At 44.5% G+C, this 66,525-nt stretch overlaps 1 protein-coding gene across 1 annotated transcript; it reads left to right on the top strand.

Annotated features, from left to right (window-relative positions):
* The first annotated feature begins 21,312 nt into the window (after positions 1 to 21,312).
* LOC128897261 (translation initiation factor IF-2-like) lies at positions 21,313 to 52,117 on the top strand. The gene is made up of 3 exons (XM_054162181.1): positions 21,313 to 21,442; positions 42,276 to 42,481; positions 52,008 to 52,117. The coding sequence occupies exons 1-3, from the start codon at positions 21,313 to 21,315 to the stop codon at positions 52,062 to 52,064; spliced, it is 393 nt and encodes a 130-aa protein (XP_054018156.1). The 3' UTR covers positions 52,065 to 52,117.
* The last annotated feature ends 14,408 nt before the right edge of the window (positions 52,118 to 66,525 follow it).

The raw sequence follows: 66,525 nt of genomic DNA, 5'->3' as shown, positions 1-66,525 counted from the left end.
ACAACAACATTCAGACATACTTCTATAAAAAGAAGCATCAAATTGAAATATTTTATTTGCTTTTTGTTTTAATTGTTTTTTTTTTACATCAATAAGCAAAGGAGAGACTCAGAACAACTAGAAAACTTAGCTGGAAGGCCTAAATATGTTCTACTCATTACAGAAATTAGATTACATTTCTAACCGAGAGAGAAGTTCATTAATGTGCATCAAGGGAGGAGTTTTCTAATGCAGAATGCAAAATATAATTAAATGAAAATCAGAGAATGCTCACAGTAGTGAGTTTCAAAGGTAGGGTATAAGAAAGAGTTAAACATGCCTAAAAGCAGCATGAGTGGTTTATATCTTGTTATCTGAGTTTTCTTCCTGGAATTATTTTTTAGGAAGCTGTTACCTTTCCAGCTCTCTTTGTATTTGACAGTATTCTAAAAAAATGCCTTCTTGCCAAACACAGTGTAAATCTACAGCTGTTATCCACACTGGGAGCCAAAAATAGTCTATCAGTGGGGACTTTGATGACATTTCATCATATAAGCCTGAGCATTGAGCTAATGTATTCGGTATTAAAATCAACAACAGCTAAGTCACCCTTAGTGTGATGCTTACCACTGTGGGAAGTACACAGAAAATCTCTTAAAGAAGACAAAGTCTCTACCCTTTAGGTGATGAATGCTATAACTCTAGTTCAACTTTCAGGGAGCTCTGCTTCATCTTGCTGGTAATGCACTAGCTGAGCAAGGGAGTTTCACAAATGCTCTCGTCTTTGCACATGATGAGTGAAGTGGGAGGAGAAAAAGCACAGTTGCTTCCAGAGAAGTGCTGGGTAGGGCTGAGAGTCTGGTCATTTCCAATTTCTCATAACAATAATAAAATGTTAAAAGAAGAAGGGGAAAAGAAAGAGCAGCAAAGCCATTTGGCAGGCTACTTTCTGTTAAATGCATCTTGCCATTAAGTGCATTCATTAGCAGTGCTTCTGGTTTACTCCTGTAAATATCTAGATTTTAGTGACAGTGTAACCCAACACTTTGAACTGAAGGTGAGCCAAACAGATATGAAAAGATTTTGCACTTGGTGCATGCTTTCATAAAGAACAGAGGGAAAAAAAAATAAAGAAAGAAAAATCATTAGGTGTGTTAGTAGAGACTTGTAGTATCACTTCAGACTAGTTTGCTTTGCAGGACTTAGGGAGCAGAGTACCATCATACCTAATTGTTTACTTCTTCCAATCTAGATGCAGCAGGTTCTCAAATACATTGTTTTTTCCCTCAGTACCTTTTTTTACTCAATAATTTATGCCTATTTAAAGTTCACCTCAACTGCTGCTGTTTCAGGAAACCTTCAATCTTATTGATCAATATGTTTCCTGATTACAGGCAGTTTAATACAAGGAGCTTGAAATGGATTGCATCAAATTAACAGGCTTCCCAATTCCTTTCACACTTTGAGAGCAGCATTAACTGAAGTGGGCAGCTGGTTCCATCAAAATCGTTATGAGACCTTTTATTTTTTTTTTATACTCCCCTTCCCCCCTTCATCTCCCTCCCAAATTTGTCTGAAAATAGCTGAAGTGTAGGGAACTAGGAGTTTAGATGAGGCCATTGTAACAGAATGCAATCACCACATTTGGACAACACAACAGCACATTTTTATTTTAGGTTTGATTTCAAGTCCACAAAATCCTAAGGAAAGCCCCGGCTCAGTGATCCAGTCTATTTAGGCACATGTCAGTGTTGAAAGAGTCACAAAGGAACACGTAACTGCCCCGCCCTGCTCCCCCGCCCCCCTCCCCCCGACTCATGCCACTTCAGAGCTCTTCAAAGGAGGTGGAAGCAGTACGGAGATAATATTAAAACCCACAGAGCTGTCAGCAATTATGACACCTCACAAGTAGCAGCACCGTGTCTTGCTTTCTGTACAGCTTCCATTTTGTTCTTTCATAGTGCTCTCTCACTGCAGCTTCACATCTGCCAGACTCAGTCAGATCAATCTTTGTACGAAGTGTGAAAAGCAGCATGTTGCTAGAGGCAGCTTTTTGTGCCTGAGTTGATGGTAGACTAAGATTATCTGATTTTGTTTTGTGGGCTTTTTTGGGTTTTGCTAGGTACTGTGGCACTCTAGTTCATCAGAGCTGACAGGAGTACTGTTCACTACAGAAAATATAACGAGTTTTAGGTGTTATGTGCAAAAAATAGAGAGGAAATGTGTTCCTTTTTCTTAGCTAATCTGTAGAACTAGTTCTCTTGGGTTGATGAGAGTAGAAGTATTATTTGTGGTGCATTTTAAATTATACTGCATTTATTATTTTTTTTTATGTCTTGAAAGGAATGACTGGAGATGAAAAATAAAACTTCTCCAGCCTTCTCTCTTGAACCTTTAGAAATCTGTCACTGACTTTAATAGGAGTGTTCCCATGGTGATAAGCACAACTGAGTCTACCTACAAGGAAAAGAACTAATCTGCTTTGAATGAAATATTTTTGCATTTTAAGTAATGTTACTTTAATACATACTTCATTCTTCTGTGACAAAGTGCTCTTTGATTTTCAGAAGCTGTATAATCAAAATAAAAAGCAAGTTCTATTGTGTTCTTTTTCCTGGTTCCCTCTCCACAATGGAGAATCCATAGATAATAATTTTGTGAAAAGTTGAAATCAGAAAATATTCCAATCTATTTCTAAGATACAGGAACAGCAGAAACTGTATTCAGGAAAAATACAGTTGCACACTGCCTTAAAGCAGCAGGAGGTATTGTGCAGAAAACACTTTTACTTCTTCAGTAATGATGACCTGGCAAACCATTCTCAGCTTATAGTCCTTTACTATAAACTTCTGAGTACTCTTCAGAAAGGCAGAGGTGGGACCAAAAGGGCTTCAATTTATTCACAATATCCTGGGACAGTGAAAACCAACTGTACCAAATTCCACATCAAATATCCTGAAAGGCTGCTCCTAATAACTCTCACTTTTCTGCTTGCTACACCCTCTTACAAAAACTGTGTTTTATTGGTTGGTTGGTTGTGAGGTTTTGAGTTTGTTTTTTTTGACAACGTACAAAAAAAGACATTTTGCTCCTATTCATTTGCTGTGAACCAAGATTTCACCCAAGCTTCAGGCTGCTTTTACACATACAGAGACAGTCTGGATTTACACAAATGCTACTGTCTTTGGCTTCCACCATAGCCTGTCTCAGCAAAGAGCCATGTGGAAGCCTTCCATCTCACATATTACAATAGCAATTATCAAGACTTGTGACAACATTGACAGAGGTTCAGAAAAGACCCAAACTTCACAGTGCTGCAGGCAAGTGTAAATGCTACCCCTGCCCGATTCCCTTTCTCACAGCCAGTGCCAGTCTACCACCCCATGGGTAATATTTGATCTCCCCTTCACATCTCTATGCTGAGGACTGGCTGCCTTGTCATCTCCCATGTCAGCTGCCTTTTCTTCAGGACTAGCAATGAGCTGCTTATCCTCCAGTAGCACATGCTGCAGGACTGGGTCATGGCACCCAAGTGGACTTTTCAGAGGTCTGTGAAGATCATGATGTCTGCAGGAATTAAGGAGAAGGTCAGGGAACACCCTAAAGACATGGCCACACACCTGCTAATTTGGGGGTGGGAGCTGAATGCTGGCTGACAATTCTCCCGAGAGGGCATTCACTACCAGTCAGAGGGAGCAGCAGCAAGCCTCAATCTCCAGCTTCACTGAAGAATGGAAGAACAACTGCTGGTCCTGCACAGGTCTCCAGCTGGCTCCATACATGCCAGCTCTCATCTGCTTCTGGCAATAAAAAGTTACTTGCGGTCATCGCTTTTTTCTCTTTTTCTCTTTTTTAGCTCAGTATAGTTATTTCCATATAATATTGAAATGATCTATGCATTTTAGACCAACTTGGAGTTCTGGAAATTGAATCTGTAATGAGCTGCCTCAGTTAGGATTTCAACTTCACAGACAGTGTTACAGGTGCAGGTGCGATTCCTTCTAACATGAGGGTAGAGACTGTGTCTGCTCGTGTGTGTCACTATGTCAGACATATGTTTTAAGGCATCACACTCACAGATCATAGATTCATAGAATCATTAAGGTTGGAAAAAGTCCTCCTCAGACCACTAAGTCCAACCATGTCTTATCAAAACCCTGTTTTCAGTAGCAAAAGTCCAGGCAGTGATTATCACATGGTGTCAAGAGACACCATGTAGTCTGAGGCAGAGATCCTCCAATCAGCAAACACCGTGGGAGGAGTAGTCTGATTCTCTGAGTAGTCTGGCGTTAAAAGAGCTGCTTCCCTGGCATAAGACGTAAGGGCAAGATGTACAGTGTAAGAGGAAGCAGCTGCTGTTATTATCACTTCTTGTTCTGTTATCTGTGACAAGTAAACAGGGACTTTCTGAGTGTAAAAGTTAAGACTCTGCAGTGTCCACTGCCACAGGCTGAATGCTCAGGCTGGACCACTCTAAAGAGCATAAAGTTGTGGTTGTTCTTTCCAAGAGTACTGTGTGCAGTTCTGGACCCTGCAATTTAAGAAGGATGTTGAGGTTCATGAATGCACCCAGAAGAGGGCAACAAAATTGGTGAAAGGGCTGACAGGAATGTCCTGTGAGGAGTGGCTAAGGACTTTAGGCTTGTCTAGTTTGGCAAAGAGCAGGCTGAGAGCCAACTTCATTGTTTTCTACAGCTTCCTGAGGAGGGGAAATGGAAAAGAAGGTGCTGATCTCTTTTCCCTAGTATCCTGGATACACATGTCAATGGTTCAGGTCTGTGCCAGAAGAAGTTAGACTGGACATTAGGAAGCATTTTGTTACTGAGCAGGTGGTCAAACACTGGAACAAGCTTTCTAGAAATGTGGTCAATGCTCTAAGCCTGTCAGCGTTTAAGAAGCAGTTGAACAATGCCCTTCATAACATGGTTTAACTTGATCAGGCCATGAAACCAAATGACTGTTTTTTGTCCTTTCCAACAGGAACAGTCTAGTCTAGTCAGTTCTGCATGGATCCTGACATAAAGCAGGGGGAGGATAGATCCTCAGCTACAGTAAATTGTCATGAGTTCATTGGAGTCAATAACAAATTGCAGAGACACACTATGTCAATAGCTAAACTCCCCAGGCCTGATCTGTAGCTGGTAGATACAGTCATAACTTCATTGAAATCCACTGATGTCCAGCTGACCCTGAGGTTTTGCTATTGATTATAGTGAGAGTAGGACAAGACCTAAATTTAATTTTGTGATGGTCCAGGAACAGATTACATTATTTCAAAGCATCCATCATTACTGCAATTAATTGGTGCCTGTGCTGGGCACGGCTGTCTCTTTCAATCATTAAAATGCTGCTTGCCGATCTGTGATTTGCCCTGCAGATGTGAAAATCTGCACTGACATAATATATGTAAAGTAGAAGGGGTTTGACTGTTTCAGGTTTCATTTAGGTGTGTAGCCTATGGTTGCCTTAGGTAAAACTGAGGTACTACTTAATCATGATAACATGATTAAAATGCAAATTCACATGCCTAATTTAAATACATTTATTCTCTGAACTATCCAGCTGGGTGTAGTTTCTAAGAGTAAATGCAAAGTAGTCACAGCAGGCTTCAGCTCAAGCAGAGTTTCAGGGACAGCTTCCAAATATAATCACAGATTGGATTGTTGTAGTAGAAAGTTGAGGTCATCTTTTTAAAAGTGCTGGGAGTCCAGGTTTTATGTATGATCCTCACTAGTGGTATTACAGAATCACAGATCACAGAATGGTTGGGGTTGGAAAGCACCTCTGGAGGTCGTGTGGTCTAACCTCCTTACTCAAACAGGGCCATCCAGAGCCCTGGGTGGACACCTGTCCCAGGATTTTGAACCTGATGTTATGTAGGCAGACTCATGTATCTAAGGTGCCTTGTAGCAGCCCCTTATTTGCCAAGATGCAGCCTGGTCAGACTGGCTATCTTCCCTCTAGCTGTGAGCAGCTGTGGGACAGGTCATAACCTTAACAGTGGTCTTGACAGTGCTAGCTTTACAGTTGGACTCAATGATACTAAAGGTCTTTCCAACCTAAATTGTCCTCTGATTCCATGATTTTAATGCAGTTGGTATGTAGTCTCCAGTCTGCAGCTCAGGGTAAATCCAGATGTCTTGCAAGTTAACAGCTCATCCTGTTCTGCCTGCGCCTCCTCTTGCCTACTGTGTTTTCCCTTGAGAATAACTCCTGAGGCTCTAGTGAAGGCTTCTTTCATTTTCACTACCTTGAGGCAGAGCTGTGGGCCTCATTCATCACAAAGTATGACCTCTAATGGTGGTTTAATGACCCTTTATAGTTAGTGTATGACCATGCAGAAGGGTGTTTTAATTCCCATGGGCATACAGCTAAACCTCCAGTAGTTTTGGCCAGGTTACAAAGCCTGGTCCTGTAGACAGGTTGGACATATGCTTAACATCTCCTATAAAAGCCCTGATTTGTAAGAAATTCAGAGACATCTTGGGAAAGCACCAACTATAATATATGAAAATGACATGATGGAAAAGGACTTGAAACATGGAATGTTTTGACTTTATGCAGTTCAGGCCACCTCTAAAATATGGCATTGCAACCAGAGGAGTATCACAGCCATACAAAAGTTGAGAGAGATGGAAGACTATCTTTTAAAAATGAGCAAACTCACTGTTTTATAGCAGAAACAAGCCAGCTAGGTATGCAGCATGAGCATGCATTATAATGAGCCTGGGTTATTAGCAGTCACTGGTTTGGAAACCCTCAGTAAATAAATTTGCTGGTTCAGGATAAAAAGAAGAACAAGGTGTCTGGTTTGTCAGTAGTCACTGAATGATGAAATAACGTGAAGAGCCCGTGAAGAACTGTGCCAATACATGCTGATTTTCTCAAGTTGTAAGAAATGGGCAAGAGAATTATAGTACTAAGATAGAGGAAGAAACATGGTAAAAGAGTCTTTGGGCTATGGATAGTTACAAGAGAATGAGCTCAGCTGTCTGTGCCACACTTAAAAGATATGGCTGTGCAGAATTCTGGAGATTGAGTCATTCTTAATCATGTCAGTCAGTCGGTATTGATCCATGACAGAGAGGGTTCCTGAGCAACAACACTAGGGAACCTTTTATCCATTGGATCTGTGTCTTGTGCACTAATGCTCATTCCTTCACTTTATCATTTGCACAGCGGCACACTCAGATCTGTTCTGCATCCATCACTCCAGTCCCATACTCACCTTTCCCACCCCAGCTTCCCCTGCCTCTGTCCTCCGCCCCTGGAGTGTGCCAAAGCATTTATCACTTACTTCTGGATAATCATATTATTTCCAGTTCCTCTCTTGTTTTCCACCAACATCTTGTGGGCTCTCAACTGAGCATTATGAGCATCCTGGTTGGGTTTGCTGCCAGATACAGTAAGCAAAGGCTGGAAGCAGTCTTGCCTTTCTCTCTGGGAAAGTACAAATGCAGCATCTGTGTCCTCTATTAAATCACTCATTTGAATAGAACTTGCAGGAAAAGTCTTTGCTATTTCTGTGATTTTGCCAAATTTGGTAGGTGCAGGAGGAACATCAGACGCATAACCATAAGACTTGTTGCTAAGGAAATCAGAAACAGCCAGAATACCAGGCATCTGAGGAGCTCTGACTGTGACTTGTAAGAATGCCAGTAGCAGAAATACCTGCATGATGAAGAAGCAGATGAAGAGCAGCTATAGAAGTACCTAGGAGGTTTTGGAAACCCGAATCTAGATAGAGATGTCACAGAAAGGCTAAGAAGAGTTTGAAGTTTTGACTGAGCGTTGTATGAGAGTTATGAAAGAGCTGAGGATTAATCTGCAGTGTGATGGATCGTTTGCACTCAAACCCCAACTTGGTCTCTTGCAGAGGGATTCAATATTGCTGGAAGTGGGTATAAAATCCTGACAGGATGAAGCAAAAAGGTACTTCTTTTGTGGCTTGCTGGACATGACGGGGCAGAGTAGAAGTCCTAACAGCATATGAACACCATACAAAAGTGGCAGTGAAGGAAAGAAAGCAAGTAGGAGTGAGCCTGATAAAGAGCCAAAAGTTCTAAAGAATTCAATTGTAAAAAGACAGAGGAACACTTTAATGAGCTCCTTAACATAGAGGTGGGTAAAGGTGAAGAGTAAGTGTCTGCTTTCCAGACACATGAGCTGTTTGCAGCAGAAATTTTGACCAAAAAATTATGCAAAAGATGCTTGGGAAGCTCAGGACCAACAAAACAGCAGAGCACAAAGTATTCCTGCTGAATTACTGAAAATTGGGTGGTGAAGATAAGATGAAAGCCTTTATGAGCTACTTTTATTGGCTTGGAGCTTTGAAACAATAATGGAAGGCTTGACCATGACCTAAATTTATGCTCGGTTGGGAGAAAAGAGAAAAACAAAGAGTATGAGAATGTCAGAAACTGCTCTTTGAGGCCCATAAGATGTAACTGTGATACCCAGGAGAGGCAGACCCCTTGTGCCAGGGAGATAATCAGGCTTTCTTTAACACAGGGCTTTGCACAGTCCAAGGTGCTTTGGCTGCTGACAAACTTGGAGGCATTTCAGCCAGTGCTCTGATCCAGATGAGCAGCTCTCTGGGCTCAGGCTGGGTAGGTAGAGGGACACGCAAGCCCCACACTCTCCCCCCAGCTGCTAGGACAGTATTTTTAATATATCTTCTTGTATCTGTTTCTGGATGGCCTGAGAGTTTCTCCTCTGTCTTTCAACCCATGTCACTCAGCCTCAAACACTGCCCAGACAAAACCACACTATCCAGACCAGTCAAATTCCTGAGTAGCCTCTCCTATATGAAACACATGCTTACTGTGTGTTAAAGATCCCATAAATGGAAGAGCAGCATAGAAATCTACTCATGAGATTTAACCCAGTCCTAAACCAGCATTTATGGAAATACTGCTTTTGTTTTGTGCTGTAATCTCAGCAAAGTGCACCTACCACAGGCCATATTGTGCCAGTTCTGCATTCAATACCACCAGAGACTGCATTAATTCTCCCAGCTACATACAGTGCTGATGAGCTCAAAACCTTTCTGTATAGGACTCCTGAAAACTTGGCAGTGTATTGCATGACAGTGCTATTTGCAACTTTGCACTTCTCCCTGATTTATTGTTTCACATTAGTCATCAACATTAAAGTCCATCTCTCCTTTATTGGCTTTGGGTCAGGAACTGATGCCCTGATTCACTTTGAGAAGCACCCAGCTCTACAGCTATTCCCACTGATGTTCAAGGATCTCCAGTTCAGTGTGCAGAGCAGGTGGTTGCAAAACTGTCATTCGCTTGTACGTGAAATATAACCATGTAAAATAATTTCCAGTATGTAATTTTCACAGTCACCTTTCAGAGCAGAGCTGTATTGCACACAGATCAGCTCCATTCCTGCTTATTAAATCTAACTGTTGCCTTAACCTGCAGATTTTGGTAACTAATATTTTATATCCCAACCTAGTCATTGAAAAATACAAGGCCTTACAGATAGTTAAATCTTTACATCAAATACTTGCTGGTTTGCTCATGTCCTGGCTTTCCCTCATTTCAGACAGTTGTTTATCTAACTAGCTGCTTTACTGCATTATCATACCACAGCCAAAAGTTAATTAATCTTAAACTTTTCTCTTTGAGAAGTGCTCTTTAAAAATCTTGGCCAAAAAACCCCCAAAAACCCAACCTTCCTATTTTCTCTTACTATCATCCCACTAACAGCTTTGAAACACTGCAGTGAATTAGTTATGCAAGACTTACCATTTCATAGTCTGTCTCATAGTTGTAAATAAGGCACTGAAGTGCTGATTTACTAAGACCTGTCTCAAATAGATTAGTGCCTCCTTCAGAAATATCAGCACGTTCTTCCTAATAAATGCTTATTTTGGGTTGTTCCTCCCTATATTCAACTGCATTTTTCTTCTGGGAATATTGTCTCACTCTGACAGGATTGGTTCAATTATTTTTGAGCTCTACAAATTCTATGCTGACTTGCCCTTAATTTCCTCTGATGTCTTCTACCTTTTTGCTGGGCTGGATGACAAGTTCAGCCAGCTCTGCATTCCCAAGGTAGACAAAAACCAACAGATTTCTACAGCTTCTGTAATCCTTCCCCTCAGCAAAGTCACTGTAGGACTGAGGAACACCAGCCTTTGTCCTGGCAGCCTATCATCGCTTAAGCACCCTTTATAGATACTTCAACTGCTGGGACATATGGTGCAAAATATGTGCCAGCAAATCATTTCCAACTGTCATGGTCTTTAAGGCCCCAAGATACCTCTTGTTCAGCAGCCTAGGCTGTGACAAGCACACTGCTATGTCCTGTGGCATCCTTCTTTTCCCTGACTTATATCCACTTGAGCAGAAGGAAAACAGTAGCAGCAGATTGATTGCAGTATAGTTATGACTCTTCAACACAGAAGGTTTTATTTTAAAATTACATTGCCCTTTATCTTGTATCTTGCTTGTAGCTGCCATGTCGATAGTGTACCAGGTAGGGAAAAGGAAGAAAACTGCAGATAACCCAACAAACAAATATGTGATGGGGTAATTTTTGCTGAAAATATTTTTTTTTCCACTGTGAAAGGATTCAGCACCATCTGCCATAAATTCTTTAAATTTATTTATGTAGTGGAATAAATAAGGAGTTATTAATGCTCAGGAAAAAAAGCAACCCAAACCCCAGAGATCTTCTTCAGCTTGTTAATAAACCTGGCAGTTTACTGTTCCAGCAAAGCAATATATCCAGGATAGCAGCAAGTACAATTAATTCATGCTTGACCTGATGCAAGTATCCAAGGACGCAGAGCGATCTGAGCTGCAAGGCAAAAGCAACTTCATTCCTGCTTTTAGTACACAACAAAGTGAATTAAATGCACTGAAATGGCTTTTACACGCAGGACACAGCCAGACATACGGCACTAGACAGTTGTGCAGGGTACATTGCCTTCTCCTTCACTTCATTGAGAGAACTCCCACTTAATTCACTCAAAGCTAGCCAGGCTCCATTATAGCTGTTAAACCAGCAGTGCCATTCTCTCCAGGACACTGACACAGCATGCCACATACACTGACAGCTAGAACTTCTGCTGTGCATGGCTGGCACACTGTGGTGGCACGCGGAGGTGGGCTGCAGCCCATGACTAGCTGTCTGGCCTAGACTAGCCCAGCCCCTGGATTCTCTCCTGCCTCTCTATGAGCTGCAGTGGCTGAAGGAGCCTTTTGGTCCCACTTTGTGGAGAAGTCTTTCCAAACAAGAGCAGGAGATGTCAGCACAGCCATTGATCCTTCACACTGCAAAAGTGGGTTTGGTGCTTGTAGTGGTGCTTGTCACAGTGCTGAAGGAAATAGCCTGAGCCCTGGAGACCTTTGGGCTGTGTCCTTACTGGTACAGACTAGTCCATCCTCTTTGCATACTCCATGCTTTTTACACAGATGACTTTTACTTCAGCTTGAGGAGAGCAGCAAAGGAAACCAAAACCAATACAAGACCCTGGAAGGGGACGAGGTTGGGCTGAGATCCCTGTAACACAGTGACTGCTGCTGCCAGTAAGGGCACAGCTCACAGCTCTGCTTCTTCTTAGGGGAGACACTACCCAGAGTTGACATGGCCCAATGAGGTCATGGCTCCACACCAGTGGAGAAGGTAATATTTTCCTGTCTGAAGTAAGATGGGCATCTGTGGAGAAGGGAGATGGGGTAGTCAGAGTCCCCATCACCAACTGATTCTTGTGTATGGGAAGTGACAAGGGCTGGTGGCTGTAGAAACGGAGGAGTGCAGGGCAGCTGCACATGGTGGAGCCTGTAGTTTAGCTCAAGCTGCAGTCTTGTTCTCCTGAGACTGACTCTGGCTGCTGGAGAGAGATGGGATCCTCTGGGGCTCAATCAGAGCAGAAATCCAATTTGGATGGCCAGATGTGCCCTCTGTTTCTCCTCCTTTGTGGGCATAGAGGAATTCCCCTTCCTCCAAGTGTGCATGCACACAGGCAAGCCAATCTAAATAGATGCTCAGAAACATTTGAGATGTTAAGCTGAGTGGTAAAAATCAGGAAGTAGGCACAGAAATATATATATATATATATATAAAATTGAGATAGGCAGAAATAGTCAAGAAAGCTACAAATGGGAGCAGTTTTGAATACCACTGAAAAGTGTGATGGTTACTTCAACCACAAAAGGGCTGGGAGTTTGGTCTTACACTGAAACAGTCATGGTGTCAAAGCACATAAGAGATGCTGCGAGTGAGCACATATGATGTAGCTTAGTCATGATGGTGAGAGAGACAAAAGGAAAGATGGAATAGAATAGAATAGAATAGAATGGAATAGAATGAAATGGAATAGAATGGAATATAATGAAATGGAATAGAATGGAATAGAATAGAATAAACCAGGTTGGAAGAGACCTTCAAGATCATCGTGTCCAACCTATCATCCAACACCACCTAATCAACTAAACCATGGAACCAAGCATCCTGTCAAGCCTCACCCTGAACACCCCCAGCAACAGCGACCTCACCACCTCCTCGGGCAGCCCATTCCAATGGGCAATCACTCTCTCTGTGTAAAACTTCCTCCTAACCTCCAGCCTAAACCTCCCCTGAGGCAGCCTGAGACAGTGTCCTCTTGTTCTGGTACTGGTTGCCTGGGAGAAGAGACCAACCTCTGCCTGACTACAATCCCCCTTCAGGTAGTTGTAGAGAGCAACAAGGTCACCCCTGAGTCTCCTCCTCTCCAGGCTCAGCAACCCCAGCTCCCTCAGTCTCTCCTCATAGGGCCTGTGTTCCAAGCCCCTCACCAACCTTGTCGCCCTTCTCTGGACACGCTCCAGCAAGTCAAATCCTCATGATGTGGTTGAATAGTACTACAGCAGTACGACCTCCTGTGCTCACTCCTGTGGGGGATCTGAGTGCATGGTGCTCTCCCTGTGCTCCTGCTAGCATGGTTATTTCTAGCTCCTCTATCCCCTTCATAGTGAGACCAGGTGGGGACAGGAGTGGAGGAGGCAGAAACCTCTGTCATGTCTCAGGGTCAGGCAGGAAGCAAGCAGGGGCAGGGACACTCCTGCAGCAGCAACATAAACAGTGTGTTCTGCACTCCCAGGCTTGGTGGGTTGGTTTTTAGAGTGGTGAGGCACCAAGTATAGGAAAATACCTGGGTTGACAGAACATTTTGTGATTAAACTGAAAGAATACTTTCATAGCAATTGGAGTGACAATTAGTGACGACGGCAGGCAGCTGTTGTACTGTGACCGTGGCTTATTAAGCTAATCATAATTGTCTCCCTGTTACCTTGTGCTCCTCCCTGTCTGTATGGGGCATCCATCTGTTGTCGCTTGTTCTGCAATTAAACCGGAAGCTCTTTGGGGCAGGGACCATCTTTTCATTATGCCTTCCACAAGGGGGTCCCAATCAGAGCCTCTGGCTGCTATTCCAGTGCAAATAAAGTGGCAATAAATAAGGGAAAATACTCTGCTTCTCTTTCATTTGAATACCAGTTACAGCTTAGAAAGCATTACTGCTAATGAGACCCGGTTTGTGAGAGAGAAATATGCTTCGTCAGAGGAGAGAGACACACACTTTGCTGCTGGCAAAGGCTTGAGCGTCATGGTAAGACCCACCCTCCTGCAACTGCAGCATGCCAGCTGCAGCACCCTGTGGGAGAGCAGAGCTTTCGCACTTAGCTGTCGGTGCAGGAGGCATCACTGAATTTGCATCAGTGAATCTGCTTACCCCCTGGGACAGGGCCAGATCCAGTTAGCAGGTGGAATGCAGGAACTGTAACCCTAAGTGTCCCTTCCTCACAGTCTTGCTCCCTGGAGTTGTACGCTGTGACAGCTTCTGGCTGCTTCTGGGGCATGTGTCAACAGTACACTGTGTGCCCGTGTGTGTGCACGTGTGTGTGCACATGTGTGTGTGCAGGACATGTGAGAAGGACCTGGCGTGGGGCAGCCTGCATCTGGGGAAGCATAGGCAGGCACACTGGCCTGCAGTGCCTCCCCTAAGCTGCTCCAGCTTGGGACAGCACATGAGCAATGACTGGACCCTCTGCTTGGGTAGGGACACCAGAGCCAAAGCAAGATTCCAGGAGCCTTAGCATCAGGTCAAAACAGGGGGACAACTCCCGCAATGAGGCTTGCAGAGCAGCCCCTTGATCTAGGTAATCCATCACTCACATCTCAGTACTTCATCAGTTATCACTCACCTTTCAGTAATTAAAGGAGGCTTATAAAAAAGGTGGGGGCAGTCTTTTCAGAAGGGCCTGTTGCAATAGGACAAGGGGTGGTACTGTTTTTAAACTAATATAGGGTAGATTCAGGCTAAGTATAAGGAAGAAATTTCTTACAATAATGGTGATGGAATGCTGGAACAGGTTGCCCAGAGAGTTGGTAGATGCTCCATCCCTGGAAGCATTCAAGGTCAGGTTATACAGAACTCTGAGCAGACTGGTCTAGTTGAAAATGTCTCTGCTTACTGCACAGGGGTTGGGCTAGATGACCTACCTTTAAGCACCCCTTCCAGCCCAAAGCATTCTATGATTGCCTCTTTCTAAAGGATCTTTTCCAGGTCCTTAGAGAAGTATATTACTTGACTGCTGCTTTTGTAATCTGCTTCAGAGGTAGTAAACAGAAGCCTGTGCTGCTAGTTCATACTTTTATCAGGCGTCAAGCTTCGGATGTGCCAGTACTCCTCTTTTATTTGAAGGTCTGGGAGGCTGGGAGTTTGCTGCACTTTGTTGAAAGCTCTGCGGAGCCAAGAACCATCTCTTTCTCCTGCACTATTTCAAGGTGCAGCACAAAGGACTGCCAGGTATGGTGGGCACAGCAGCCATTTGCAGTTCTGCCGTCAGCCCCCATGGCATCTTCTCTGAAAACGGGTGATGCCTATGCAATTGCTCCTGCTCATGCAAACGAGCCGGAAAAAATTCTCCACTCCTGAAAGAGAATATTGCCAACCTGCCCCAAGAGCACAGCGCATGTTATGAATATTAATACTGAAGGCTTGGTGGAAAAAATAACCCGAGTGCCCTCTAGTGACACGGCATCTGAGCCATGCAGAGATCCGCGGGATCCAGGGGAGATTCGTGGGCTTGGGTGAAGGGATGTGACTGAGCAGGAGCGGTGGGAGCTCAGGGAGACCTCGAGGAGTGATTTAAGGAAAAGACTTTTGCAAGGGTGGGGATTTATAACCTGTGGCTTTGCCACTAGTTTGCTGGGAACCCTGGCCGCCTGCAAGCAGCTGAACAACCTCTTATGTATAAGCTAACCCCCAAGAAAGCCGATTGGTATGGCACTGGTGCCATCCCTGATCTGCTTTTTCCAGCTGTCCTGGCTCCATGGCAGCAACCCGGTTACCTAGCTTCTCTGATCTTTCATCTTTTTCCTGCCTTGAATTCACACTCCCCTGTGACACAATATTTTCCATGGAAACCAGTAATAAAGTCACCAACAAACATTCCTCACATTTCTGTCATCAGCTGCTGTTTCAAATAAATGAGGCAAGTGAGGCAGCCAGTGGTACCTCACCTCAGCCTGCTCCCCTCTCCTCTGCAGCCTCAAGGCTCCATGATGGGGGCTGCTGGGCATGTGCATCTCTCTGTTCCCTCTGTGTAGCCCTGCACACAGCTAGAAGTACCTGTTCTTCCAACTGTCTCCTGTGTGAGGACTGTATCTATCCCTGGCAGCTCCTTCTTTTTTCTGTTGGGATTTTGACATGTCTGTATTCATGTTATTGCAATGTTCTCCTGTTGCAGGATCACATAGGAGCCTACCCTGGCTTCCCTGTGGAAATTCATTTACTGGAATAAGCCAAGTGAGAAAATGAACAGTTGAGCAAATTGCCAGCTTCCTCAGCTGGCAAGCTTTGCTATGTGTGCAGGCTGGACTGACATTGCCACTGCTAAGATGAAGGAATCAATTAAAATGGGTGTCTCAGCTGCCCATATATCTTCCTGATCCAGCATGGTTGCTTGGAATAGAGAGACATTCATGTGATAAAGAGAATTACCACTATAAATCAAATAACAGTATTAAATAGCTAAGGTGATAACTGCTGATTGTAATAATTGCATTTATTATGGCAAAGCAAGACAAGAATGAAATGCTGCTGAGCTGATCCTGGAAATTGTCCTTGGCCTAAGCTGTAGCCCCACCACACAGCCCTGTGCAGCAGCAGAGGGATGGGGACTTTTTTTTGGGCCTGGGAGTTCTGACTGGGGAGATGCAGTCAGCAAATGCACTTGATTTTATAAAGAGCATCCTTGAAGATCTGCTTTCTTGAATGCTGCATCTGCCTTGTGAATACAAATTTTCAAGCCCTGCCTGCCCATGAGAGGCCAGGATGTGTTTGCTGTGACTGCTGTGCCAGGTATTACCCCTGAGGAGGGTAGGGACCACGGGTGGGTCTCTTTGGGGTCAGGAGCGGTGGGCCTGTCCAATCTCAGATGTGAGGGCTGCACAGCAGAGCTTTCTGCCTTTCAGCTGCTGCCAGCTGCAGCCTGCGTTGCACTGCAGAGAGGAACAGGCAATGGCTACTGCATGTCTGTGTTCACAAACTGGTTCATAAATCAGCGCAGCAGCAGCCCAGGGAGGGGACAGGAACTTGGCATAGTATTTACCCATCATTGCCAGCCAGAACCCTTTTTCCAAAGGGCCATTTCCCCCCACTTTTACATCCCAGTCCAGCAGCATTTACAGTGTCTTGCTCAGTGCAAGCCAAGGTGGCACAGGATTCCCCTTGTCTGCTGCAGACCCTGATTGCTGCGTCAGGAAGCTGTAACTGTGCTCTGTAACTGTGATGGGTATCACAACTGCAGCCCTGTGCTGCAGCTACAGTGGAAGCCAGAATGTTTCCAGAATGTTTCTCCTTATGTAACAGTTAACAAATAAGTTGAATTAATTAAGTAATAAGATGCCATATTGCTGCCTGTGACTGGACTTCTCCAGCCTGACTAACTGCAAATGCTCTCCTAAGTCAGTGGCCCATGAGCCTCTGGGGAATTAGTCAGAGTTTCCAGAACTCAGAATTACTGAAAATGAAGCTATGGTGCCACTCCTGGTTTCATGCAAGCTGACATGTGAGCACAAGTCTGGGTGTGGGGATGAGCAGGGTGTCCAGCTAGCAACCACCAGTTCTTCTAAGGCACCTGAGTTTATAGGTTCAAAAGTCTACATTTGCAGCTTGCCACCAAAGATGCAGGCTGAAATAGTTTATTTTGCCTGCTTCATTCTTGCAGGTTATTCATAGAAAGTAAATATATCAAGGAAGGAAAAGTAAGTTTTGTCTGCATCATAAAATTACCATAATACCAAGGTGTCATGGGTAGAGTTAATCTTCTGCTGTTACTCATACCATGCTGCAGTCAAACCAGCTTCAAAAATGAAAGTGCTGGCTGGAGCAAAGTATTATGGTGCTTCAAGTGCAGATTGTAACATGGGAGGCTTCCTGTTTCAGTTGCTGGTTCTGGGTTTTTGGGTGTTGGCTCTTCCACTGTGATGATGGCAGGACAAAGAGCAATGAGGGACTAGTTTTCTGACTTGGGCTTTTGGCTCACTTGGTTCTGCTTGCTGCTGCTCTGAACTCTGCTTTTTCTGCAAATAAGCTAAGGTAATCATGCATTTTGTACCACGATTATCTGAGTTTGCTCAGTATACTCTTATCTCACTCTCTTTGTTGCAGTGCAATTTTTTTGGTGTGTGTTGTTTTTTGTCTCACTTCTGTGTTGGGAAAATAGATGGGTTAACCCACTGGCTCAGTTTAACCTGTTTTTCTTTAAACCATTACACAAGGCCATGCCATTTTCCCTCTCAGCTCAGAAGCCTTCCTCCAGCCAGACTCCAGGCTCTGTCTTGAAATCATACATCCTGACGTGTCTCAACCTTGGCCACTTTTTGATCTGTTATGTAAGCAATGTGGTCTTCTGCTCTTTGTGGTTATGCTTCTGTTTCCCCACTCAGCAGCTGCAATAAAGGCCTCCCCAAAAATCTACCTGCCAGCTCCAGCAGTCTCTCTTAAGCCCACCAAGGTGCAGCAAGGATGGGTGGCATGTACCCCAAGCAGATTCAGAGGGACCACCAGGGGTGACACAGCACAGAGGTCTGGGCACAATCATCAACAAAATCCTGCAGGTGGAGGGCAAGGAAAACACGTACTTGTCTTCTCTAAGTACCTGCTGGTTGCCTCCCACAGCCTATGCACAGGTTAGAGAGGACTTTGTTCAACAATATTTTGTAACACTAAGTTGAAAAATAAACAGGAAAGAAAATTTAAAATAACTTGCCTTTGAAACAGAATCAGCACCACTGCAGAGTGCTAGATAAAAGTAAGCAGTTTTCCTGGGCTGGGGCTCTAGACACCTGGTAAGGAATTAATAAACCCTTATTATTCAATGAGAAGTGAATAAACTCCTTTTACTTGCCTTCACCTTTTACTTTTATGTGCAGAATCACAATCTCCAGACTTCCTGCACTGATGGAAACAGGACAAAAATCCTAAGGCTTCCTCAGGACCCTTATGATCTTTGATCTCCCCTCCTTCCCCTGTTCCCCACCCCTTTATCTGATGATCAAACATCTGAATTCAAAGAGGCTGATCCTGAGGTAAGCACTGTATCTTCACTCATTTCTATTATACATCAAGAGAGTATCTGGTCATCTGAAATACAAGTGGATCCAACAGCAAAGGAATCAAAAGGCAGAGCCCCTTAAACAGGAGGCAGAGCCCCTTTGTCCAACCAGAAGAACAACACCTAACCTTTCACTGATGTTCCCGGGCAATAAATAATTCCTGCTGAAGATAAAGGAGATGGAGAAAGGCAAATGGAGAGCACATGCTGATTCTTTCAGCAGTGTATTCCTGACTTGAAACGCACTAACTGGCCAAGCCACTGGCTGGCATTTATTCCTCTGATAAAACAATGTGTTGGGAAGTGGATTGCAGGCTGCCAGGATGGAGTCAGCAGCAATGTGAGTGGCTACTTTCACTGGAAAACATTGTCAAATGAATGTCACATGCTTTCCTGTGCCCAGCCTGTGTAGGGCTCTGCCTTAGAGGCTGGTTGGCAGCAGGCGTGAGGGCAAGGAATGGGGTTTGCCAGATGCTGGCCTTGCAAGGGGCTGTGCCTCCGTGGATTTGCTTTGGCAAGGCTCAGACCTGCTGTCTGCAGACTGCAGAAGGAATCTGGAGTTTTGACTCAGTAAGTGCCAAATCAATGGTTTAACCTATTGTATGACTTAATTACACACATGCCAATAGAGAATAACCAATTAAAATGTGACATATATGCCTTCTGAAAGAATATATAACCTTGCTGTATAACATAATGAATGTCTTTGCCTGGTAACATCTTGGCCTGGAAGCTGTGCTTGTAGTGCCTTTGGGGTGATCGAACACCAAACCCATATTACTACATTCCTCCAGACTCTTTTCAATGGATAATGAGTGAGGTCCATCTTATTGGGGAAATTCACCAGTCTTAATGATACCATTTGGAAATAGCCTTGCCGTTTTTACCAAAGACTTCAGACATTTCTAACACAAGTAACCTCTGATAAATTTTCTGAGCAAATGACATGTAAATAGTGATTCTTGCAGGAAAAGGACACGTGTTTTCCTCTTCAAAGTTTACTCTTAGTACCATAAGGCAAAGGAGCTCTTGGATAAATCTAGAACATTGAAGACTCATCTGTGGCCAGGCACATTTCCCCTTGCTAAATACACCAGGGAGCCCAGGGAAACCTGACCTGTGAGAAAGGGAAAGGCACAATCATAATTTACTGGTATCATTCCCCATAAATTTTCAGTACGCAGTGATTTATGTTTCTGAATAAAGCACATGGAGCATATTGGATGGCTCAGTGGCTGTTCTACACCAAAATGCCTTCTAGCTCCTTTTTCACATACTGTCACTAAGTCTTATGGAGTATCTCACAAGTGGAAAATGAGGTGGAATTGAAATAAATTGTCCTGGAGGCTGCTGCAGGCTCATGGGTGTTTAATGTGTAAAAGTCTAGCAACCATCACTACACTTACAAGATAACCTTTTGCCAAAGGTTTGCTTTGCAAGCTCTATACGCTACTGTTATTATTTTTGTTGTTATGAGGGCTTAGATTCACACAGAAAATAGGATCTGTTTGAAACAGGCACCTTACCACAAGAGAATAAAAAATTGTCCTGCACTCAGCAGCTTGAGTTCAAAATATAGAGGACAGATGAAGGAAGGAAGAAAAGAGAGGCACATGAAAGTTCACTGACCTCCCAGAGTTCCTACAGCAAAGCAGCAGACCATAATTCACAGCCCCACATCTGCAGGTATGTCCCGAGCCGCACACCGGCTCCATGTCCACGGTGAAGCTTTCAGTGCCATAGGTTGCCACTCTCCATTTCCATTTCAGAATGAGTTATGGCTGGAATAAGACATACAGCTGGGACCAAAAGATGAAGACATATGAGAATAAAGAATAAAAGGAAGGAGTAAAGGAGGATGAGCACATTTTAAGATGATTTTGGGTCACAAGGATGAAAAGAAGGTGTCAGGTGACAGCAGTGCTGATAGTGGCCTGGCAGACAGCAGCATAGAGAAGGTACCGAGAGAGACAGAAGAGGAGTGAAAGGGATGCAAAACAGGCATGGGGCCATGGCTAGTGAAGAATGAAGTAAAAGCTGAGATTAATTGAATCAAGAAGGTCCAGAGGAGCTGTCAGACAGTCTGGGAACCGAGAAGAAGGTGGCAGCTCTATGAAATAGCTGCAAACCAAAGATTTAGATGATTTAGCCAGGTTGTGGAGTATGTGAAGGATGCTACAGAGACCAGTAGGCTCGACACCATGGGATAAATTGGAGCAGCAGAGGAAGGAAATGCAGCAGCACTGACAGTGGCACAACTACTACAAACATTAGCTTGAGGGAGAGCAGGAAAGAGCAGATGTCACTACAACTATGGGTCATCTTTTTGCTTGGGAGACAGCACATCTGTCCCTAAAACTGGTGGTAAGGCATGAAAGCAAGAGCCTTAACTATGCAGTTCCCTGTCATTGGGAGCATGAGCGTAGCTGTGAAGCTGAACATGTCATGAAAACCTCAAATTACTCTATTTCACCTTGCAGCCAGAACGATACACATGGCCAAGCCACTGCTCCATTTCCTACCCATCCCCGCAGCCCCTTGGGCTGAATGACGACCTGGGCTTGGGGCTGTCAGGCTCTCCGGGGCAGGGGCATCCTGACAGGAACCGAAGTCGTGCATTTTGGAGAGGCCCACGAGAGGGAGCCAGGAGTACAGGAAAGGCGGCCGCTGCCTGCGGAGCCCCAGGCTGCAGCCCAGCGGCTGCGGTGCGATGCGGCTGCTGGGGGCGTCTGCGGGGGACGGCCTCACGCACATCACGCCATGCACGATCCGCACAGCTGGATTTGCCCCCCGAAGGGTTAATGAGACATTTACGTATCGTTTGATGCTCTCAGCCCCAGGTAAGAGCCGCAGGCAGCCTCGCTGACATCCCTGTGAGCACTCAGAATAAATTCAGTAAAGAGCAAGGCTAAACCTGATGGAAGTGGCAAAGGTGGACACGCTCGCCCTTCTTCCTGCTGCTGCACTACTTCAGGTCTTCAGAGAAAGGGGACTTTGCCCTTGCAAAATGGTGCAGTCGCAGCCCAGCTGCTGTGGCCTCCATCCCAGTGAAGATGCTATGGGCTGGGGATGGTCCCCTTAGCAGCTCCTATGCCAGATTCTTCTCCTTGCCTGGAATGGTGAAGGGAGGATAAAGGAGTGTGAGAAAACTCAGCACTGCTGGTATGGATGAAAGCTGCATTTTAATCACCCACTGAAGTCTTCACCTCTGCTGTGAACTACATGGGGTTTGGATTTGACCAGGGATGATCCTCTGAGCTCTAATCTCATTGATAAAGGTGAGCACATGCTTGTGCCAAGCCTCTGTTTAAGCACTTTTCTAAATCTGGGCTACAGAGCTTGCAGCAGGATCTCAGGACCCAAGGGAGCTACATGCACTTATTTGAGGACCAGCCCTTGTATTGCTGAAGTCTGTGGGAAATGGGGTGCAGGCTTACAGAGGAGGACATCAGTACCTGTACACCTCCCTACAAGAGCTACAAAACACTGCCTGCGCTGCAGCAGCTCAGCTGACCAGAATGAAGGAAACTCTTGAGGCTGCATTGGTAACCTAACTATAAAAATTGCTATTTAAAAAAGTGGCTACAGAGGCAAAATACAGCCCTTATTGAAACACAAATTAGTTCAGGCTCTCTCCAGCAAGTGTTCAGGGGAAGCATACAGAGGCCTGTGTTGTTATTACTCTCCTGAAGCTTCCTACCACACCAGGAAAGGCACAGCCAGAGCTGGATAAATAATACATCATAATTTTCAAGTCCCAGAGAAGTGACTTGGAGGTAGTTCAAAAGTTCAATGAACTATCACTTCCCCTTGGGTTCTTTATTTCTCTTGCAAAGGATGCTATCAATCTCGATAACTCACTAGCTACCAAAAATAATAATAAGTAAAAGATCATTATGTTGAAATATGTGTTGCAAAGCAGCATAGCAATTTGGAAGATTAATTCAGTCCAGAAGGGGCAATAGCTGCTGGCCAGAGATGGGCTGGACATCAATTACTGCTCTCACTCATTAGTTCCATGGACAAGGATTGGGAAAACACCTGCAGTGCATGAATAATTCTCCTTGAGTTAATACGCTTTCATTCAGTGCTGATTAACTCTATTTATACGTCATCTATGGTGATGAGAGCAATGTGATTCATTCCTTTATTTCTGTAACTCCCTGATAAACTGCATTTATTTGCCACCTCTGACCCCCTCCACGTGCACACAGCCAATTAATCCTTCTGAGCCCACGCTGCTGCTGCCATCCCAGGCCCTTCAGTAGCCATCAAACAGCTGCTTCTCATTTTTATTTCCTTCATTTAAAAGCAACTGCTAAAAAATTGTGGGTCAAGGGAGAAAACAGACTGAAATTTCCACTATGATGATGGAGAAGAGTGGGTATATTTTGTGTGCCTAATATCTGACTCTGTAGGGTGCTTGTCCTGTAGTCAAGCCTCAAAGTTTTAAAGAATAATGATCAAATGTGATTGGCTTGGATTATTCCTGGGTGACTGACAGCTGAAAGGCATGACCAGCTTGAAATCAAATGTCTCCATTGGTGTCACTGAGGACTAGCCTGTGTCATAGGATATTTTTTTCCACTTTTATTTTTGACATTTAGTTTAATTTTTATTTCTCAGCTCCTGCTCTTAGTTGGGACTAGAGGGTTCACGACCTGGGGCTTACTCTTCCAACAGGCTCACTGAAGCACATCAAGGTGAAACATGGTCTTGTGAGGCTGGCAGGATGAAGTTTGCAGAGACCTCCAGTGTATGAAGTGTTCCAGCTTCCCCATCAGTACAACACTACCCAAACCCAATGGTAAAACTTTCTTAAGCTGGCACACAAAGTATCTGACTGTTTACAAGAAGTTGAGATGCTCTTTTGCTCCTTTACGAGTGGAGATGCATCGCCTAGTGGAAGTGCTGGCTGGTAAAATCCTTCACATGCACAACTGGAGCACAGACATGTAATCTACCCCAGTCTGTGAGCAAACTGAGGAAGGTTGACTTTGATTGTCAGAATCATTCTAGGAATGGCTTAGGTTTTGCTGAGCTAGTGGATGGCACCCAATTTCTTGGAAGCTCCCATCCAGACCTGTAAGTATTGCAGTGCTTGAGTTTCCCCTACAGCAGGCAAACATCTTAAAACTTTAAATTATTACCCTGAGATAATTTCCCATCATAGTTACAGAATCCTGGAGCATTTTAGATTGGAAGAAACTGCCAGAGATCATTTGGTCCAAACTCCTGTTCAGAGCAAGAAAAACTTCAAGACTAAACCAGGTTACCCAGGGCCTTTCTCAGTTGAGCTTTGAAATTCTGTAAGAATGGAGATTGCACAGCCTCTGTACGTGACCTACTCCAGCATTTGACCACCCTTGCCATGACTTTTTTTTCCCCCTTTGCATATAGTGTCTTATTTTTTACACTTTCCTCCACAACCCTTATCCAACACTTAGGACCTGTGGTGTTTCCCATAAACTAGGCAGGAGAAAACTTGGCCTTTCTGCTCTGCCCTGCCCATGCTCTCCCTGCAGAATGAGCATGTGTTTTTCTTTTGTGGGACAGGCTGGATTCGCTGTAGGAGATGAAATACCTCCTCTAATACCTGATCTTCACTACTGAGCTATGAATCTTATTCCTCTGACTTTCTGAGGGCATGTTGCTCTTTTGCATTTTCCTTTGATCATTGTTTCAAAATCTTGAGGGGATTCAGCTGCCCGCTCTGTTTATCTTGCTACCCTTTCTTCTCATTCAAGGTCTCTAAACACTTTTCTTAGAAATGAGATAAAAGCTTGCCCTGAGACTCTGACCCTTTTTTCTATTTCCCCAGTCCACCTGGATCTCCTCACTGGCTTTGGCATGCTTAAATGTCATCATACAGTTCATGTACATGTTTAAGATAGCTTACTGTTCTGCCTCTCCCTGCCTTTCAAACCACATTTTTATTTCCAGCATATCTGAGATCTTTCCTTTTCTCTCTTCGAGACTTGTGCTCAGCAGCCCACTCTGCCCTGATGGCACTTCAGAGACAGGTCACCTTGGCCAAACCTTTGATGAAGAATTTGTTGTAAATGTCCTCCTGCCACTGATGGCTGTGGTGTCTCTGCCAATGCTTTTTGTCATCATCTGGTACCCACCAAATTATAACCACAGAGTGGTGGAGGCTCATCGCACTTGGTGTGTGTGAGAGTTTGGGGGCAAGAGGGTCAGAGCTGACAAGGGTGGATTATACCCACCTTTCATCATCATTGTGTCAGGGATGGGTGTTCAGCTTTAGAACTTGCTGGCTCCAGAATTAGCATCTTTGCTCTCTCCCTATAGGCTAGAAGGAAAAAATATCCCCCTACTGCTGCTCCCACCCACCCCAAATCTAAGAGGACCCTTAAGACGCCAACTGGCAATTTGAGGAGAATAGGTTCGGGCTTTAGCCCTGTGGATCAGGATTGGTTTGCTATGATATGCTGCCTTTACCTGCTTTGGAGGCTGAATCACAGAATATATCTGGTTGGAAGAGACCTCAATGATCATCCAGTCCAACCCTTGACCCATCACTGAAAGGTTGACACTAAACCATGTCCCTAAGGTGCACGCAGACTGCTTAAACACCCCCAGAGATGGTGACTTCACCACTGCCCCATGCAGATCATTCCAGTGTTTGATAACCTTTACAGTGAAGAAGTATTTCCTAATATCCAGCCTAAACCTCCCCTGGTGCAGCTTGAAACCATTTCCTCTAGTCTTGTCTCTTGCCATCAAGGGGAATAGGCTGGCCTCTTCCTTGCTCCAACCTCCCTTCAGGTAGCTGTAGAGAGTGAATATCTGAGTTAGTCTCCCTGTGGCTTCTCCTGACTTATTTCACTGAGCTCTTCAGTTTGAGCCCTCTTTCCTGAGGCTTTTCTCAGTCATGAGCCATTGCAAGGCTCTCTAAAACTAGCCCTGGGAAAGATTAGCTCTAACAAAAATGTTCCCTGACATGGGATCTCAGCATTCCTCTCCCCATGGGCTCACAATGCTTGCTCAGGTTGCCTGCTATTATGTGGTACAGGCAAGGTCAGCAGTGGGTGCAACACCAGGTTTTGGTGGTTGAGACTGGGATCTGCCACTTATTCCTGCCCTGAGCAGCTCAGTGTCTCCTGATAGTGTGAAATATCCCCAGGTTAGTGAAATGAATATTGCATCTGGAGAGGTTTTCTGCCTCCAGAAGACCAGCAGGATGTCAAAGGCTTAAATAAGAAAGAAGGAAGGCCTTAAAATGAGCTTTTTTGCCCCGCTGTTGTGCTCTGGCATGACAGAGAGATATTTCAGGTGTAAGCAAGGTTGGATAACCATCAGCAGCACCTTGGGTGGCCAAGGGAACACCTATTGGTTGGACATGAAAGGCTTCATCAAACAGCACTTGGGAAAAATACTGTAATTTTGAAAAATTCACCTAATTTGCTTTACCCAAGCATACTGTTGAAGAAAAGTCATCAGTGCTAAGAGGTGGTTAGATCTGAGAGGCGGCACAACCATCTGCAGATGGATGGACACTGGTGTCAGGCTGGATGGGGATTAATTGCTGTGAGCCCAAAAAATAACCATGAAGGAATAACACAGCTGCTGCTGTAGAAAACAAACCTCTTGGCTTCTCACACCACCCCACACACAGTGTCCTTCTGTCCTCCATCCCTTCCAGCTCCCTGTGCCCACTGCCACAAGGCACATCCCAGAGCCACAGTTAATGGAGAAGTGATTTGTCTCATAACTGCAGCTTTACACAGTGTGCTACTGTGGGTGTTACAAATTGCTAAGCAGATTTAAAGTGTTCTTTGAGTTGCAAACTGCAGTATTTCTCCACATAGTGATCATTATTCATCCTTTCCAAGATATCGTGGGCCTGATCCTGCAATCTGCACCCCTATTAAAGTCAATGTTGTGGGAGTACTGCCGGCGTACAGACAGCAGGAGTAAGACACAATTAATTTAGCCATGGGGAAAAGCAGAGCAGCAAACTAAGTGTTTTTTTTTTTCACTTTCTTTTTAATTCTCTCTCTCATTTTTTTTTCTTTTCTTCTTTTCTGCAGGCACTTTCAGAGACGTGTGTCTGGATGTGGGCTGTTGGCCAGTACCGTACAGGTGTGCTCACAAGCTTCCTTCCTTCCTTCCAAATTTCTTCTGAATTTCTTCCTTCCTTCCAAATTCCTTCCAAACTCCTTCCTTCTGAATTCCTTCCTTCCTCAATCTGGAAAAAGCCTCTGACCCTCATTCACTTTCCTTTTCTGAGGAAGATAGCTCAGACCTCTTCTGAAGGAAAAGGCAACTCTCCTTTCAGCAACTTTTCCCCTGTGTTGTCCCTGCCTGGAGATGGTGATGCCGAGGTGGTAAGCTACTGCTGCACTTCAAGGGGCACAAAATCCAGGACAGCTGCCATGATGACCTGGGTTGTCCCACCAGTTCTGGTGTCACAGGAAGGTGTCTTCTGCTGCAAGACATAGCAGCAGGCACAGGGAGGAGCTGTGACATCTGTTACCTCCATCCAAGGATGGAGGCCTTGCAAAGTGCTTGGTTGATGAATGATGGGGCAACAACAAGCCTTATGACATGAGGTGTTCATGGAAACACCATGTTGCTAAGCAAAAGAATATTGTGCTTTGTACCAACTGGAGCATTTTTAGCTTGTGAGATTGCATGCCTCAAGGAGAATTATAACAGCTGAGTGTAGAAGTCACAAATACATGGTCTTGAGGCCAAGGATGAGCTAGAGTCATCCCACCAGGAGGAGGGTGTCTGTGGGTCTGACACTGGAATGCTTGTTGTCCTTAGCAATAGCTCCTGCCAGGCTTTGTATGAGAGCTTCACCATGCTGTGAAACCTCTGTCTCCTTGCCCCAGACCCCATCAGCACAAAGTGATGCCTGGGAAAAAGTGACCATCTCCCCCTCACTTGCTTCTGAAACCTCTCTAGGATCTTTCCTGGAGTCACAGAAAGCCATGACAAATCTCCTGTCCCCTCCCAGGGAGCAGTGCCATCCAGGAACTTCTTAGGGAGTGAAAAGCTCTGTCGAAAGAATAAGGAAAAACTGGAAAAATTAGTTATTTCTCTGTCATGTGCATGTATAACAATGAACCTTGGGACTGAGGCCATGTTAGTCTTAATTACAGCTATTTAAATATTTATCTAGCTTAATCTGTTCACCTTGCTCCTTAGTCCAACCTATCTATGGGGCTGACCTTTCCCACTCAGCACCATTTGTGTACTTTACAGGCCTCTGGGAAGCGATTACTTTGCTTTAGCTGAGAGAAGGAATATGCATCCTACCAGAAGAATAAACCCCAAGCAATATAAGTACAATGTTAAATAAAACCAAGAGGATATAAGCAGTCTTCTCCCTCAAAGTCAAGTACGTGCGAAATCAGAAGATTTCAGGAAAATTAGCCACCAGATAATCCCTGAAGAATCAGCAGACACAACCACGCTTATTTTCCTGTGTGACCTCCATCAAATTGGAAATGGTATCTTCATCAGTAACAGACCAGTACATTAACCCTGTCTTTCACCTCTCCATGTTTCATTACAACAGGTCTATTTAAGTATGATGGGAATGGCTGGAAGATAGATGAGATTCTCATGGTTGCAATGTGGAATTAGCTGTGCAGCCAATCCCTTCTTTAGTCCTCATATTCAAGACCTTCTTCAAATACCTTTCTTTCAACAGACCTAGCAATTCCAGGCTGGTTTCCAAAGAACTACTCATAAGCTAGATGACTGAAAATATGAAATAATGTTGGCTAATATTCTTGAACCCTGATCACTCCCACTTCCCATTCTGTATGCTGACTGTCTAGGGTGTAAGACCATGTAGGGACTGTCCCATAATGAGTCTGTGAGGAATTTGAAATTTATGAGCATTCTACAACACCACCACTGTAAAGACAATCAGTATGCCCAGAAGATCTGGGCAGCTCTGAGGATTTTGGTCACCTTGGCAATTTATCTGCAGAAATATTTCCTAGTGCTTGATAAGCTGAGCAAAGAGTGAGATCAATGTCTACCTGCAGACACTTCTGCCAGAGTGGTCTTGCCTTCCCAGAGCACTAGACTGGCTCCAGGAGGGCCACCCCTTTCCCATGGCTCATCCTGGCAGTGATTCTCCAGATGGAAAGCAAACATGCCGCTCTGGAGAAGCAGCCTCGTTAACATCCTCATTCCATAGAGGAGCTGTGCAGCACTGCTAAATGAACACACTCCTCTCAAGCACTGGAAAATGCCACCAGAAAGCAGATAACATTGCTGATATTACAGGTGAGCTGTACAAATTACTCTGCCAGATAGTGATGGTGAGGTGGAAGATTTTCCCAGAACCACCCTGTAACCTCAGAAATCCACCAGGGTCTGCCAAGATGGACATCAGCACTGTCCTCCCCACACAGTCCTCCATCAGTGCCACATTAGCAAAGGTAGCTGGTGATGGGTAAAGATTTGAGCACTCTTCTCAAGTACCTGGAAAAAAGCTTCACTGAACATGGAATGTAGATATGTGTAAATACATATAAATTATATTTCAATATTTGGACAATATGTAAAACCTTTTTTTCTCCAGGTACTAGCTCTGTATTTTCTCAGCATTCAACCCTCTGTCGGTACATGCGTTACCACTCAAAATAAAATCATCCAAGACTTACAGGTTTGCAGCCTGCCATATCCACCCTGCAACTGTTATCCATACTCACTGCCTTTGCATACCATTCCTTCCTCCCAGACATTCGCAGCAGTTCGCTTGATGCAGGGTTCAGCACACCACCACCAAGTTGCTTAAATGATGAAGGGCACTGCAAAACCCAGTATGTGTATAGTAGTAATACATCCCAGGCAGAAAAAGTCTCCAGAAAAGGTTTTCTAACTCATTATTCCAGTAAGCTGATTAAGAAGGTGAACTATCAGTGGTGAGCTCCTGCAACCAAACTACAGAAGCTGACCAAGGTGTGTGCAGAATTTAGGGTAATGGGAAGTGCCTAGTAAGACTTCTGGGAAAGTCAGTTAATATGCAGTATGCTTGTGTTGATCCATAGGTCCTTCGTAAGGGAAATCAAACCCCATATGCCACAGCACTTTCCTGCAAGGCAAAGATGCTCTCCTGGGAGAGACCTGGCTCTTTTCCACTTCTGCAGGCAAGAGAAGAGGAAGCCTGTCAGACACCAGCTCCTGGTATGGTCCTGGGGCATCCATTGCCTCTTCAGACAAGACCTGTTTGGAGTCTGGGGAATTTGTACCAAGGTAACATCCTTCAGTTACCCAGGACTGCCCCATTCACTCTAACATCTGCTGTGGGGGACACAGGCAGCACACTGAGCCTTTGTCATAGGGCTCTGTCCCTGGGGAAGCAGCCTGGGGAAGCATCACCTAATTCTGAAAGGAACTGAAGAGTGGGAAGAAAGGAGGTGAATGGCATTCCTGAAGTATGGGAAAAGAAATATTTTATCATGGTTGCCTTGGAAACTGGGAATGGACAATAAGCTCTTAGAGGTTTTATCATTTCCCTTAGCACTTGTAGCACACAACCTGTGTGAAGAGGAGCATTATCATACACAAGGAAACTGACAGATAGCTGAATGGGAAAAAATCTATGAGAGAATCTGTGCCTCAGTCAACTGAACATATCCCAGCAGACGGGCTGCAGAGGCAACAGGAAGATGACAATTCCTGAGGTGTTCCTAAAGGATATGAAGAAGGCACCCTGATAGGAGGGATTGTATGGGAAATAAAGAGGCAAATATCTGGGAAGACTGGATTTGTCACAGAGAAGCCCATGCAACCCTGGGCACTCACATATCATCCTGGAGCTCTCATCACTGCCAGACCCACTTTAGAATAAACCAGGTTGGAAGAGACCTTCAAGATCATTGTGTCCAACCTATCATCCAACACCACCTAATCAACTAACCCATGCAACCAAGCACCCTATCAAGGCTCCTCCTGAACACCTCCAGTGATGGTGACTCCACCACCTCCTCGGACAGCCCATTCTAATGGGCAGTCACCCTTTGGCACCTTTCTGTGGTCCTGTACATCCTTAGTCTAAATGGCCATCTCTTTCACAGCTGTTTGTGCACTTCCTCGCTGCAGTCTTTGGGTTTTTTTCAACCCATGGTGTATTACTTTTCTCACACTGATTTGTTGTGGTGCCTTTGAGTGGAAAAGGTCAAGCAGATCTAGCTCAACCCCTAAATGACAGATCATGCCCATACACCATCAATACATAAACCAGGAAGACATTTCCTTGGTTGCAATGCATTCATAGGCCAGATTCACTCTCTGTCCTCAGCACAACAAACATCCATTTTGTTGTGGTTGTGACTATTTTGGCCACTTTGCAGTGGTGCTTTCCCCATCTCCCTAAAATATTGAACTTTTGCTTCCTGCTCCCACTCACATTCCTGCTCCAATATTTCCTTCAGGATGTTTCTCTTCTTACCCATGTGAAAAAAAACCCTGCAGACACTTACCACATGAGGCACATCATGATGAGAAATACCCACCCTTCTCATGAAGTACCACCTCCCTCCTATCCATCTTACTGAAGTACATGCCAAAGGTTATCTGCAACCACTCTACACAAAGCTCACTAATTCTTCCTTCATGATTGAACCACTAAAAAAATGAGCTTCCTTGGTCTGGAAAACAGCTTACACTGAATCCAGATGTCCACAACAAGAAGAGGAGCTATAATGTTCACATCCTCTCTAGAAGCAAGTAGTTCCTCTCCATCCCCATACCTAGACCAAATTTTTGCAATAACACAGTGTCACAGACCTTTCCACGTCACATTACTGTCAGTGAAAATTTTACAGTGATTGGGCAGCCTCTGCAAAGCCATAAAAAATATCTTTTCCTGCTGGCAAACGCTAGGTATACATGTCTATCATTTACAACCCTTTAAAACCAGCACCACTTCTTACATATTTTCAAGCTTATGACACACCAGAGCAGAAACCTCCCCATTTCAACTCCTCATGACAACTTTTGATGTAGCTGATATCCCAAGCCCTGATGGTGAGTTCCGATGCTAGAGGAATCCACTACTAGGACAGACCCATTCATGGCTACGCTTTTCTCTTGTGGCTCTGAGCTCTGCTCACGTCTCAAATTTGACTTTGTCATCCAAAAGCTTTGCCAGTGGCAGGGGCCATCCAGTTCTGCACCACTACCTGTGTCCTGCCAGTCATTGTGGTCTTCGTGAACCCTAAACCAAACATTTTGTGAAGTAAAACTCTTCACATAAGCACTCCACAAAGCATGATCTCATCTTCCTACAGCTCATTTCATACAGCTGTATCACCTCAGTATCCAATGTCTCAGGAAACCCCAGATGCAAATTCTTCTGCTTGCCTAACAACAAATGCATGTGCATAATCTCATGCATATTAATAAATCTTATAATCATAGCACTTAGCAGAATGTCCTCCATCTGCTGCCCAATAGACATTTGCAAATGGTGCCAGTAACACTAATGGATGGCAGGAAAGGATGTGAATCATGAGAGTTTGGCAGTTTAATGTACTTACCCCTCATGACCAGTATTCCTGTGGTTTCAGAAAGGTGTCCTGCGATATACTGCCAGTACATTTGTAGAGCACAGAACAGACCAAGGAACTGCTGGATGTCAGGACACCACCCAAGTAGTGACCAAATAGTTCATTCGTAAGGATTGTTAAGACAAGCATCTTAGACTATCATGATGAGGAGAGTGAGCCAGGGAGTTTGATATAGTGCATACAGAAAAATACCACCCCTGAACAGACATGGCCAAAGCTCTAAAAAAGTCAACATCTTTTCCAGCTGGGGCAGAGACATCCTTTGAAATTTAGAAAAAAATATGAATACTAGAGAGGGAGAAAACTGCAACCTGTTTTCCTGATTGATAGCTGGGATTGAACCCATTGGTCATTGAGCTATATGGCTGTGCTGTGACAGGCCTACCATTTGCATCCCCTCTTTCACAGTAAGAAGAAACATGCTTCAGCTGCCTTTCTGTAAGAGTGAGGCCTCTCCCTGACTATATTAATATACATAGTGGCCTACAGTGTGGCAATCCAAGGGAGTAGTGAATGGGACCTTTAGGTGGCCTTCACGTCTATGTGGGAGCCCAGAGGGTGATAAGTGATGTTGTGAGAAAGGGTGGGAGTTGGAGATAATGAAATGCTGTATTGTTGAAGTGGATGGCAAAAGCAGTTGAGGGAAAAATTGTCTGTTAGAATAAAACAAAACAGTGAGCTCAAGGGTTGATAGGCTGTGGGAAAGTAGTGTAAAGCAAAGTAAAGCATGTATGAACCTCTCAGTAAGTAGCCACTGGGTCTGCAGTTCAAGGCCATTCTGTCCCACTTGCGGCAGTGGTCACCTCCTCACTGACTGTCTGTCAGTTCGTATTTCATCTCTCTGTGTTGAGACCAGCAGGCTCTGGAATCAACATACTGCATGCTCAGCAATAACAACATACAGCAAATATGATCTGAAGCAAAAGTTGGTAAAGAATTACTGCTGCTGGTAAACACTTGGGTTTTTTGCCTGATGCAGCACCAGAATGAATGGGCTGTTGTTGGGTTGAATTCTTTCCTTGTTACTAAGCAGGTCTTCCAGTAGCACTTGCAAAGATAAGGGGATCAGATCTCCAAATTCAGGGTGAAAGCTGATCGCTAGATCATGATGTTCCTTCCAAGGTATCAGGTAGTGGCCATTACTTCACACTATTGTGTTAGCTTGGAGACATATAAAATACCCTATTTTCTTTATTCCTAAGACTGAGATTGTTGCCATCCCATTAATATGTTCTTATCCTCTTTTCTTGCTTTTCTTCATTTGATGTGTAACTTGACACTTGGCTTTGCTTGACACTTTGCTGCAGAACCTATATCCCAAGAAGAACACAAGTGACTGTGGGTCATATTTGTTTGGTAGTAGGTCTAACAGATGATTGTCTTCCAAGGCTGGTTGGCATATAACAATTTCTGTCTTGTAAATCTGAGGACTCCTCTTTCATCACATTGTTTTACAACAGAGATAAGTGTGTCCTGCAAACACATTTCTGGTCATCTGAATATTTTTCTGGATTCACTTTGACTGTGTTCCTTCCTTTTTCATGTTTGCTTTCCACAGTTATCATAAGGAACACATTTTCTGGTAGGAATACTCACCAAGTGTGAATTTGGCATGAAAACACATTTCAAACTCATAATAACATCCACTCACATCACAAAATAATTACAGAAAGTTACACTCACCCACTTGGGAACAGAAACATATCACATCATCAGAATATCAACATCTCCCAAGGAGCTGGCCACAAATGAGACACAGAAGCACAGATTATTTCAATAAATTATTTAGCAAGTAGGTCTGAATAATAGCTCCATATGTAAATATTGTGAACTCTTCTCAGACAATCTATGAAGAGAATTTTTTTACCTGTGTTTCAGATTAATTATTCAGCCAAATACTTGGAAAATAAGTGATATGTAGAACTTCTGCTCTTTAAAAAGTCCTTGTTTTAACCATCTAATCTTGTTAGTAAGCTGGCTTCTGACATTGGAATGAAGCAGAACAATTTCTTCCTGAAGAGCACTGCCTATATCTCAGCAACATCCTTTGAATGCTAGTAGCTTTCTTAAATGCTTCAGGTTTGTGAAGTTATACCTAATATAACTGAGATGAGACACTACGTCTCAACACTTGTGCAAAGATGCTCAAGGTCATAATTAACTTGTTTCTCAAAGTGATTCAAGAAATTAATGGAATGAGCTTCAACAAGGCCAAATGCCAGGTCCTGCACTTGGGTCACAACAACCCCAAGCAACACTACAGGCTTGGGGAAATGTGGCTGGCAAGCTGTCTGGCAGAAAGGGACCTGGAGATTTAATTGACAAGCAACTGAATATGAGCAAGCAGTGTGCCCAGGTGGCCAAGAAATCCAATGGCATCTTGGCTTGTCGCAAAAATGCTGTGTCTGGCAGGAGTAAAGTGGTGATTGTCCCCTTGTACTCAGCTCTGGTGAGGCCACACCTCAAGTATTGTGTCCAGTTTTGGGCACCTCAATACAAGAGAGATGTGGAGGTGCTGGAGCAAGCGCAGAGGAGGGCAATGAAGCTGGGGAAGGGCCTGAAGAATAAACCTTATGCAGAGCAACTGAAGGAGCTGGAGCTGTTTAATTTGGAAAAGAGAAGGCTGAGGGGAGACCTCATTGCTGTCTACAAATACCTGAAAGGACATTTGTGGAGAGGCTGGTGCTGATCTCTTCTCACAGGGAATGGCCTCAAGCTGTGACTGGGTAGATTTAGACTGGACATTAGAAAAAGAAATTTAATGGCAAGAGTGATCAGATGTTGGAATGGGCTGCCCAGGGAGGTGGTTGAGTCACCAACCCTAGATGTGTTTAAAGGTCATTTAGATGTAGTGCTTGGGGATATGATTTAGGGGTGAACTTTGCAGAGTAGGGTTATTGGTTTGACTTGGTGATCCCAAGGGTCTTTTCCAGACCGAATATTTCTGTGATTCTGTGATTAACAAAAACGGTTCCTCATGCAGCTTCATTTGTTTCTTTTGCTGGATCAATAACTGTATTTCCTTCTTCTTGCACCTCTCCTGAGTTTTATCACAGCACCCCACTAAGGAAAAGATTAATACATCCTCTGTGTGTGTGTGATCTAGTGACTGTCTTTCAAAACCACATTGAAATGCCTCCACAAGAAAAGCAGCCTGCATCCCCCTTGAGCAACAAAGTCTGCCATCTGGTAGGTTTGTTCTTTATAGTCATTTAGAGGATATTAAATCTTCCTTTGTATGCAGAGAATTAGGTGGTGGAGGAACTTAGCATTCTGTTTAAGAAAAAGAAAAAGGAAAGGGAGAAAAACCAATTCAGAAAGTCATTGTGTCCAGAGAAGAATATTAGAGAGGCATCAAGTAGAAAGACAAAAGGCAAGCCAGCACCAGTTCCTTTGAAAGCAGTAAATCATTCCAACTGGGGTAGTTGGTTAAGCTCATTGTTAGTTGGGTAATTATCATACTTCATTAGAACTTCAGCTCCTAAACATATTTTGAAACAAAATATTTCAAAACAAAGAGCCAGGAAGACCTAATAGTGTCAAGGGGAAATAATGGAAACAATATGTTTCAATATAGTTTTAAGAAACCCATAACTCTCCATTTGCATAGCTAAATTCCTTATCTTTGGAAAATTAAGACTTTTCCAAACTGTTCTCTTTGGTCATTGAAGAAATGTTAAAGGTATCTGGTTCCTAAGGGAGAAAATTCTCCAGACAACTCTTTTGGTTTACCTTGGGGTCTTTCAATGAGCCTCTAACCTGGAGACTAATGGAGCAGGCTAATGCTTACAAATCTGTTGTTTCAGCAGATGACAGGAGCATTTGCCTGGGTGGAGTGCCCCTTCTGTGAGGCTGTTTGCAGACTCTTCCAGCTGTAGGGATCAGGTAAATCCAAACAGAGAGTGAAGAGCTAGCAAATCTATGAGCATGATGGAAATTCAGGCAACTTGTGCAAGGCCTGATAACCTAAGGCAAATGATATACAGTGATCAATTTTATGCTACTGACATTGTAAAGACATAGACCAGCAGCTTCCAAAACAGGCTTCACAACCCTAGAAGGTTTAATCAGAGCAGGCTAATTTTATTACTGATAACTGTGGTTGGCTTAGGCATTCTGTAAGTCAGAATTCAAGAAAAAGAAAAGTTGAGAACATTGAGCTAGACAGTACTGCAACAAATTGCAGAAAAGCCCTGAAATTGAAACCCATTCAGGCACCTGTACCAGTGAAGTGACCAGTGCCACACAGAACAGCCCTGAGCTAATATTTCTAGAAATAGGGGGGAAAGTGGTAGCAAACAGGAGTGTCATTTTGTGCCATATTGTTGCCTCACACTGCAAACTTACCCAGACTTGCAGGAGTCAGGTAGGCAGGACACAGTTACCTACCTGGGACTGCATAATCACCTCAGGTCTATATGAGCTATGTGAGAGTCAGAAACTCTAAAATGGGAATTCAACTGCTCTTGAGTTATGGCAAAGATAGAAGCAGCCCTCAGAAAGGCACTATACATCCAAGAAGCCTTCATAAAATTACTATACATCCATTTGTAGTGCTGACGCAGCACAGGGCATCACCTACCCACAATGTAGATACACGTAAGCCAGATGGAAGTACCAGATGCATATTGGAGGAGCCTTTCAGCTGGCATCACTACCTGCAGGGAGTAAGAACCCTTTAGCAGCAGCACATGTCCAAACCCTCCACTATTCCCCTGGATTCACAGAGAGTTGATTCCACCAGACTCATGTGTCAGCAGGTTATAAAAAGTTTTAAGTTGCCTTTTCTTTTCCTGGTGCTCTGGAAGAAGTTGTACTAACAATGAGCCACTGCTTGACAGCTCTGAATCCCAGGCTGTTGGGATACAGTGTGACTTCCAACATATTGCTTCCAGCCCCCACCACCCACGGGGAATGGCCTGGCAGGGAGTGCAGCACAGCCTGTTAGGAGGAGCCTCTAACAAAGAGATCCCTTATTGCCTGTGCTCAGCTTAAGGGCAGCACCCACATCAGTCAATGCAAGGAAGCTACTTCAGCTTCTTGCAGGTCAAGAGTTCAGAAGCACGGTGATAACTTTATACAATGTTTTGTGCTATGTGGCCCAGACTAAAGGATGCATAATGAAAAGTAGCACATCCAGAAAGGATAGAGGGTTTTTTTTTATCTTGAACTGTAGCTTCAAGTCCATGCAGGAATGTTAACCCTAGAGGGCTGAAGAAGGAAGAAAACATTAAAAGCCACCAACTGCTGTCATTGGACCTGGCTTCACTCCAAGGTCTGTCAGAGAATAGATTGATTAGAATATATGGTATCCTGGAAACAGTCGGCACCTTCAGCTGGTTATAAAACCATTTTAATTGTCTTGCTACCACCATGGCAACCATACTCTCAGCCACAGCTTCCAGGAGATGGGCTGTTCAAGGACAATCTTGTGCCTATAGACCACACCTGATGATATGCAGTGATTCAGATGTGTAAAACCTTGCTCCAGTGTCAGAAGGGACCAAATTTGGAAAGAGAAACAAAGCCAGTGCTGTAATACATGGTAACTCATTATCATTGCCAACATTAAGCATAATAATTTAAACAAACCATTGGTATTACACATAGAGGCTTGCGTCATGGCAATCTCTTCAGGTCTTATCCCACAACAACCCCTGCAGTGCTGCACACCCACGTGTGGGGTATGCAGGGCTATATTCCCTGCACAGTAGCAACAGATGAAGATGTGTGGCCTCAGAAGTATATCATGAAGTGAAGCCTGAAGGGATAAGGAGAGGGTGTAAGCTCTTTGGCCAAGGAAATAAAAGTGTTTTAATAAGAAGTTACTCTCCTCCTTCCTTCTGGTGAATTTTTGATATTTACTATCAGAAAGCTCAATGTTATTTTACATTATTTTCCCAGCCTGAAGCCCAGTCATCTGAAGCCTCTGTGATTCTCATGCTCAGTGCATGTTAATATACCTTGCCTTCTCTGGTTCAAGCAGCACCATGGCACAACAAGAATTTCTGCCTCAAATGTACATGTATCAAGCAGGAGCTGGTCTCTTCTGATTTGTGTGAGAACTGAGTCTGCCTTTGTCCATCTTGCCTGTGCCTGCTTGGACTGAGGAACTGTGCAGCACAGTTTTTCTTCAGGATGTGTAGCTGTGAGACTTTACATATTATAAGCTGCTTCATTCAGTTGAATTCAACCAGAAGATTGAAGGACTGAGAATATTCAGTCAGGACTGGGGTCATTAATTGTCTCAGAGCACTCACAAAGTGACCTGCACAGCTGACAACAAGGTACAACATCTCAATTCACAGTGAGAGGTGTGTCCAGGAGGGACAGCAGCACAAAGAGAACAGAGGTGGGGGAAGAGGTATCAGATTCACAACATTAAATCCACAAGGTTAATGATGCCTTAGCATGATCCATGTTTATCTGATTCCTTCACTTCATCTGAGCCACCATGGCTGCCCCCCCCCTACTTTTGCTGTTACCCTGCAACAGGGAGGGAGGGGAGGGAGGGAAGGAGGGAAGGAAGGAAGGAAGGAAGGAAGGAAGGAAGGAAGGAAGGAAGGAAGGAAGGAAGGAAGGAAGGAAGGAAGGAAGGAAGAAAAGGTTTATTTTATCTTTAGCAAAAACATTTATGGCAAGACACACAGTTGTATACATGCTGTGTGGATGGCCAGTTGCCACCACTCAGCTGATGCACCAGCTGCATCTATGAGCAGATACAGAGGCTGGACACATACAAGGGCAAGCACTTCTGTAGACATCCACCTTGCAGGAACTGCATGCCTAACCTGGGTGCCTTTGACAATATAATGTCAGATTTTGGTAAAGACTCAAGGCTGGGGCTTATCTGATGCAGAAGTGCTGGCATCGAGGGCTGGCACATGGTCCCTTCCCGATAAACTAGAGAGAGCACATGCAGCTGGTGTCACGCAGGACCTCAGCAATGGCACATCTGACCAAGCTTCCTGGTTCTATATAGGTCTTCATCTTGACTTAGTGTTCAGCAGAGTACCCTTCCCACACTAGTCTTATTCCAGGTCTGAAAATGGAAACCTCTTCTCTTGAAGCCAAGAATTATTTCTGTGATATTTGCTTAATAAAAGCACCTGTCAATACTTGGGGTCTCCCAGCATAATTAATAATAAAATTAAATTCAGTCTGTGCAATGTTCAAATCAACTCCACATGAATAACACTGGCTGACTGGCACTTACCCTGTTCATCATCTAAAGAACCTTTGCTGTCCAGCCTATTTTAGAAACCACAGTGGACCAATATAGGGCTTCCAGGAGCCCATGTGGAAGATATTCTATCCAAATCCTCAGCTTTCTCAACTGGTATCTAATCAATTTGCCTATGGTGGGAGGTGAATTCTTTACTTGAGACCTCAAAGTGGCAAGTAAAACCCCAACACCCTCTTGGTGAACACCAGGTATGTACTGGTTGCTTCATCTGAACACTTTCACTAGCTGTCACAGGCACATATTGAGCTGACAGAGGCATGGACACAGTATCACAAGTGTTCATGCGAGACACAGAGTGGAGGTATTGCTGTAAGAATACCATCAAAAAGGATATGGGGATTTCTCACAATTCAAAGGTACCTCATCTATTCCCTCTGGTTGTCCACATTGCTCCTTATTATCCATGCTGCTCTATCTGGTAGTGTCCCATCCAGCTGCTCTTAAATCAGTCTCAGCTGGCAGTTGCCCAAAACCCAGTGGAATCCAAAGAAGAGAAGAAAGCCCTCAGCTGAAGCCTGGCCCTTGAAGGCCCCAACATGCTGGTGGAGAAGGACAGAAAGGCTTTGAGCTGTACTTGTTACCTAAAAGTCCCTCAGGAAGAGGCTCAACTGCCATAATCTCTGTGATGAGCAGGAGCAAAGCCCCATTGCACTCTGCAGGACACCATGGGGGCTTAAGGCAGGCAGCATGTCCCACAGTACCCACAGGGCTTGGTGCAGCCCCTGTGTGCCAGCAAGGCACATCAACCACCCAGGACTGCACAGATCCTGTGGTGGAGACAGGAGCTCATTCCTTCCTCCCTTGCAGCCACAAACCCAAAATATATAGTTTCCACAAAACTCATTATAGCTTTAAAACATCTTTTTTTAAACATTTTTTTTTTTTTCCAGACAGCAGTTGTCTTTTGCAGGAAAAAGTGCAGGCAGGAACCTGCTTTTGGGATGTGGAGAGTAGTAGTGGAAGCAGAGGGAAAGGTCCTTCAGTGGCACTACACTGACCCCCCCAACCTCCTTGAAGAATTCTGGGGCCACTAGATACAGAGGGCAGCAGCAGCAGTTTCTCTGTTTCATCCAGTGGAGCAGTTTGCTCAGCCCCATGGCTGAATCTGGTCATGTCCCAGCCATCTCTGCACTACCCCAGTGCCACCCTAATATCACAGGGAGACCTTCCTCCTAAAGATTTCCTGCAATTCCCAGTGTTACTGGGAAGCTGGTTTCAACACCCAGCCTGTAAATCTACCCTCTACAGTTGCTCTGTCCTGAGACAATAACTCACTGTTATCAGTCTGGGAACAAAACTGCCAGAAACAACTGGCCAGCCCATTGCTGCTCTGGGATTCGTCCTGAGCACACTGCTTTTCTGTGCACATATTGTATATATAGGCTCAAACCAACAGCTACATTTTACACACACTTGCAAAAGGAGTGTGTAAAAAGCACACAGTTCAGGAGCAGCTCCTGAAGGAGAGCTGACACAACCAATTCTTGGGTGGCTCTTGAGTTGGGGTCTGTGCCCATAACCCAGCAATGGAAAATATCCAGGTAGACACACGCTCTTTACAGGCTGTGCACAGATAGCTACATATACCATTTGGGAACAAATTGCTTTCACCCCAAATGGGGTCACTGAGCGTGGGCACAGATCCCACTCATCCAGGGTCCGGGGTGCATGAAAAGGTGAACACAACCATGCCAGCACTGTCTCACTGCACTAATTCAATTACCTTTCAGCATTGCCCATGGAAACAGGCAGGTGTCTTCCCTTAAATCAGCAGAGGCTCTTCACCAGCCAAACACGAATCACCCTGAAATGGAGGCTGAGCTCCTGGTTTCCCGACAACTCAGTGTTAGCCAGAGCAAAGGAAATCAAAGATGGGAATACACATTGCCTCCTCTTCTTCTGCCTGCTGCTGGCCCAGGAGAGGCTCTGGCACCCTTGGATTGTCTATGCACCCTGTGCCATTCATGTGTGCTGGCACTGGTTTTGCAGGACATCATGTAAACTAAAGGCTAGAAGGGTCTCCTACAACTGATACCCGTCTGCACTGTGGGGCTCCTGCTGCTTCATCATTCTCTTGCATGCTCAGACTGAAAGTGCCACTCTCTGGAAAGCCATCAAAGGGAAGGCTTGTTATGGCAGCTGTGGTACATGTTCCTCTTCAGAGTCCCACTGCAGCTGGGGCTGAGCAGAGGGGACCCGAGGGGCTGCATCTTTGCCAGCTGAACCTGAAGCTGCAGTCACTGGGTGTATGGAGGGAGGAAGGCAGGCCTCAGCCCCCTCACACTTGTGCTGGAGCTATTTCCCAGGGGGATGCACGTCAGTGGGAAGGATCACGGTCCTTTGTATAGCCTGTTTCAGGGCCACATCCCTCCACCACTGCTCTCCAGCCTTCTGCCACGAGAGTGCCTCACCCCACGGAGTGTATTTTCTGCCCCTTTCCTCAGATCACGGATAGCAGCAGAGCTGCAGGTGCTTCCCTGGCAGCCTCTGTAGTGGGTTTGAGGCGAGCTCCTGCCAGCTCCCTGGCAGAGGGGGAGCCCCTCATCACATTGCTGGTAAGGTCTGCCTGCCAGCCCAGTGATCTCTCTGGACGAGGATGCTGGCCGCAGGAGAGTGTGTCCGTGCCGCGCACAACTCACGCTGAAGTGGAGCACCCACCTCCTACAAAAGAATCAAAAAACGTTTGTCCCTCCTGAATTCAGCATTTTCTTAGCAGGGACTGCTGCGGGGGTTCGGGAGTCTCGAGTCAGGGGCTCCGCACTTCCACGCGTGTCTGCGGAAAGTGCCGGGACCGCGACGGGGGCCGGCCTGGGGCGCGGCGGGGGGTGTGCCATGCCATGCCGTGCCAGGGGGGCCGTGGCTGAGCGCCGCCCAGCCGGCTTTGCCGGGGGAGTGGTTTCCCCGCGCCGGCAGCGGCGGGGCCGGTACGCGGGCTGGGAGGTGCCGCGGCGGCGGTGCCAGCGCCCGGCCCGGGAGGATGCGGACGCGCTGACGGAGCTGCCGGCTCCCCTCTGCCGCCGTGCATGGGAGGCGGGCGGCTGCCGCCTCGCCTCGCTTCGCCTGCCCCGCCGGTGAGCCGGGCCGGGGGGGCGGGGGAGGTTCTCCGCCGAGCTCGGAGGAGGGGCGGGTGGCGGGGCGCGGCGGGCAAGGGGCGGCTGCCCCGGGCTGGCTTGTGGCTCCCGGCGGCAACCCGGGGAAGAGCCGCCACCTGTAAGTCCTCCGGCAGGGTGCTGCCTTCCGCCGCCACGGGACAGAGCGCCGGTGGCGGAGGCGGCAGCTGGAGCCGGGCGAGGGTCGGTGTGGGGCGGACGAGGAGCGGGGCGAGAGCGGGAGCCGTCCGAGCGCCGTCCGGGAAAAGAGGCTCCGTTCCGTGGAGCCGCGGGGGAAGGAAAGGCGGGACGCGTACCTCCGCCTTGGGTCCGTTCTCCAGACCCTTTTTCTTCTTCTTTTAAAAAAATTTTTATTTTCAAACTGAGTAAAGGCTATTGAGGAGAATTCACTGAAAAACGTGTTCTCCTTTGAAAAAACCACCCAAATTGTTCAGCAGCAGAAAGGACTGCGTGTAGGAATCCTGATGAATGAGCGCAGCAGTAAGGGAGACGCTGGTTTGTGGTCTGCGATCGCCTCGGCCGGTCGTTTATTGCCTTAATTTATTTTTTTTTTCCCCCAAGGCAACTTTTGAGGCAAGAAAGCGTGTAATAAAGCGCGAGTTTAAGACAATGCTTTTGCTTGCAGCCTAGCTAAACTGGGTAAACGAACACTGAAATCCTGCTTTTCCCATCACGTAGTAAATACCACACATACGATTAGCTGTAGCCAAAGAAAGAACCTCCTTTGCTCTCTAAATGAAGACTATGTTTCGTTCTGAGCAAGGGGTGTGAGTATTTTCCTGCTGCCAAATGAACATACCACAAAAATTTTCTTTTCATGTGAGACAGAACTGTGTTTGTAGATCTCTGAATACGGCTACAGTTGCGGAACCGAGTTAGGTTAGCCTGGACATAGCATTAACCCCTCAAGCTGCCCACAATAAATGACATACAGAGAGAAATTTGCTTCCATTAATCTTTCCCTGACTGAGATCTTTACTGCAGTTGTGTAGTCAGTAGAGGAAAGGAAGCCCACCAGGCTACAGGCTCAGATCTTACTGAAGGACCCAGAAGTTGGTGTTCACACCTGTCCCATAGCCTGGTTCTCTGCACAATGCCTCCTTATGAGTCTGGAAATGAAGGTGAAGTGGGGAAATCTGCCTGCACACAACCAGGCTCCAGCCAGCGTTTTCCATCTCTTAGACTTAATGAACAACAAATTTTCTGCCCAGAAAAGAATCCAGCTCACAGCTCAGGATTTTGATAATTAATATTCCGTTTTAAAAACATGTTTTCAGAGTCAACATTGTGATTACAGAAAGAAAACAAGCAAACGGGGAATGGAGTGACCTGGTTTCCTTGCTTTCCCAATCTAGCCTGACAATTTGTTGATCAAGTTGAATTTCCTCTAATGTCTCTGGTATATTACTTCAGCAGAAGAAATGAGTGCACAGATAGTCACTACTTTCCTTCCCATCTCACAATGATCTCTTTGTATTAAGCAACAGGCTTTTGGACAGATCAGGTATCAACCCCACAGGCTGAAATTGCTCCTACTCTCTTATTTCTGAAATTATGCCTCTGTGTTTGAGCCTATTTAATCATATCTGTCTATTTCGGAGGGGCGGGTCAGAGAAGTCTTGATCTGAGGCGGATCCTATGTCATGTATGACAGGTGGAGCCCTGATGGAACTTAGAGGAGACCATCATCTGCCTCAGCAACAGCCCTTTGCTCCTCAGAGGTGCACATTCTCTGAAACAAGTCTGTAATTAATCAATTCCTGTGTTTTCCATCTTCAAAAGAAGGCTGTACTGCAGACCCCTGGAAAACTGCAAACCAGTAACAACCAGGTAGAATGAAAAAGACTGGCTGATAGCAACAGGTTCCTAAAACCTTATTTCAGCCCTCTGTTTCAGGGTTTGTCCCTGCTTGATCGCAGGTCATTAGGGGCTGGGATAACCTCTCCTTCACAGTTTGGGGAGAGTACGACCAGTACGATCCTTTGCAGAGCAGATACCAGTGGTGGGAGTCCAACAGGACTGTTCTCATCAGAGTGCATTGACCGATCCCACAGCATTTTGCCCCATTTTGCCTCAGAAGACTAGGAGAAAACAGTCCAATTCCAACTCCTCTGTGGAGACCACTGTCACATCTGCAAAATGTAACCTGAATTTCAGCTGATTTGTCTCTGATGTGCACATGCATGAACTGCCTCTGTGCAAATATTTAGGAGACCTCTAGATCCGGAAGGTGCATGCTAATTGGTTGGCAGGAAGACTCATATCCCTATTAATGCATATCTGCTTTCAGTGTTAATGACTCATTCCAAAGAAAACATACTGCATTTTTATTTTTTTTTAATAATTTCTTTATTTTTAGCTGTGTGTTGTCCTCGCCCTCCATTGTGCCCATTCCTACTGCGATAGCACACAGTGTTCTCATATCCTCCATCTCAAGCTAGGGCAACTTTCCATACTTGGAAATTCAATTACGGTGATGGAGTTTTAATTCCTGGAGAAAACCAGCTGCATCTCTGGTGTTAGCTTGTGATGTGGTGACACCTGTGGTTGTGCTGTTAATTACCAAGAGGGAACATTAAAAGTCTTTTTCCATTGTCTTTGTTCTCCAAGGGGTGTCTGATGGGATTTTTGTTTGCCTTCTTTTTTTTTTTTAAAGAAAATAAAAAGGGAAAAAAAGATAATATAATACTTGTACTAGGTTGGCTTTATTAAATTCTTTGCTGAATACTCAACACTGCATCATGCTGCAGCACTGATAGCACTGTGTTCTAATTTCTCCAAAGTTACAAGGAAATAACTAGTTTATATTTTTAAGTAAATACTGTTCTACCTCCTGTACTTAACCTCTTGTCCTAGTCTGTTACCTAAAAGTAAGCCCAGTGACACACTCTCGAGAGTGTTCTTTCACCATGACAGAAAGGCATCAGTCATTTTGCAATCCATTTCCCATGGGCTTTTTTGATGTAAGAATCTCTTACTCTGTGTTGATGCTCTAAGGTCAGATTCCCACCCCCCACCCCCCCATTTGCTCATGGGACTGTGACCTGAATTCAGGACCACCCACAGTTACCTGGGGAGTACTGCATAGAAGCACAGGAACCCAATTTCAATCTGTCACCAATTTCCACGGGGGTTGTAAGGTGAGGGACAACTGTGGCATGAAGTATGAGGTATTCAAGAATCATCTTCTAGGAAAGAGCCCACAAACAACCATTTCTTTCTGAGACCCTTTTTAATAACACTTACTCTGAATTAGTGGGACTGAAGTTCTTATTTGTAAGCTGCTGTTTTCATAAAGTTGTTCTGAAAAATCAAAACCAATGCAAGGTTTGCTGTTTGAGCAGAGCCTGAGAACACTCTCCTCAGCACATGCATTTCTGATCCCAAAAGCAAGTTCTTAGATGAGAGAGTGTTTGCACATCGAGTACCAGAAGAGATACCTCTGAAAACATTCAACAGCTTGTTGAGGCTTATCTCTGATTTTGCTGGGGCTGTTTTCTTAATGAGGTCCTTTTATATCAATTAGCTGCTGAATCTGATGTTAAAAAAAAATAAAAATCCAAACTTTCTCTTGGCACACAGTTCCATGAGGACTCTGTGGAGATTTCCATGATAGCAAGTTCTACTAGCATTCGGAGGAGCTGGCTTAGTCATTCTTCCCATCTGCTCTGATTCTTCCCCCCTCCACGGCTCTGCACATGCTTTCTGGCTGTATGCTCCTTATCCCTATCTCTGAGTATCCTGGCTGGCTGCCCCACTCTCCTCCCTTGCCATACTTATCCCTTGTGGCATCTTCTGCAAGGAAGCTCAGGTAGTTTAGTGCTGAGATCAAAGAGCTGAAATAAATGAGCTTCTCTAAAGCAGGCAGGAAAAGAAAAACCCAAAATCCCACCAAGAAAACATCCATAGCAAGCAATCTTGCAAACATCATCTGCAAAAACCCTTGAAACAAATCACCCCCAAATCATGAGATTGCTTTAAAAATTATCATAGTTAAATACAGAGACATTTTAATTCTTTTTTGCTTCTTCTTTGACCATTTTGAGTCAAGTTTCTAGCTCCTTGTTTTTGCAAACAGAGCCGTTAAGGAGTTGAACAACTACAACTAACTGGAAGTTGAGGTTTGTGTGCAGTCGTGGCACTCCAGAAGCTGGGGATGTAAGAACAATGTCACCCTGATGTTTCGCTGTGCAACAGCAGGCGTCAAGGAGGCTGAGTTAGTGTGATCCACCAGAACCATGCCCTTTGTGAGCCTGTTTCCTAATGTTGGTAGTCCACAGATGAGTGTTTGAGAAATTCCCAGGGTGATATTTACCCCAGTAGCTTCTTTGGAGCAAGAACACTGAAAACTGCAGCTTGCTGCGAAGTTCATGGTGAGAGGCAGCACAGCCTGGAAATAGCAGCCTCCTACCCCTTTTCACTCTCCCAAACTACGTGCTGTGTCTCATGCTGAAATGCCTGCTCCTCCACATCGAGAGTCACTTAATCTCGCTGCTTCCTGAGAGAGATCGACGTCTTCTGCAGAGTGCACACTGTTGAGGAGAGGAAGGCAGCTTTGGCCTGCAGAGAGCAAAACTCAAGTACTGTGTGGGTGGCCAAAGACAAGAGCTTCTGAAATGAGGGAACAGAACAGATCTCTAATCTCCAGACTCTGACACATATCACACTTTTCTCAGTTGCTTAGGGAAGAGACTTGCATCCAAAAAAAGAAGTGGGAGGTTTAAATAGGAGTTCATACACGTACACATTTATCTTTTGTGGGTCCATGCAGTAATTTACATTTCTTTAGTTCCGTGGAACCCACGGCACTTCATAAAGTGTATCCATTACAAATGTGCAACCAGGGGAAACAAGGAAGCTGTCCAAGTTCCTATCCACAGTATCCTAAAGCTGAGCCCAGTAGGCAGTCACAGAAATTGGAGGCTGCAGAGTGTCTTTGAGGTAAGCACTTATTTTGGGTTCTGCTAAGGTGCTGAAGCTAGTGTCCCACCCTCAGCAGGGGCACTAGGCAAGGTCCTAGCTCTGAATGGTCCCTCACCTGTGTGGCCTGAATCACTATGCTCCATCCTCCTGGGACTCTAACATAAGATTGAGACAGAAGCACCTTGTCATGCAAAATGCCAACATTTCCTTGCAGGGATGGGTCTTCTGGAGTCATGTGAGCAGCCCCTTCATGGCTTCATCCACCACAACGACCATAGCTCTTGTCCTAGATCACCCACTCATTCATCCACCCTGGCCTAGCTGACAGCTCAATCTTCTGTAGCAAACTGGCCCATATAAGGCACCCTATGTTCTTCTGGGTGGAAAAACCAACTTGGACCTGTTTGTTTTTTGTGAATTGCTGTGCATGGTTCACTGTAGCCCATCAAAATTTTCCACTTTTCAAAAATCAAGCAGTGGAGCATTGCTTCTCCTGCCTAACATCATTCTTATGCATTTTCTGTCCCAATTTTTCTTGTAATAAATAGCAGGGGTTTCTTTTTGTAGCACATACAAAGACTAGACTCCTTGAATGAAAAACAGTTTGCATTTGTCCAGAGGCTTTAGTGGGGTGAAGCAAGGGGGGGAACAGATGACCAAGGCGAAAGTCCTGGCTTGTTTGAGGCACCATCTGAAACCAGTGGGAACAGCAAGTGCTCTGATTGCATGGGCAGGATCCCAAGGCTTGGCCTGTACACTCCTCCTACACGTGAGGCTGAGCCCACAGAGTGATGTAGGGGACATCTGCCCAGCACAGTTTAAGTAGGGGGCTGGTAAAGCCCCTGAGATTGTCCCAGTGAAACAAGAAAGGCAGGGATCCCATCTCTGCAGTGCCACAAAAAATGATAAATTTGTATATGGAGCAGTGGTTCGAGGCCAATTTCTGCTGCTTATCTAAACTTACGTGTTAGAAGGTGCACTCTCAATGTGGTGTTGTTAGGCTCATAATGTTTCCATGAGTGTTCAGTAGCAGAACGATTAACTCAGGAAGCCCAGGAGGACAGGAAGATGTACTGCAGCGGACCTGGCACCCTGAGGTTGGTTCTCCTTCTGCCACCCAGTTATTTCCAGCACTGGGGCAGCTGGGAGAGGAAGGGTGATGCTTTCAGAGTAGGAGGCATCTCTAAATAAAAGTGACCTGATGTTGTTGGAAGTGCTGCTGCTTCCTGAGGAGTTGTTCAGGGCTTGGCACCACTGAAATGTGGTGCTTCCTTATCAAGAGGCTGATCTGTGGGCTGCTAGGGTTGCAGCTTGTAGCCGGTTCCTGTTTCTGTTTTGCTCAATGAAATGTGCTCACCTTAAAACCATCTACTTTGCAATTCACAGTGGATTTATTTCAAGGAAAGGCCTTCACTACTGTGCATGGTGGAGTCCTCTTCAGACACAACCAGGAGAGACAGCCAGGCTAGGCTTCCCACACCCTCCAACTGTCTGGAACTGCTGCACAACATCCTGCTTCCGTTGCCTAGTACTGGTTGTCCACTCATGGGTGGGGAGGTTACCCCTCAGGACAGACCATGTCCTTGTGATGTAGAAACACATGATGTGTTGCAGATGCTTTCCAAAGTTGGAGAGAAGCCTGAAGAGCACCTTTCAGTGCTGGGGTTTTGGCCTTTGTGAAGCAAAAGCACACCGTTGTGTAGAGTAGGAAGCTGAAGCGTCTTGATCTAGGGAAAGGGGCCACCACTGAAGTTTGGTCTCACTGGTGGAATCAGCTCTCTTCCCATTCCCTTGGTTGTATTGCTGCACACTTTTCTTGGTGATATGGCCCCTAAAGAGACAGGAGACCACCAGCTCATTGGAGTAGTCCTTAAATTAACTGTTCTTTCCTGGGAGGAGTAGCCAGGCCCTACAGACACAGGAGGGGTTGGCTGGGCAGTCTCACTGGTCTCTGATACTTGAGACTTCTTGGTCATTCTTAATAGCAGCACAGCTATGTTGCTACTCCTGGAGCCAGAGAAGAATCATAGAAACATAGAATAATTTAAGTTGGAAAAGACGATCATAGAGTCCAATCATTAACCCTACCTACTAAGTCTACCACTAAGCCTTATCCACATTTGCACAGCTTTTAAACAAATTCAGGGATGAGAACTTAACCACCTCCATGAGCAGGCTGTTCCAATGCCTGACAACCCTGTCAGTGAAAAAAATAATTGCCCTAATGCCCAGCCCAATGTGCTCCTCTGGTGCACCTTGAGGCCATTCCATCTTGTTCTATCACCAGTTACTTGAGAGAAGAGACCAACACCTACCTTACAACAACTCCTTTCAGGTAGTTGTAGAGAGCAAAAAGATCTCCCCTAAGAAGCTGGTTATCTAACTGAGGCAAAGGAGGGCAAGTATTTTGGGTGCAGAAGAAGGGTGGGTTGAGTTGGACTAATCAGTAAGGCAGAAAGTTGGGTAAAAGTACAAAGGGACAAGAGGAGATAAGCAGAGAAAGGCTTTTCTGGAGTAATTCCCAGACTGTTTCCACTGCAGTAAAGGCTTGTTGCATGGTCTCAGTAGCCATGCCTTGGTTTTAAAAGGTTAAACAGTATCACAGAAGGCAGGATATTAGTTTGTACTTCCTCTAGAGTCAGCTAAAGAATATGGTCACATCTATTAGGTAGATAAAGTGAGTATTTCCTCTTCAGATAATGAATACATTCTGGTGTTTTTATACACTAGAAACACTGAATTCCTGAATTCTTCAGCAATCTTGACTGGGAAGAGATTTTTGCAGTTTTAAATATGGCTGTGGGGCTGGGAGAAAGGACTTTTCTCACACTGCAGTCCTTAAGTGATTTGGGTTTTTTACAGCTTTCAAGTAGCTGAGCCCTAAGGGCTGACATCCCCTCTCAAACATTGTGTGCACCGTAGAACAGAGTTGCCCAAAGCATTGGAGAGGAGATTGGTCTTGGGTCAGTTCAGCCTGCCTTCACTGAGACTGGAGAAGGGTTTCATTCATTTAGTACTGCATGAATCCTTTTGTACCACTAACCAAGCATCTGAAAATACATCCAAGTAGCAAGTGACCTCACTTGGATTCCAACCAATGATCATGTGGTGCCTGGTTCATTATCTCTTACACCATTTTTTCTCTCATTGATAGATGACAGTGAAATAACTGTTCTTATTACATCCAGTCTTTTCTAAAGGAGAGGTTGAAGGTAGACAAGCTCATGATGAATTTTCCTAGGTTTAATAGTAGTAGTTTTTTTAATGAGTTGTGGGATAAGGTCCTCTTCCCAGAGTATTAGATGACACAGTATCAGATGCTTTCTGGTTTCCAAACAAAAGAAAAGTACTGAATGTAGTCATGAATTTTCAAGGGACAAAACATCAGCCTCTCTGAAGTTGGTTTGGTCATTAGTTAGGAAAGAAAATTGCCAGACAAGAATTAAGCCTTCTGAATTGAATCCTGGAGATGGAGATGTGATTTCCTGCTTCCCTAATTTGCAATAAACATGGCCTGTGGCATGAGAAGAAACTCTAGAATGCAAAGCACAATTTTACCTCTGTCACTGTTTTTGAATAAAATCAGTGTGCACTTAACCCAGTGTTATAAATCTTGCTAGGAAGGCTTCCAGAGCAGGTAGATTTGTTTAATCACTCGGGCTGGAATCCAAACCACTGGAGGATATAAAATATATACACTGGTGCCATTCACTTCATTTAAAACACTTTTTTTCCCATCCAAGGAAATAGCTGTGGCTGGCACGAGCATGTATTTGGCAAGCTGTAGGGCTAAACAAATTTCTCAGAAAATCATCTTTGGCCAAGATACTGACTGTATTTCAGCACTGTAACTCCTCAAGCTCTTCAGCTAAAACTTCCTGACAGAGAAGTCATCAGAAATCAGCGATTTACACTTTGATATGGTGGGGTCCTCCTCTCTGCTCATCAGGCTCTCTGTTCTGACACCAGTCAAACTATTACCTTCAGTTTAGAGCAGACCTTTGCAAATATCACATCTCCCCTGACTTCTGAAAGAAACATGCAGTAGGTGGTCCTGCTCTAGCAGGGGGCTTGAACTAGATGATCTTTCGAGATCCCTTCTAACCCCTAGCATTCTGTGATTGTTTCAGCATAGTTCATCTTCATTGCATTCACAAGCAGGAATCTTTTCCTTTGATGTTTTGAACCACGTGTCACCAAGCATGCTCTTTCTGCCAAATAAGGGCAATTTATTTATTTTTTTAATTTACTTTTCAGCTATCATCAAAATTCCATTATGGGAGAATTTCTGCACATCCCAGTTTCAGCAGGCTTTATGTAGTTCACACCAAGGAGTAAGACTTAGGTGTTTCAGCTAAGAGCTTTGGGTGGTTGTGAAACATTAATTGCCTCAGTAATTCACAAGGTGCTCTATGAGCTGCCTCTTTAGTGAGATAAATCCCATCTGACATAGAAAATCTTACTGGCCTTCGTAGTAGTAGATTGATGCAGCAAATTTTCAGCAGTGTTCTCACACTGGTCACTGTTATTGTGTGATCTGACTCTGTCGTATTGTCTTTTTCAGTCGCTTTTTGGATTTGACAGAGACTTGGTTTTACACGACACTTCATCGGCGACGTGAACGCCTGCAGCAAGGACAGTTTTTGGAAGTGACATCCATTGATGTGATTGAAGGTAATGCACTCTCTCCTGTCATTTCCCTTTGTGTGTCATTTATCCCACAGGGCCTCATGCAGAGGCCCAGGCATCCCCTTTTCCTCCCCATCCTGGCTGGGGAGGTGAGAGCAGGATCAGGACTCAGTTTGGTGCCTGTCTGAGCATCCTCAATACTAAACCTTGCTTCAGGTTAACAACTCTTCCTAGCCATGGCCCACAAATGTCCCATAAAATGTAGTCTTGCTGCTCTTCTTAAGGAAATATTTGCTTGTGTTGCACAACCTGCCTGCTTTCCATAGCCACATAATTGCTTCCCATTTTTGAATCCTGAAGCTTCATTCAAACACTGATTTGCCACCAGGAATTTCACAGGTCAATTTTGCCCTCTGTTCAAAACCTAAAATAAAAATCTATGCATTGTTGCTGAGGACTCTCTTATGGTAGGCAGTTTAGCACTTCTCAACCTACATATTGCTCTGTATGTCACTGACCTTGTTAGTGCCATCACAAAGATCAGAAAGTGAGCTGTGCATTTGCTCCATGTCCCTGGAAAATGTGCAGTTCTGGAACTGTAGTAATAGTGTGGTCCTGAAACTGTACTAATTGCATCTAAGATAATCTCCTCTAAATGCAGTTTTCTCACAGAAAAGCAAGAACAGATTTTGCTTTCTTTTTTCCCTAATTGGTATATTTGCACATAATTAAACCTAGGGGAAGTAAATGCATCTCTTAATTCACTGCCACAAGAATTTTAAGGTTCAGAAGAGGTGACTCATCCACCAGAACAAAATTTATTCTTTGTTTGTAAGTGCTATTTATTGCCTTGTTTTGCATCACTATGGCTACTGTATGTCATTATTGATAACAGCATCTACCATACATAAACTGAATGCACGACTGAATTTAAAAGAGATAACATTGCTTACAATAATTTGCTCGTGTCACCGACTTTTCTGTTGCGTCTTAGTATGCCTCACGTAAAAGTGGCTCAATATTTTTCCATCAGAACTGGCTGAAAAGTAAAGCATTCCCCTTCATATAGAATAAAGCAGAATATAGGCTTTTAAAAAGCCCTAAGCACCCAGAAAACCTCTTTTTTTTTTTTCTTTTTTCTTTTGTTAATTGGATTCTGCAGTTTTATAAACACTTCAGTCAAGTCCTACAGGTGATTCTGAAATTTCAGATGACCTGATTTGCAGCAGTATTCTCAATAATGTTATGTCTAGTTACTTTTAGTGCTAAATACTCAGTTAAGCTTGTTAGAAGCACCACTGCTTTCACAGCTCATATAGATTCTTCTGCTTTCCTTTACTGTTTCTGAGTGGAGACAGAACAATTAATCTATTCCAGTTAAAGCCCAATTCTTTTGCCAATTGCTTGGCCCCATGTTCTTTTCTGAGACACATAGAGTACAATCACTTCTGCCATCCTATTCAATCAAAGCCTTAAGCTGCACAGATTTGGTGAAACGGCCTGGGCTTCAGCAGCTTGTGAGCTGATTCACTGAGGCATCTGCTGTAACTCTGACAGGACTGTCACCATTTCCTTAGCCAGAATCATTTGTCTTTGTCATTTAGAAATAATCTGCAGGGTGTAATGTGGTCTTAGGGAAGAACAGAGCCCATTATTGCTCAATACTAGAATTTCATGAGGTCTTCACAACATCTTTGAGCTCATATGACACATTTAACAGTCCATGTGTGGATGTATATCTCTAATGTCCTGTGGAACAAGGGCACAGAAGTGCTTTAAACACTTGGTTTGTATTGAAAGGATGCTAAAATAAACCAGCCAGCTGTGGATGACTGCAGTCTCCCACTGGCGACTGGAGACCAACCCCCAGGACACACAGAAGTCGGACATGTCTTCTCTGGGGTAGCCAGGCCCAAGACCATAAATCCTGGCCCCAAATAATCCAAGATTATTTCTATCCAGACACACTTTCCCATTTCCCTTTCTTTGCAATCCAGGACAGCTGGGAATGGGGTACTGAATTCCAAAAAAGATCTGAAAAGAAAGACATTCATCTTGGACTTGGTCAGAGCAGTGGGGGTCTGGGCTACTCCAGGTTCATGACTGGGTCTGGCTAACAGGCAGTGTCAAAACCCCTTAGATTAACTATTTCCAAAGAGCTGGGATGGAAAAGAGGGGTCCTGGTGTGTCCCAGTGTGGTTATTCACAGAGGCAGCACTGGAGGATCAGGGGGTATGCAAAAGGATCCCATAGGGACCAAGACAGAGACTAGGACTGGGATGGGGGAAAAAAAAAAATCAAGGACTGCATGATCACCATGGATGATCAGCAGGAGGAGGCAACTTTGGGAGTGCTGCTCTCATTTTGGGCAAGGAAAGGTCCAAGGGTACAGCTCTCTGCTATTAAATGCTGTCTGGGATGACAAGGACAACTGGCACAGCTGAGCCTATGGTCATATCTCTGCGAAAGGGTCTCCCATTTCCAGGTGCTTTCAACCATAGGTGCCCAGTGGTATGACCCAGTGGATACTGCAGAAATAAAAGCATATGTAAAATGAAACAAAAGAAAAAGTATTTTACTGATTAAGTGGTCTGTGGTGTCCTAATGTGATGTCCTTGTGGAGGACAAGGGCAGGGAGCTCTAAACTCTCTTCCTAGTAAGCAGAATCTGTCCCTCTTCTACTATGCCATAGCTCTGGGAAGAATCAAGCTGTGTAAACTAGGGGATGCCAAGATCAGAGGTTTGGTTCAGCCTCTTGTTGAGTTTCAGAGCCTGGTTCTGTTCACCTGTTGTGTATGTGTGTGTAGCAGGAAGTGTGCTGTGCTGTTTAATTCGGGGCTGGTGCTTTGGGGTTGTTTCCTAAGCTGATGGATGCCTCAAGTGTCTCCTGCACTCTTTTTGAAATCTGATGCAGTGTGAGTGAATGCCTCTATGACATCACACTGCTCTCTGCTAAAGAGAATTAAAGTCATTGTAGAGGGTTTTGTAATAATTTCAGATATTGTAAAATTTAGTTTTGTGGGGTATTTGGTAATGTAAGCCTGGAACAAGTTATCCTCTCTACAAGTTATGCTCTCTACAACTACCTTAAGGGAGGTTGTAGACAGGCAGAGGTTGGTCTCTTCTCCCAGGCAACCAGTACCAGAACAAGAGGACACAGTCTCAGGCTGTGCCAGGGGAGGTTTAGGCTGGAGGTTAGGAGGAAGTCTCTACACAGAGAGAGTGATTGCCCATTGGAATGGGCTGCCCGGGGAGGTGGTGGATTCACCATCACTGGAGGTGTTCAGGAGACTTGATAGGGTGCTTGGTTGCATGGTTTAGTTGATTAGGTGGGTTGGGTGATAGGTTGGACGTGATGATCTTGAAGGTCTCTTCCAACCTGGTCTATTCTATTCTATTCTATTCTGTTCTGTTCTATTCTGTTCTAGATGTTTTAGTTTGTGTTTCACAGTAGGAGCAGCCTTTACAAAGAAGGCTTTTGTGCAAGAATTAATGGCAGCATTTAGTCATGCTTAAAGGGGTGCTTGCTGTGGCAGGTGGCAGGGCGATGTAATTGATGATGCCTACAGTCTGTCTGCTGCAGGAGCCTCCAGCAACCAGTAGCTGCTGTACCTGACAAATAAGAGCTAGAGAGAGTGAAGTGCCTGGGGCCAAACCTTACTAGAGAGGATGTATTCCCATCCAAAATGAACATGGCCTCTTCAGTCTGTAGGTCAAACAGAGTGGCTCAGGCTCAGTTTGCTCCTATGCTCTTAATATGTATTATGAAGTTTTCAGGCATCCTCAAATTTTTCAGTTGCATGCTGTATCCATAAATCTCAAATGTGAGGAAAATCCTAACACTGCAGGGATGTGCAGCTACCCAGCTGCGGTGAGGACTGCAGCGGCTTCTCATCCTTCTGCTCCAGAGTGCTGCAGTGCCCAGCAGAACGACGACTAGCACCATAGTGCCTCAAGTGACAAACAGCACAGGGAAATGCTTAATGGACACAGAAATAGCTTAGGTTCCTAAGTTTCTGATTTAAATGAAATTTAGGTATGAAACCATCCCTGATGCATTTGAAAATCCCACTCAACACCTCTCTGATAAGTAAAGACTACTGAAAATCTGGCCCTTAGATACAGATACAGATGATGTGTCTGGAATTAATAGTTGAAAAAGAAGTTCTGGGTCATGACTAAATGAAATAGACATCTGGGAAGAGCAAATATTGAAGACATTATGAAGAGTCAGAATAGGAATTTAATTCAAAGCCGACATTTCCATGAGTAACTTTTTCTTAGTCAACAGATGTAATGTCTGAGTTCATATATCAGTAATAAACTGGTTTCTGATAACATTGGAGGACTCACATTTACCTGCTGATACTTCTGGAACTGCATGGGAGCCCTCTGTGCTGTCCTGCAGCGACAGCTGAGGTTGATGCTCTGTTCCATGTCACATCAGGCAGCTATAGCAGTTGGCTTGGAGAGCCAAGGAAAAGCTTCTTGGTGGGCTGTTTAAAAACTACAGTCTGTAACATGATTATTTTAAAGAGTATGTAAAGCCAGTGTCTTTTGATAAATTAACTGTAGGCCCAAGCTCAGAGATGAGTTTTCCCATTCTGCTTTAATATTTGCAGCATGACAGAGGTGATGAACACACGGGAACCAGTGATGGAAGAATTTGCACTCAGCCAGACTCCTGAGGAAGAAGGAGGCCCTTCAAGCCAGGTAATATTAGGAAAAATGGAAAGTATCCCAAGTTGCTTCTCGAAAACAATTTAATGCAACTAGTAACTATCATATATGTAAATGCTGAATTGCAGAACACAGTTGCCAGAAGAAGACCTGAAATACTTGTTTGATCCTAGTTAGGTTTTATTTTTAATAGGTAAGAGTTCTGGAAGGAAGGTTTTGTCAGTGTCTCTGGGGCATGGTGACAGTGAGTGATGCCTGGCCTCTGAAGGGTTGCAGGCAGAGGCTGTCATGAAAAGTTCAGATCTGAGCTACCATTGTGTGATGAAGGCACCCAGCTAGTACTGTACCACAGCTTTTATACAGCCACCCCTGTATGGAGCAAAGTTTCCTCAGGCTGAGCGAGCTCTGTTTTCAGAAGAGAGACCATTTAAAACAATTGTATCATTCACATAAATGGCTGTGACATCATAGCAGCACTGGTCACAGCCATTTGATGACAGAGGCAAGAGCATTTTCTGGCCTCAGTCTCACACACCCAATCCTTTGCCCACCTGCAGTGCCCATTCCAGCAGGAGGGATTACAGTGTCCTGAGCTCACTTTGAGACAGCCCCTATGCCTTGGTCTGTGCTCTGTGGTTGTGCTTGTGACTCTCAGTGTCACTGCTAGGGACAAACCACCAAAATATATCCTGGTGGATCTGAACCGCTTCTCAACACAAAGTGTATTATTCCAAGCAGACTCCAAAAAGTACTCCATTGGCAGCCCTTTGCAGGTTAAAATCAAGCATTTGAAAGCCAGAGACGTCAGAACTGAAAGTTGCAAATTCCTTTCAGATCAATGTGCATGTAAAAATTTTTTATGCAATTAGAGAGCATACCATAGGCTTTCCCGTGCCTCATCAACCACACAGGATAGATGTTTCTCACTCAAAGAGTACATTTTCCATATTCTCTTTCCTTCTTTTCACGGAGTCTCAGGGTTTGATTATTGTGTTATTGTACACTGCCCAAACTTTGTGCCAGCTCTGTCTCTACCTATCTATTTAGGGTTGTTCTATTGTCTGCCTGACCATATAGTCCAGAGATTTCCTACATGCTCCTTTACCCTTCCTCTCTGGGAGAAGATAGGACCATCCACATTCTGGTAATGGCCACCTGAGGGGGAAAAAAAAAAAAGAAAGAAAGAAAGAAAGAAAAGAAAAAAAAAAAAAGGCAAAAAGAAATGAGAAGTAACACAAAGTCATTGACGCAGTGGGAAAACTAGGTTTCTTCCAGCAACTTCCAAGCACTCTGGCCAGGAGACCGGTCCTTCTCTTCCTGCGCCTCCTGCCCACTCGTCACACACTCCAGCTTCCTCAGAAAAACACAGTGAGGCCCGACAGGCAGCTCTGCTTCCTGCCAGTCCTGACTCATTCCTGCAGGGACACGGTAAATACTGGGCTCCAGTGGAAAAACACATTATGTGATTGGTGTGAGAAAAGACCGTATGAGAATGACACAAACAAAAATAGCCAAGCTGCAGCCACATAGGTGCCTTTCCTAAATTCTGTTGATGCCATAATGATCGACTCTTAGCACATTTTTAGACCAGTGTGTGTCATTTCCTAGGGCTTCAGAAAGCAGATGTAAGAGCAGAAATTTTGTTGTGTTGGATGGCCAATCCAGGGGGTGGCAGCAGGCTTGGGGACAAGATAGCTTATACACAGCCCTCTGCCACTCAAGAAGGCTCAGAAACAGGCAGGGGTAGAGGTCACTGTGATCTGAATGTGCAGTCTTGACAGGAAATAAGGCATTTCTCCCACAATTTTATGGATGTTTTCTGCCAGCTGAGCTGCAAGGCTCAAGGAGCCAGGCTCCACCACAGATATGAAGAAGAGTGCACTGCTCCTTAGAGATGGTTCTGGACCTGTCCTGGCCAAGGAGATTTTACCTTGTCTCCTATTTGGCAATAGCAGGATCCTGTTAGCAGCTTCTTAAGAATTCATCTCATTTCAGACAGATGTCATGAAATGTCTTTCCAAATGATTAACACCTCAGGAGGAGACTGTATAATGGGAAGCTGGGGGGCAACTTTTCTGATAGGCAACTTGAGCAGCATTGCTTGATCAGGATGAGCTACATCCATGTGTATGCAGCTCAGGGAAGTGTTAGAAAGGTTTACCTTCAATGATTCACTTGGTTTAGTTGCACTGAAGGGGCTTTCTCACAAAATAAATGTCTTCCTAATTAATATACAGTATTTTCCGCCTTTGTGTATATTTGCAAAGAGTAATGACTCACTAAAACAATACCATGAGGAGCAACAGCATAAGAATGATAATTATTGTCCTTCTCTATCTCCTGAAGTCAGATACAGGCATTGCAGCAATGGTAAAAGTATGCTTGCTGCTTCCCAGACACATGGGAAGAGAGCTACCCTTACCAAGGTCTTCTGTCACCATGCCGGCTCTGATGCCATGTAGGACAATCAAACCCTGAGCTTTTAGAGAAAGCAGCCCCTGGGATGCAGGAAAGTTTCAAAAGCCATGGAGCAAACACCTCCAGTGAGTTATGACAACTCCAAGTGCCTGGCAATGTCCTGGGGGATATGTGCAACTTTTATGGTGGTTAGGGAATATCTGCTTGTGCTCATAGGAGGAGCTGTGCTGAGAGGCTCACATAACCAGCAGTGCTTAATCTAACCAGAGACCCTGATTCAGTGCTGAACTGCAGTGTTGCAGATGTGTGAGGAGTTTCTCAGCAGCACACAGCAAACCTGTATCAGTGCCTGGAGCAAAATTGGGATGGGTCTTGCCCTCAATGCCTAGTTCAGACCCCTAATCTTCACCCGAGTTTATTATTACGTATAAAAAACAACCAACCAAAGCCAGAAAACCAACCAAACAAGCACAGGTGCTAAGAAAACAATACACAAAACCAAAACCAAAGCAAAACTAAGCTAGCACGGAGAGATTAACAGCCATTAGTGCAGGTATATGAAAGTTTTAGAAGCCAGGAGATAATGTTTCAGGGAAGCAACAATAGTTTGTCTTATATGAACATTCTGAAGGAGCTGGAAAAAACAAACAAACAAAAAACCCCACACAGCCCACCACCAACAAAAAAACTATTAAAAATAAAGAAAAAATAAATCAGCCCACAAATCAAACCAGTGATGTTGAAAACAAGTAAGCACTTTCATTTGTTACAATATCCTTCGCTAGTCCAGCTTCAACCTCTAATCACTGCATAGTGTTTGACCTACAGCTTCAATAGGACAAATGAAAATAAATGCTGGCACCATCCTCTGTGTAAGGCTGATCTCTAGAGCTACCTGTTTTGCATGACTGCATCATAAAATAGTGTTTCACGTTACAGAAAATAGCTGTGCAGAATGGTGGCTTCTTGATAAGGAAACATGAATATCGCATCAGAGTAAAAAGACAGCAGCTGGGAGGGCCGCAGCAGCCCTTCAGCTTAGCATTACAGCAATGACTTTTATGCCCTAAAACCCTACCAGAATAGAAACATGGGTGTTTGGCAACATTCTTGCTACACATCAGATCACACAAGTCAAGGAAATTGTGGGCCCAACACACTGGCGAGCAAAGTTAGTTCTTTGCCCAGAAAAGGAGAGCCTGTGCAGAGGAGAGTGTGCTGAGACCCTAGCCCTTGGACACAAGGAGCTAGTTTTAGCTGCTTTTGAAATCCTCCCTGTGCACCAGTTTGAAGAGGGATTTTAACGGACATGAGAGTGCCTGTCAAACACAGAAAGAATGCTCAGATGGACTCTGTAGTCTACTTGCTCTGAATATACATCCCTGGGCAAGGCTTTGACAGACATTTGCCCAAATGTCTCACCAGGCTTTTCCAGACTCACGCGAGAAGTACCCCAAGCTGTCCAAAAGACTGCCATCGATTGTGGTGGAGCCAACTGAGTCTGGAGAGGTGGAGAGCGGTGAGCTGCGCTGGCCTCCTGATGACCTGAAATCAGCAGAGGACAAGGGTCTTCATGGTGACCAAAGAGTCTGTGTCCAGCAGCAGATGGATCTGGAAGGTCTGAATGAGTAATTTTCATCCTCGTTCCCCATAAGAAGATAGTTTCAGGTTGTGTACCAAAGAGCAGTTAAGTGCCCAGAAACACCCACACTGGAGACAGAGTCCTGTGGACCAAAAATTTCCTGGTAGCTTTTAAGCTCATGGCATTTTCATCCACATCAGACTCAGTGCTGGCCACTTGCATGGCTAACAGGCAGTTTGCTACACAATAGCAGCAGTTCACTCTAGGAAGCAATACACTATTCAATAGCATATGTTTACCTACCTGTCTCCTAGCATAGAAGCAAAGCGTTAAACAGCTGCAAAAAGCATCACAGTGTCCCAGGAGTGCTTCAGTGTAGAGGAGCTCACAAACATGTGGATGTGATTAACCGTGTCACTGCGGGGTAAATGTGGCTAAAGATACAAGCTTGTTGCAAAGCAGCTCGCAGAGGAAATGCTCCAGTGTGGAACTGGTTTATATATTTCTGATTTCAGTGGTTGTTTTTTGGTCTCAGCACTCTCCTTTTCTCTTATGGTGTGACACGATTTCCATTTCAGTGTTCCAACATTTGCCCCCCAAGCACCCAGACATAGCAGCCAGGATGGGGTGCAAGATGCACCTTCTTGTACCTTCAAAGAGGATATTCCAGTTGGCAGTTCTGGGTGGTGGCTATGACAGGGTTTGATCACTCAAGAAGAAATTAGTTATATCTATGACCTGACCTCCAACTAATGCATTATGGCCTCTGTGTTGCTTTTGTGCATTCATGTTAAGACTCATTATGTCTACAGGACTGAGAGATCTGAGCAGTTTCTCTAAGACAGCAAACAGCCCTTCCACTACAGTGGCTGCCCATAGGGATCATCACCTCATCTCACTAATATCTGTCCTGAGATCTCAAGTCCCATGTAAAGACTGTGATGTGCTCAGAGTTCCCTACTGCATTTTAACTACTGGTTTGCAAGTAGAGCAAATTGTTCATGTCAGGCCTGATCGCGTTAACAGATCAAATGCCTGGGAGAGCAGGGAATCAAAATGAAGGCTGTTGTACCTGTATGGAGAAATAAATACTTACAAGCCATTTCTTTGCAGATACTTTAGTGCACCCAGCTCAAGAAGTGGAAGGCAGTACAGATACGCTGGAAAGCAGAACTGAAGAGGACGAGTAGGGACTCCACAGCCCCAGAAGTGAAACTCATTGTGAATGTTGTTGGAAAGTTAACACACTCTGAAGACATGTCAAAGTAATCTGTATATAAACCTACAAGGGTTTTATTTAGTTAGTACCTAGTAAGAAGCATCTGGGCTTTAGAACTGTTCTTTTCAACATTTTGATTTTCAGGCTGGGATTCATATTATTTGTTTAATTTTTCCTTGGGAAACAACGGAATGTGTTAGGAAATATAAGATTATCAAGGGGAAAAAAATCCTGATTTCAATTAGCATATTTCATTAGTTTTACCTTTTACAAGCAAGGCTGCTTTCAGGTATCAACAGCAGGGCAAAATGGTTACATTTCTACAGGAAGAATGTCTTAAATCTAAAACCTTTCTTGTTTTTAGCCATTTAAAACTAGCACTGTGATATTAGGGATAATAGATGTAATATAATGTCACCATTTGATTTTTTAACTTTTGTATAGAGACAGAAGTGTAAGATTTGCCTCCAGGCTGCTGCCCCAGGGCAGCCCAGAGCAGCTCTCTCCCTTTGACCAACATGTGCAAATTTGGATGAACCAGCCTTTTCTTAGCCGCCTTTTCAGTGAGGATCATGCCTTTCAGAAATGTTTTCTCGCTGTACATTGACAAAGTGGATTGCTAGTGTTTGTGGAGTGAGGCTGTCTGTTGTAGGCTTGGTCAGGTGGATCGTGCTGTTGGTGCACTCTTCAGGCCCAGCTGTGGCGTGGCGTGCGCTCCTCTCCCTTGAAGCCAACGAGATGGCTCCCGCTTCTGCCAGGGTTGGATTTGTCCCATCTTGTTAATAGAAATCGTTGTGATAGTTCTTTTGGTATGTTTTGTGTATAATGTAGGTGGAGACGCCCAGATGCTCCTCTCTTGACCTGAGCCAGGTGGTGGTTGGGGGTGTGTGATGTGAGCTCAAACCTCCCTCCATTTTGCCTGATGCCAGGTTCTCCCCTCTCAGCCAGCTGCAGTAGGAGGGGGCAGAGGAGGGCTGACGTGGCAGGATGCAGAGCTGGTTCCCTCCTGCCCAAGTGGCATTGCTGGCAAGAGCACGTGTGCTATGGGGTACGATAAGCCCTTTTGGTTTGGTTTCATGGCCACCTCCTGGAGACTGCAGCTCATGGTGGGACAAGCTGTCTCTGGACACCTCAGGCCTCCAGTGGATTTTCCTTGGGGATTTGGGGGCTGTTTTGACAGGAGTGAACCCCTCCCTGCATGGGGACCTCCCAGAGATTAATTCCCATCATCACAGGAGAAGCAGCCATCTTGGCTCAAAACACTACTCTTTGGACAATGCTGGTGGAGATAGATGATGTGTGTACCCAAAAGGGTTTGACTGTGTCAGTAGCCAGTGTCCCATAAGCTATGAAGTTGGCTTTCTCCATCTCTGCAGAGTTGGATGGGGTCTGTACTTCCAATTAATGTTGCAGCTGGAAGAAACCGCTTGCTGCAGGTAGAATGAAATAACAGCATTTCTGCCAGCGTTAACTCCCAAGTTGACTTCCAAGTGCATTCTTTTCTCCAGTAATAATTTTCACTAACAGCAACTTTTAATTGTGTGATGGTGGATAAAATATACTTGCCAGATGTATTAATACATTTATACCTTCTTAGCAACCAAATTTAATATATTTACTTACAAAGAATTCTGTGCAATGAATGTTTAACACAAAGGAAAGAGATTATTTTACTTCAAAGCAACATTAATTTATGTACAAAACTATAGCTCCTTGTTTAGGGTGTTTTGACCCTTTTTATAAGCAGTGTAGTATAGTACAATGTGACACTTAAACTATGCTCTCTTAACTTATGTAACAATCTGTTTTGCCTTCTTAATGTAGACTTTCTTACCTAACCCTGTCGCAGCATTACTTTGTTGGATGAGTGGGATTCTGGTCAGAACATCGGATTTCACTACAGTAACTGAAGGTTTCAGGAGAACCCCCTAAATCTGGCTGCTTTCCCCATCCCCCCTTCACTGGTGACTGTTTTCTTTTAAAGCAAATGAAGCAAGGCCATGCTCAAGCTACATGTTTGGGTAGCATAGGAGCAGTGAGAGAAGGTTCCTGGCTCAGACCCATATGCAACTGATCGTGGCAGGAGGAGAGCTTTGCTGGTGAGGCAGCCGGGCAGATGCAAGGTGTTCTTTAAGTGTTACTTTAGCATTGACCGTCAAGAAGTTTTACAAAGCTCTTGGGGGGAAACAATGATGATGACATTTTTTTAGCTATGTGATTTCCTTTCAATCTGCATCTGCCCAGCTTCACGAGGAATGACATTAGACATATCACTTAATTTGCTTTTCACTTTATAAAAGGAAAAACAGTTGTTTGAAACACTTCCCCCAATTTTATGTGCTTTCTATCTGCTTTCAGACACTCCCTGCCTTCCTGCTCTGGATGGCCCTTATGCTATTTCCACCTGAGGTCAATGACACTTCCCTAAATAAGTTTCCCAAAGAAACAACAAGATTCTACATACACCCTGGAAAAAAAAAAAATGCACAGCACTACTTTTTTCATCCTAGTGCAGCCCATACAGAAATGCCAGTTTTCCTCCTTCCAGCCTAATTACTCCCCTCTCTCCTTTTCTCTCTTTTGGGCTGCTCCCTTGAAGTATTTTACTTGAAGCAAATGGATGCTTCAAACTAAGGCTTTCTCCTAAAGCCGTGTGGCCTCAGTTTAACACCAGGCAAAGCCAAACTCCTCCTCCCATTTTTATTTTGTTGAACTTGGGCCAGAGGCCCTAAAATAGGAGAGCAAGATAGAAAGTCATTTTATACAAACAAGCCCTATTTATTTGACTTGCAGGTTTATGAACATCCACTTACTTTGTCTGTGTGCAAGTGTTGTCTCTAATAAACTCAATAGTTGTTTTGTATTTTTTTCTGGATTAAAAGCTTTGTAGAAACTAAAGAGAAAAAAAAAAGACATTCAGTCATATTTTTCTAGTCTAGCTTGTAGAATATTTCATGTAGTGCAGAAAGGAAGTTTTATGGAGTAAGACATTGTTGGATTTTGCTCTATTTCGGTTCTTTCTAATTTTGTAAAATGCCACCTGTACATAATACTCAACTAATGTATGTCCTGTAGATGTATTACACCATTTAGCCTATTAAATGCCTATACTGGACCGATTGGAAAAAGTGGTGTACCCACAGTGTCTTGATTTAAAAGAGCAAAAGTTTATTTGTGGTAGTGTGCAGCTCCTGTCCTGCCACTAATACATCTAATACAGGGGAAGGAACCCCACCATAAGCCTGCCTTTGCCCCTTGGCATGCAAATACTTGCAGTGGCCCACTATCCCACACGCTCCTTTAGAGATAAATTCAGATTTACATCAATGGCAGTTGCCATCTCTGTCTCTTTCCTTCGAACCCTTCTTTGATCAGACAGTTCAACACTTACTGCTTCTATCTTGGGATTTTCTTGCTGCTCTCTTTGGTGTGTCCCTTTCACCCTGGGTGGGACCTTGCATGCTGTGCTAGCAGCCACCATTGCCCCTTTCAATGCAATGCACATTTTTAATATTTTCTGGAAAAGGTATGGCAGGAACTCATACTACTAGAAACCTATACTCCATGCAAGGAGAGAAGTATTATGTGGCAGAAAAGATGAGAGGCAGTGATAGTCTGCCACTGAACAACCATTTTTTCGCCCCAAATGTCAAACTATCAAGAAGCAAAGGATTAAATAACTGCAGACTGAGACTCCCTCTTACTTTACCAGTTCAAAAGCAGCTCCTGATCACTAAGACAATCAGCACTGCAAAAACCCATTGTTTAGGATCAAAGCCAGTTTCTTCCAGTCTGACTGAGGACCTGTCTCTGCAGGGCTGTGCCTGGTGGGTAGTGGGAGATTTTCTGTATCCCAGGCTGGAGGCAATGAGCCCAGTGTTGGCACTGCAGCACTTGCACACATGATGCTTAATGTCACTCAGTACTGAAGTTTCCATGCACCAGGGATGGAAACTCTCATGTCCTGGCATGTATTACCACGAGGGTGGGGTGGCAGAGGGACTGACACTGCTTCCTCACCTCCCTAGGAGCCATCCCTTCCCTCTGGGGTTTTCCTGTGTGTTGTATGGTGTCCAGACACATAAGGTTGCAAAGGGTGCTTCCCAACGGCTCAGGGGATGCAATTTCAACTGATGTAAACGTTGTATCTCTGACAGATCTGTGCTGAGTCCTTGCTGTTCTCTTTCCTTGAGTCTTAAGGCAGAGGGATATTATCTGCAATTAATTGTATAGGATGAAGATGGGAACAGTGTTGTACTGCTCCTAACATTTAAACTTAAATCCACTGGATCCTCAGGTTCATTTAAGATTCTCCCACTGACATATTACGAGACATTTCCATTTATATTTAATCAGACACCTGCTTTGTAGTTTTCTTTTAGATGTATTCTGCTCAAGATTCCTGTCTAAAGGAGCAAATAACATTTCCAGTGGAATTAGTCTTTGTTTAAACTACTAGTAAGAGATAGAAACTGGCTTTTATGCTGTTAAAGTGAAAAATGTCACATCTGAATCAGATTGACCCTAATCTGTGCTTTACCTTTTTTATTTTTT

The sequence above is a fragment of the Dryobates pubescens genome, chromosome 5 (assembly GCF_014839835.1).
Source record: "Dryobates pubescens isolate bDryPub1 chromosome 5, bDryPub1.pri, whole genome shotgun sequence".
NCBI lineage: Eukaryota > Metazoa > Chordata > Aves > Piciformes > Picidae > Dryobates > Dryobates pubescens.
Note: the sequence above shows the minus strand (reverse complement) of the source record. Positions and strands in the feature narration are given on the sequence as shown.

Coding starts and splice junctions, on each gene's coding strand:
- LOC128897261 (XM_054162181.1), top strand. CDS start 21,313: ATGCGGCTGCTGGGGGCGTCTGCGGGGGACGGCCTCACGCACATCACG. Junction 21,443..42,275: donor TTTGATGCTCTCAGCCCCAG/GTAAGAGCCGCA, acceptor GCCGTGGCTGAG/CGCCGCCCAGCCGGCTTTGC. Junction 42,482..52,007: donor TCGCTTCGCCTGCCCCGCCG/GTGAGCCGGGCC, acceptor TGTCTTTTTCAG/TCGCTTTTTGGATTTGACAG.